This window comes from Falco biarmicus, chromosome 6 (genome assembly GCF_023638135.1).
Source record: "Falco biarmicus isolate bFalBia1 chromosome 6, bFalBia1.pri, whole genome shotgun sequence".
NCBI lineage: Eukaryota > Metazoa > Chordata > Aves > Falconiformes > Falconidae > Falco > Falco biarmicus.
Window position 1 is genome coordinate 89,253,025 of NC_079293.1, and position 69,877 is coordinate 89,322,901.

Sequence of the window (69,877 nt, forward strand, 5' to 3'; positions counted from 1 at the left end):
TCGTGCAGGGCCACGCGGAGCTGTGGGCGCAGGGTGGTGCCACGTCTGCGGAGGGGAGACGTGGGCAGTGAGGTGGAGGTGGCCTCCTTGGGATCCCCACAGGCAGAGCCCTGTCCCCCACCTGCCCTTGGGACGGGCACCGGTGCCTCCAGCACCGAGGTGCCGGGGCCCGGGGTGGGTGCCAGGGTGTCCCTGTCCTGGTCGCCAGGCAAGGGCTGGGGGAAAAGCAGGTGGGCTCTGAGGGTCTTACTGCAACTTGGCCACCACCAGTTCCTCCGGGAGGAGGAGAAGGCGCCTCTCACTCCTCTTGCGGCCCTGGGTCAGCCGCACGTCCGCGCTCAGCGCTGCCTCGTCGTCGCTGAGAGCCTCCCTGCAGAGCAGAGAAGAGCGGGCATGAGAAAGGCCACTGCTGCGGGGTCCGGCCATGCCCGCGTGTCCCCAGGCCGCAGGGGGAGCCCACCTGGAGCCACTGCAGCAGTTGGCCTGGGCCATCCTGCCCGGGACAGCAGCACCCTCGCCGTGCACAGAGGATGTGGCCCAGCCGGCGATAGCGAGGATGGGAAATAGGGCGCTGGTGCCAGGACAGCGCTGTTTGGCCAAACCCTGCCTCGTCCCAGCGCCACTCCGTGCCAGCACAGCTCCCTCCTGCCGCCTCTGGTGGCTGCTGGCTCCAACTGACCAACACTCCGTCCCCAACAACCAACACAGAGAACAACGCTCTGTCCCCAGCAACCAACACAAAGACCAACAATCCGTCCATAACAACCAACACAGAGACCAAAGCTCCACCCCCAATGGAAAGTGGGCGGAGCCTGGGGGGGCTGCTGCCTTCTCGCTCCGGACCTGTTGCAGTCTGAACTCATTTTCCCATGCAGATCCCCTGAGGAATCCTCCGTTAGTGATGCTTGGCTCTGACAGGCGTCCTGCTGCACGGGGCAGCGGTTCGGAGCCAAAGAATTGATTTTGGAAGCATGTTTTGTACATGACTTAGAAAACGGAAGAGAAGAGGAATATTGCAGCAGTGAACCGTGGGGTGGACAAGTATGCCCTGCCCTGTAGTTTTAAGCATTACACTTTGCCGTCCATTGTTTCAAACTGCTTTCCTTCCCATAATTATCTTCGAAAGAGAAAGCTGATCCAAAGAGTTTTCTCCTTTTTGTGGTTTTTTTGGGGGGTTTTTTTTGTTTGTTTTTCAGAGTGGCTCATTGATTTCCATTTTTACTCGTAAAGGTGAATAACCAAAAGAAAAAACCCACGGCCCTATGTTACCTAGAGTTTAAAATAGAGAGAACGCACAGGCGTGCCGTAGCATGCTTCATCTGTGGACATCCAAGTGTCTCACAGAGGTCATAGTGGGCATTTTGAAGAAGAGGAAACAGAGGTGCTGAGAGGGAAAGTGTCTCAGCAGGTCAGTGGGGAAGCGGGGCAAGTGTCTGCCGAGCCTGCCCCGGAGGTGGGGGTGAGGGAGCGGAGGAGAACAAAGCCGTGCTCATCTACCCAGGACAGCCCAGGTCCCCAGTGCAGTGACACTGCTGCGGGAGCCGCAACTCACGGCACAAGCCGTGGAGCCAGCAAAGCCTGGTTTCCTCCGGTGTTGCGGCTAAAGGCTAGTCCCAGGGACGCCTGATGTTGGCCTTTGATGGTGCAATCACGGGGTGCCGCTGTGGCCTTCCCCTCACCGAGGGCATCGGTGGAGTCTGGCTCCTCACCTTTGTTGTCTGTTTTCCCAAAACCTTTGGGTACTGGGGAGCTGTGAAGCCTTTCTGTCAGGTGTGATGACTGTGACCCAGCAGGGCCAAGGCAATATCCTTGTGCGCACCCCCGTGCAGGCACACACAGGCATTGCAACACAGGGGGCACCTTCTCCCATGGAACTGTGCAATCCCTCAACATTCTAATATTATTTTGCCCTTTTTTTCTCTAGAACAGAATTCTGAAAGGGGATAAAGGCTGGTACCGCAACGCGATTCGTGGTGTTGACTGAGCAGTTGCTATTGTTTGACCTTACGGGAAAGCACTTCCCAAGGACACACACAGAATTAGACTTCCAGTTCTGTAGCTGTGGCTTCTTTGAGCCCCGAGAGACTCACCATGAAGGGAGACTCATCCAGGTTATTCATCTGATGAGCAGCTTGAGTGAGAAGGCTGGGGGTTATGCCTGCAGCCACGGCGCCTTGGCTCATGGTGCTGTCCTATCTCGTTCCCCAGAGAGGGAGGTGAAATGAGAATTTTGGTGCAGAATGTTGAGGGAGCAATTTTCCAGCTTTCTTGATTTGCCAGTCTTGAAAAGGCTTTGGGGAGCTGCTCGGCCTCCTTGATGGCAAATTGAAGCCCACGGGTAAGAGGCTGGTTTTCTTAGCTTTAACGGACTTTGGATGCCCCCGGTCTGCCGGCCAAAAATGGAAGACCACTGCTCTGACGGACCCCCCTGGCATTTCAGAAGAGCTTCTGGTGGCTCGGGAGGAAGTGGCTCTGGTGGCTCTCGTCCTCTTTCCCTCTGAGGACTAGGAGACAGCCGCTCCACACGTGTCTAGAGTTCTGTGGCGTGGAGTGGCCATGAGTTAGTTGAAGACCTCAGACTGCTTTTTGTAAGGGGATTTGCCTCTGAGAAGTAGACAGGCTTTGGGAGGTTGTCCCACTCTAGTCATATGGTAGGAAGCAGCAGAGTCAACGGGACCAGGACCCAAGGTCCCGGCTCTGTCTGTAGCAGAGCAGCCATGCTGCGGCTGTGCAACCTGTTTGAGCAGATGTTGGACCAGATGATCTCCATGGGTCCCTTCCGGTGGCAGCCTTCTGTGTGATATTGTGATGTGGTTTCACACCTAAAGCACCTCAAGGCAGCCCTAATGCCCACTGGGCAGGGCGCTGGGAGAAGGGGCCGTCCCAAACTCCTCCCCGCGGATTCATGCCCAAACAAGAGGTCCCCACAGCAGAAACTCCCATGGCAGGCACAGGCGGAAGAGAGAAAAGAACATTTTATTGGAAACAACAGTTGCGGAGGCCCAACAGGCAGAGCGGTTCAGCTGCTGGAAATGAATCTCCACCTGCAAAGAGAGAGTCAGAAAGCTCTGCTAAGTCCCTGAGGGCAGGAAGAGGCAGGACTCTGCTCCCCGTTCTGTGGGGAACAGCATTCAGCAGGAACCCTTTGTGGCCCAGAAGAGAGAGCCGTTGCTGCCATCGGCTAGGGGTTGTCTGTGGCGCCTTGTCCCCATGGGGAATGCCCCTAGAGACCTGCGTGGGAGCAGAGATGCGTAGTGCCCCTGTGCCACGCAGCAGGGCTCCCTGGGGAGCCCCTGGGCTGCCACCACGGAGCTCGTTCCAAACCCTGCCCAGCACCATCCCTCGCCCACCCTTGCCAGCGAGTTGCACTGACGCAGAGCAGTGCTGAGAGCTGAGAAAGATGGGCAGCAGCGCCTGGTACACACCTGGACCTCCTGATCTTCCGCACCTTCGTGCGTCTTTTGGCTGGTCCAGCCCGCAACAGTTTTTCTATCTTCGTCCTCCTCTTTTCCGTGCAGCTTTTAGTGTCCTCTCCCCAGGCCTCTCTTCTCCTTAGCCTTCTGCCTTCCTTGCTCTGGAGAGAGCCTGCAGACCTTTCCATCCCACAGTGGTATTAGTTAGGGGGAAAGCCACCCTCCAGCGGAGTACCCTCTGATTTGACCCAAAGCGAGCCCATTTTACCTTCTGTCCTCTGAAAGGCTGGCCAGCTTGACTGGACACCCCAGGGGGCCTGCTGCACTCTTGATGGTGGTTGGAGGCAAAGCTGGAGGTGCCTACAAGAGAAATGTTGCAGTTGGGAGGTGGCACGGGACAACCTGGAGCGGGAAGCGACTGTTAGCCAGACTGCCCCCTTAGCTGTCCAGAGGAGCTCCCTTGGGCTGGTTTGCATCGGCCACATTGCGCAGAGTCATCTGCACCCCTGCAAAATAGACCGGCTGAGGCTCTGACATCGAGACAATGAAGTAGGGCCCCGGCAAAGCCCCTCTGACCCGCTCTGTCTTTTTGTAGCTATTTTGTGGGCCTTTTGTTTGCTCAAGCAGATGCCTAGTGCATTTGAGAACCACCTTGCCACTTCCCCTTCCTATGTATCAGCCTGGGGGGGCTGGAGGCATAAGCCACACGCAGCCCGGCTCTGCTGCCGGGCAGAGGCACAGCAGCGACGTGGCCTCCTCAGAGACTGCCCTCCTACAGCAGAAGACAGGCTGTCACCATGGCTGCGGGGCTGACATACCTCTCCCGTTGCAGACTCCACCACTGTATCTCCCCCAGCTTTTTCGAGGACACTGAGCAGAGAGGGGCATGTCTGCTGCAAGGCTTCTGCCCAGTGCTCGGTATCCTCTGTGTCTGCACAAACACTTGGCTCTTCCAAATGCAGCAAAAAGAAAAAGCCCTTGCAGCCAGGTGACTTCTTGGAGGTAAAACCCAGCTCCAGCAAAACCCACCGGCAGCCCTCCAGCGCTTCTGTTTCTACCCCCCCGTGCCCGGCCTGCAGGCCTCAGCTCACCTTGCTGAGCAAAGTGTTTGTGCCCCAAGAGGCAGGGGCAGAGGCCATGAGACAAGCGGGTCTGAGAGGACCACACAGGATGCCCAGCCCCGCCAGAAAGGATGCTGCAGGTTCTGGCATCCCAAGCATCCCAGCCTGTGACACCCCTCAGTCCCACTGCCTCTTACCTCCAGATCTCTGCCTGGTGGCCAGCGACTCCTCGGCTGCTGGGCAGGGGGGGCCACTTGTCTCCTCCCCAAAGATTTCGCCACAGTTCTCCACCAGAAACTGCACCAGCACCTTCACCTGCACGCATCAAAGCCCTGTTGTCAAGCCAGCTGCTGGAAATGGACCAAGCAGCCTTTGCCACTCCTGCGCCTTGCCTGTGCGCAGAAGGCGGTGGCTGTGGGGCTGCTCTTGCAGGCAGCCACCCCAGCAGCATCTGCCCAACGGAGGAGGAATCCAGAGATCCCACCTCAGAGGGACCGCCAAGGCTGCAGCTCACTACAGCGCCAGTACCTTCTCAGTGACCTTCAGCATGGCCTCCAGCGAAAGGAGGCCCTCATCAAGTGGGCCCAGCAGGCTGGGCCCAACACAGACAGCCAGGTTGCTGCAGCTCATCTTGCTACTGGCTTCATTGCGGCCGATGTGCTGTAGGAGAGCCAGCAGCCGCTTCAGAAGGAGCAGATTGGCCACAGGCAACTTCTCGGCCACCCTGAGGGAAGAGGAGCACAAGGTAGACAAGGCGCATGCTGCCCACAGCCATCCCTCAGCCTTGCCCAAGGTGGGCGGGAGCCAGTGGTCACGTTGCGTAGCCTTGCAGGTGCTCTCAGCCAGCGGTCAGGGCTCCTGCTTGCTCAACAGGCAGGCTGCTGCCCACACTCACGCTTTCAGCTCTTCCATCTTCTCCTCCCTGCTGGTCTTCTGCATGGCTCCCATCCAGTCCTCGTACATGCTGTTCACAAGGAGCCTGCCAGGAATGTTTCGCAGGAAGTCCTGCAAGACCAAGGGCTCCAGGTGAGTCTTTGAATGCTCCAGGCCGGCCAGGAGCTCCTCCAGCTGCAGCTCAGGAGCACTCACCTTCAGGATGACAGCGAGCAGCAGCGCAGGCTGGCTGGCCAGGTCGACATCTCTGCCACGGTCCAGAGCCTCCCGCAGCTCCCGAACTGCTGTCCCGCTGGCAGACAGGCGAAATATCCCCACTGTTGATGGTCCTTCCTGCCAAAGGGCAGACAGCAGCTCCTGCAGGTGAGGTGGGAGGACAGTTGCTTGGCTGAGGAGCTGCTTTCCAGCAGCGGTGGCCAGAGCACTGCCCCAGGGCTGGCTCCTTGCTGTGGGTGCAGAGCCCAGTCCCCTGTCCCTGGAGCCCCGGGACACCCACCACCTCTAAGGAAAATGCGGAGGGAGGGCTGGGCAAGCCCTGTGCAGGCTGGCTTACCTGCATGGGCTGGGGCAGCGCGCCATCCTCCCCACCGAGGGCTGCCAGGGGCTGCCCAAAGAGCGCCTTGCCACAGCTGGAGCCCGCCTGCCCTGGTGCCTGGGCAACGGCCGCGCTCTGCCGCAGAGCTAAGGGCCAGGGCAGCCCCCTCCTGCTGCTGCTGCTGCTGCTGCTACTGCTCCCTCCTGCTGCAAAGCAAAAGAGAGCCAGAGCCCATCAGTGGAGACTGCCAGGCCAGCGGTCCCGGAGCCTGCCCGGCCTGCCGCCCAGTGCTGAGCAGTGTGGCAGGATGGGCAGGGAGCCAGCAGCTGCAGCCGTGGCTCCGGTTCAGTGGCTGGGAAGCTCCCGAGAGCCGGCGTGCCACCAGGGCAGCAGCAGAGGCTTCGTGTCCCCCCAGAGCCAGATCCGGCAGCCGCTGCCCAGTGGGTGTCCTTGCTCATCCAGGCGATGTCCTCCCTCGGGCTGCCCAACCTGCACGGTGACGCTCCAGGGACAAGTGAACACAGATCAGCTGCTTGCAGCAGGTGGCCTTTTGTTCCAAAACTCACCTGGTGAGCGGCAAAGTCCCTCTCCGTTGCTCGATTCGGCCGCGGGAGGCCCTTGCTTGGCATCAGTCTGCAAGAAGGCGGCAGCGCTTAGCACCAGTGCCACCGGCGAGGCCATGCCAGTGTTCCTAGTGGCTCCCCGACCCCCTCCACTGCCCAAGAGGCACCGTGGGATGCTCTCTCCCTCCCCCCGGCACAAGCTCCCCCGCCTCGCTCCACATCCCTGGCACCCCGGCACAGCCAGAGGCGGGTGAAAGGCAGCCATCCTCACCCTTGCCTGCCGCTCCACCAGCCTCTCCAGGCTCCTGGCGCTGAACGTCCTCCACTGGGCAAGAGAGAAGGAGGGGAAGAAGATGAGCGGCGATGCCTCAGCTGCTCGGCTGGAGGACCACTGCTCGGGGACAGAGCCCGGAGCAGAGAGACACTCACGGCACAGCGGCGGCTTAGCTCCTTCTCCAGGAGTCTGAGTGACGGCACATGGGTGACTCGAGGTCTCTTGTGCCCTTCTGGTGTCCTGTGGAGCGGGAAGGCACAGGGAAAGAGCTGGGTGAGCCCCAGGCCGCCTCTTCTCCCTTGTCTGGAGAGCTGGGGAGCTGTGTTCCCCCGGCCAGCTGGGAGCATCCCCCCGGCTTACCCAAGCAGCGTGTCCACCCACTGCTCCTTCAGGGCCCAGGAGCTGCAGAAAGAGAGGAGACACAGTGTCAGGCCCCGCAGCCCCCAGCCCGTGGGCAGAGGTGGGTGCCTGCACACCCCTACCCCGTGGGGAAGGGCACAGGGGCAGGATGGAGCCCCGCGGGGCGGGGCAGAGGTGCTGCCCAAGCCCTGGCTCCCTCTGTCCTGCCACCCTGCCCACACAGATGCTTTTGCCCTTCCCTTCTGGGGACCAAAAGGTGGCCAGGGGATGCAGGAGGTGGCAATGCCCCCATCCCTCCCTGCCGGCGTGCTGCCTGTCCCCTGGCCAGGCTCTGCACGGGGGGCAGAGGCCACTCACAGGGTGGCGTGGGCACAGCTGGGAACCTCTCCTGCCCGGCCATGGGACGTGGCACCACGACTCACCCAAAGTCGGCAACGCAGGAGCCAGTGGGCCAGGCGAGGATGAGGGAGGTCCTGCCCTCATGGCTGCCTTCCTCTTCTTGGTGTCCCGCTGCCCTTTCTGGGCTGCTGAGCACCCACAGCTCGTGCAGGGCCACGCGGAGCTGTGGGCGCAGGGTGGTGCCACGTCTGCGGAGGGGAGACGTGGGCAGTGAGGTGGAGGTGGCCTCCTTGGGATCCCCACAGGCAGAGCCCTGTCCCCCACCTGCCCTTGGGACGGGCACCGGTGCCTCCAGCACCGAGGTGCCGGGGCCCGGGGTGGGTGCCAGGGTGTCCCTGTCCTGGTCGCCAGGCAAGGGCTGGGGGAAAAGCAGGTGGGCTCTGAGGGTCTTACTGCAACTTGGCCACCACCAGTTCCTCCGGGAGGAGGAGAAGGCGCCTCTCACTCCTCTTGCGGCCCTGGGTCAGCCGCACGTCCGCGCTCAGCGCTGCCTCGTCGTCGCTGAGAGCCTCCCTGCAGAGCAGAGAAGAGCGGGCATGAGAAAGGCCACTGCTGCGGGGTCCGGCCATGCCCGCGTGTCCCCAGGCCGCAGGGGGAGCCCACCTGGAGCCACTGCAGCAGTTGGCCTGGGCCATCCTGCCCGGGACAGCAGCACCCTCGCCGTGCACAGAGGATGTGGCCCAGCCGGCGATAGCGAGGATGGGAAATAGGGCGCTGGTGCCAGGACAGCGCTGTTTGGCCAAACCCTGCCTCGTCCCAGCGCCACTCCGTGCCAGCACAGCTCCCTCCTGCCGCCTCTGGTGGCTGCTGGCTCCAACTGACCAACACTCCGTCCCCAACAACCAACACAGAGAACAACGCTCTGTCCCCAGCAACCAACACAAAGACCAACAATCCGTCCATAACAACCAACACAGAGACCAAAGCTCCACCCCCAATGGAAAGTGGGCGGAGCCTGGGGGGGCTGCTGCCTTCTCGCTCCGGACCTGTTGCAGTCTGAACTCATTTTCCCATGCAGATCCCCTGAGGAATCCTCCGTTAGTGATGCTTGGCTCTGACAGGCGTCCTGCTGCACGGGGCAGCGGTTCGGAGCCAAAGAATTGATTTTGGAAGCATGTTTTGTACATGACTTAGAAAACGGAAGAGAAGAGGAATATTGCAGCAGTGAACCGTGGGGTGGACAAGTATGCCCTGCCCTGTAGTTTTAAGCATTACACTTTGCCGTCCATTGTTTCAAACTGCTTTCCTTCCCATAATTATCTTCGAAAGAGAAAGCTGATCCAAAGAGTTTTCTCCTTTTTGTGGTTTTTTTGGGGGGTTTTTTTTGTTTGTTTTTCAGAGTGGCTCATTGATTTCCATTTTTACTCGTAAAGGTGAATAACCAAAAGAAAAAACCCACGGCCCTATGTTACCTAGAGTTTAAAATAGAGAGAACGCACAGGCGTGCCGTAGCACGCTTCATCTGTGGACATCCAAGTGTCTCACAGAGGTCATAGTGGGCATTTTGAAGAAGAGGAAACAGAGGTGCTGAGAGGGAAAGTGTCTCAGCAGGTCAGTGGGGAAGCGGGGCAAGTGTCTGCCGAGCCTGCCCCGGAGGTGGGGGTGAGGGAGCGGAGGAGAACAAAGCCGTGCTCATCTACCCAGGACAGCCCAGGTCCCCAGTGCAGTGACACTGCTGCGGGAGCCGCAACTCACGGCACAAGCCGTGGAGCCAGCAAAGCCTGGTTTCCTCCGGTGTTGCGGCTAAAGGCTAGTCCCAGGGACGCCTGATGTTGGCCTTTGATGGTGCAATCACGGGGTGCCGCTGTGGCCTTCCCCTCACCGAGGGCATCGGTGGAGTCTGGCTCCTCACCTTTGTTGTCTGTTTTCCCAAAACCTTTGGGCACTGGGGAGCTGTGAAGCCTTTCTGTCAGGTGTGATGACTGTGACCCAGCAGGGCCAAGGCAATATCCTTGTGCGCACCCCCGTGCAGGCACACACAGGCATTGCAACACAGGGGGCACCTTCTCCCATGGAACTGTGCAATCCCTCAACATTCTAATATTATTTTGCCCTTTTTTTCTCTAGAACAGAATTCTGAAAGGGGATAAAGGCTGGTACCGCAACGCGATTCGTGGTGTTGACTGAGCAGTTGCTATTGTTTGACCTTACGGGAAAGCACTTCCCAAGGACACACACAGAATTAGACTTCCAGTTCTGTAGCTGTGGCTTCTTTGAGCCCCGAGAGACTCACCATGAAGGGAGACTCATCCAGGTTATTCATCTGATGAGCAGCTTGAGTGAGAAGGCTGGGGGTTATGCCTGCAGCCACGGCGCCTTGGCTCATGGTGCTGTCCTATCTCGTTCCCCAGAGAGGGAGGTGAAATGAGAATTTTGGTGCAGAATGTTGAGGGAGCAATTTTCCAGCTTTCTTGATTTGCCAGTCTTGAAAAGGCTTTGGGGAGCTGCTCGGCCTCCTTGATGGCAAATTGAAGCCCACGGGTAAGAGGCTGGTTTTCTTAGCTTTAACGGACTTTGGATGCCCCCGGTCTGCCGGCCAAAAATGGAAGACCACTGCTCTGACGGACCCCCCTGGCATTTCAGAAGAGCTTCTGGTGGCTCGGGAGGAAGTGGCTCTGGTGGCTCTCGTCCTCTTTCCCTCTGAGGACTAGGAGACAGCCGCTCCACACGTGTCTAGAGTTCTGTGGCGTGGAGTGGCCATGAGTTAGTTGAAGACCTCAGACTGCTTTTTGTAAGGGGATTTGCCTCTGAGAAGTAGACAGGCTTTGGGAGGTTGTCCCACTCTAGTCATATGGTAGGAAGCAGCAGAGTCAACGGGACCAGGACCCAAGGTCCCGGCTCTGTCTGTAGCAGAGCAGCCATGCTGCGGCTGTGCAACCTGTTTGAGCAGATGTTGGACCAGATGATCTCCATGGGTCCCTTCCGGTGGCAGCCTTCTGTGTGATATTGTGATGTGGTTTCACACCTAAAGCACCTCAAGGCAGCCCTAATGCCCACTGGGCAGGGCGCTGGGAGAAGGGGCCGTCCCAAACTCCTCCCCGCGGATTCATGCCCAAACAAGAGGTCCCCACAGCAGAAACCCCCATGGCAGGCACAGGCGGAAGAGAGAAAAGAACATTTTATTGGAAACAACAGTTGCGGAGGCCCAACAGGCAGAGCGGTTCAGCTGCTGGAAATGAATCTCCACCTGCAAAGAGAGAGTCAGAAAGCTCTGCTAAGTCCCTGAGGGCAGGAAGAGGCAGGACTCTGCCCCCCGTTCTGTGGGGAACAGCATTCAGCAGGAACCCTTTGTGGCCCAGAAGAGAGAGCCGTTGCTGCCATCGGCTAGGGGTTGTCTGTGGCGCCTTGTCCCCATGGGGAATGCCCCTAGAGACCTGCGTGGGAGCAGAGATGCGTAGTGCCCCTGTGCCACGCAGCAGGGCTCCCTGGGGAGCCCCTGGGCTGCCACCACGGAGCTCGTTCCAAACCCTGCCCAGCACCATCCCTCGCCCACCCTTGCCAGCGAGTTGCACTGACGCAGAGCAGTGCTGAGAGCTGAGAAAGATGGGCAGCAGCGCCTGGTACACACCTGGACCTCCTGATCTTCCGCACCTTCGTGTGTCTTTTGGCTGGTCCAGCCCGCAGAAGTTTTTCTATCTTCGTCCTCCTCTTTTCCGTGCAGCTTTTAGTGTCCTCTCCCCAGGCCTCTCTTCTCCTTAGCCTTCTGCCTTCCTTGCTCTGGAGAGAGCCTGCAGACCTTTCCATCCCACAGTGGTATTAGTTAGGGGGAAAGCCACCCTCCAGCGGAGTACCCTCTGATTTGACCCAAAGCGAGCCCATTTTACCTTCTGTCCTCTGAAAGGCTGGCCAGCTTGACTGGACACCCCAGGGGGCCTGCTGCACTCTTGATGGTGGTTGGAGGCAAAGCTGGAGGTGCCTACAAGAGAAATGTTGCAGTTGGGAGGTGGCACGGGACAACCTGGAGCGGGAAGCGACTGTTAGCCAGACTGCCCCCTTAGCTGTCCAGAGGAGCTCCCTTGGGCTGGTTTGCATCGGCCACATTGCGCAGAGTCATCTGCACCCCTGCAAAATAGACCGGCTGAGGCTCTGACATCGAGACAATGAAGTAGGGCCCCGGCAAAGCCCCTCTGACCCGCTCTGTCTTTTTGTAGCTATTTTGTGGGCCTTTTGTTTGCTCAAGCAGATGCCTAGTGCATTTGAGAACCACCTTGCCACTTCCCCTTCCTATGTATCAGCCTGGGGGGGCTGGAGGCATAAGCCACACGCAGCCCGGCTCTGCTGCCGGGCAGAGGCACAGCAGCGACGTGGCCTCCTCAGAGACTGCCCTCCTACAGCAGAAGACAGGCTGTCACCATGGCTGCGGGGCTGACATACCTCTCCCGTTGCAGACTCCACCACTGTATCTCCCCCAGCTTTTTCGAGGACACTGAGCAGAGAGGGGCATGTCTGCTGCAAGGCTTCTGCCCAGTGCTCGGTATCCTCTGTGTCTGCACAAACACTTGGCTCTTCCAAATGCAGCAAAAAGAAAAAGCCCTTGCAGCCAGGTGACTTCTTGGAGGTAAAACCCAGCTCCAGCAAAACCCACCGGCAGCCCTCCAGCGCTTCTGTTTTCACCCCCCCGTGCCCAGCCTGCAGGCCTCAGCTCACCTTGCTGAGCAAAGTGTTTGTGCCCCAAGAGGCAGGGGCAGAGGCCATGAGACAAGCGGGTCTGAGAGGACCACACAGGATGCCCAGCCCCGCCAGAAAGGATGCTGCAGGTTCTGGCATCCCAAGCATCCCAGCCTGTGACACCCCTCAGTCCCACTGCCTCTTACCTCCAGATGTCTGCCTGGTGGCCAGCGACTCCTCGGCTGCTGGGCAGGGGGGGCCACTTGTCTCCTCCCCAAAGATTTCGCCACAGTTCTCCACCAGAAACTGCACCAGCACCTTCACCTGCACGCATCAAAGCCCTGTTGTCAAGCCAGCTGCTGGAAATGGACCAAGCAGCCTTTGCCACTCCTGCGCCTTGCCTGTGCGCAGAAGGCGGTGGCTGTGGGGCTGCTCTTGCAGGCAGCCACCCCAGCAGCATCTGCCCAACGGAGGAGGAATCCAGAGATCCCACCTCAGAGGGACCGCCAAGGCTGCAGCTCACTACAGCGCCAGTACCTTCTCAGTGACCTTCAGCATGGCCTCCAGCGAAAGGAGGCCCTCATCAAGTGGGCCCAGCAGGCTGGGCCCAACACAGACAGCCAGGTTGCTGCAGCTCATCTTGCTACTGGCTTCATTGCGGCCGATGTGCTGTAGGAGAGCCAGCAGCCGCTTCAGAAGGAGCAGATTGGCCACAGGCAACTTCTCGGCCACCCTGAGGGAAGAGGAGCACAAGGTAGACAAGGCGCATGCTGCCCACAGCCATCCCTCAGCCTTGCCCAAGGTGGGCAGGAGCCAGTGGTCACGTTGCGTAGCCTTGCAGGTGCTCTCAGCCAGCGGTCAGGGCTCCTGCTTGCTCAACAGGCAGGCTGCTGCCCACACTCACGCTTTCAGCTCTTCCATCTTCTCCTCCCTGCTGGTCTTCTGCATGGCTCCCATCCAGTCCTCGTACATGCTGTTCACAAGGAGCCTGCCAGGAATGTTTCGCAGGAAGTCCTGCAAGACCAAGGGCTCCAGGTGAGCCTTTGAATGCTCCAGGCCGGCCAGGAGCTCCTCCAGCTGCAGCTCAGGAGCACTCACCTTCAGGATGACAGCGAGCAGCAGCGCAGGCTGGCTGGCCAGGTCGACATCTCTGCCACGGTCCAGAGCCTCCTGCAGCTCCCGAACTGCTGTCCCGCTGGCAGACAGGCGAAATATCCCCACTGTTGATGGTCCTTCCTGCCAAAGGGCAGACAGCAGCTCCTGCAGGTGAGGTGGGAGGACAGTTGCTTGGCTGAGGAGCTGCTTTCCAGCAGCGGTGGCCAGAGCACTGCCCCAGGGCTGGCTCCTTGCTGTGGGTGCAGAGCCCAGTCCCCTGTCCCTGGAGCCCCGGGACACCCACCACCTCTAAGGAAAATGCGGAGGGAGGGCTGGGCAAGCCCTGTGCAGGCTGGCTTACCTGCATGGGCTGGGGCAGCGCGCCATCCTCCCCACCGAGGGCTGCCAGGGGCTGCCCAAAGAGCGCCTTGCCACAGCTGGAGCCCGCCTGCCCTGGTGCCTGGGCAACGGCCGCGCTCTGCCGCAGAGCTAAGGGCCAGGGCAGCCCCCTCCTGCTGCTGCTGCTGCTGCTGCTACTGCTCCCTCCTGCTGCAAAGCAAAAGAGAGCCAGAGCCCATCAGTGGAGACTGCCAGGCCAGCGGTCCCGGAGCCTGCCCGGCCTGCCGCCCAGTGCTGAGCAGTGCGGCAGGATGGGCAGGGAGCCAGCAGCTGCAGCCGTGGCTCCGGTTCAGTGGCTGGGAAGCTCCCGAGAGCCGGCGTGCCACCAGGGCAGCAGCAGAGGCTTCGTGTCCCCCCAGAGCCAGATCCGGCAGCCGCTGCCCAGTGGGTGTCCTTGCTCATCCAGGCGATGTCCTCCCTCGGGCTGCCCAACCTGCACGGTGACGCTCCAGGGACAAGTGAACACAGATCAGCTGCTTGCAGCAGGTGGCCTTTTGTTCCAAAACTCACCTGGTGAGCGGCAAAGTCCCTCTCCGTTGCTCGATTCGGCCGCGGGAGGCCCTTGCTTGGCATCAGTCTGCAAGAAGGCGGCAGCGCTTAGCACCAGTGCCACCGGCGAGGCCATGCCAGTGTTCCTAGTGGCTCCCCGACCCCCTCCACTGCCCAAGAGGCACCGTGGGATGCTCTCTCCCTCCCCCCGGCACAAGCTCCCCCGCCTCGCTCCACATCCCTGGCACCCCGGCACAGCCAGAGGCGGGTGAAAGGCAGCCATCCTCACCCTTGCCTGCCGCTCCACCAGCCTCTCCAGGCTCCTGGCGCTGAACGTCCTCCACTGGGCAAGAGAGAAGGAGGGGAAGAAGATGAGCGGCGATGCCTCAGCTGCTCAGCTGGAGGACCACTGCTCGGGGACAGAGCCCGGAGCAGAGAGACACTCACGGCACAGCGGCGGCTTAGCTCCTTCTCCAGGAGTCTGAGTGACGGCACATGGGTGACTCGAGGTCTCTTGTGCCCTTCTGGTGTCCTGTGGAGCGGGAAGGCACAGGGAAAGAGCTGGGTGAGCCCCAGGCCGCCTCTTCTCCCTTGTCTGGAGAGCTGGGGAGCTGTGTTCCCCCGGCCAGCTGGGAGCATCCCCCCGGCTTACCCAAGCAGCGTGTCCACCCACTGCTCCTTCAGGGCCCAGGAGCTGCAGAAAGAGAGGAGACACAGTGTCAGGCCCCGCAGCCCCCAGCCCGTGGGCAGAGGTGGGTGCCTGCACACCCCTACCCCGTGGGGAAGGGCACAGGGGCAGGATGGAGCCCCGCGGGGCGGGGCAGAGGTGCTGCCCAAGCCCTGGCTCCCTCTGTCCTGCCACCCTGCCCACACAGATGCTTTTGCCCTTCCCTTCTGGGGACCAAAAGGTGGCCAGGGGATGCAGGAGGTGGCAATGCCCCCATCCCTCCCTGCCGGCGTGCTGCCTGTCCCCTGGCCAGGCTCTGCACGGGGGGCAGAGGCCACTCACAGGGTGGCGTGGGCACAGCTGGGAACCTCTCCTGCCCGGCCATGGGACGTGGCACCACGACTCACCCAAAGTCGGCAACGCAGGAGCCAGTGGGCCAGGCGAGGATGAGGGAGGTCCTGCCCTCATGGCTGCCTTCCTCTTCTTGGTGTCCCGCTGCCCTTTCTGGGCTGCTGAGCACCCACAGCTCGTGCAGGGCCACGCGGAGCTGTGGGCGCAGGGTGGTGCCACGTCTGCGGAGGGGAGACGTGGGCAGTGAGGTGGAGGTGGCCTCCTTGGGATCCCCACAGGCAGAGCCCTGTCCCCCACCTGCCCTTGGGACGGGCACCGGTGCCTCCAGCACTGAGGTGCCGGGGCCCGGGGTGGGTGCCAGGGTGTCCCTGTCCTGGTCGCCAGGCAAGGGCTGGGGGAAAAGCAGGTGGGCTCTGAGGGTCTTACTGCAACTTGGCCACCACCAGTTCCTCCGGGAGGAGGAGAAGGCGCCTCTCACTCCTCTTGCGGCCCTGGGTCAGCCGCACGTCCGCGCTCAGCGCTGCCTCGTCGTCGCTGAGAGCCTCCCTGCAGAGCAGAGAAGAGCGGGCATGAGAAAGGCCACTGCTGTGGGGTCCGGCCGTGCCCACGTGTCCCCAGGCCGCAGGGGGAGCCCACCTGGAGCCACTGCAGCAGTTGGCCTGGCCCATCCTGCCCGGGACAGCAGCACCCTCGCCGTGCACAGAGGATGTGGCCCAGCCGGCGATAGCGAGGATGGGAAATAGGGCGCTGGTGCCAGGACAGCGCTGTTTGGCCAAACCCTGCCTCGTCCCAGCGCCACTCCGTGCCAGCACAGCTCCCTCCTGCCGCCTCTGGTGGCTGCTGGCTCCAACTGACCAACACTCCGTCCCCAACAACCAAGACAGAGAACAACGCTCTGTCCCCAGCAACCAACACAAAGACCAACAATCCGTCCATAACAACCAACACAGAGACCAAAGCTCCACCCCCAATGGAAAGTGGGCGGAGCCTGGGGGGGCTGGGGTCTCTCTACAATATGGCCACCCATGCCTTGCCCTGGGGAGCCCCAGCATGACAGGGCAGGGGGCAAGGACCACCTCCCTCCACCTTCCAGCGGTGCCTCTTTCCTTGGGCTTCACCATTGCTTCCCAGTGTCCAACTAGTTTCGGTGCCCCAGGCCTGGTGGTTCAGCCAGGTCTCCATTCCTCGCGCTGCTCATCAGCCCGTGGTGTGTTTGCTTTCCTCCAGGCCTCAGGCCTGGCTCCTGTTGGGAGCGGCCTCGCAAACCCGCCTGCCAGGTCCCGCAGCACTTGAGGGTGCACCCCATTAGGGACATGAGCATCTCCACTGGGCTCAAGTGTCATCTAATCTCACCCTCTTCCAACCGACCTTACCCAATCTCCTTGCACTAAGGGTACCTCTTCTCCAGCCTTTCCAGCTCTCCAGGGCCTGGCATGTCTGAAGGCTGCTCTTGCCAGAACCACCATACCCCAGGAGGATTGGCAGAACCTAGACCAGCCCCAAGTGCTGCCATGGTCTAGTGAAGGCCAGCAGAGGTTTACCGGAGAGACAAATAATTCCCTGAAATTGTGACATATGATGAGTTTTTGTAGCCCTGGGGAACTGGGCATCGGAGCTGTTTTCACTGCTGTGCCCTGTGCTGGTTCTGCCTTACGGTGCTCAGCTGGCACGGTCTTCACTTCTCTGTTGGCAGTTCAGTGTGGCAGCAGCAGCCGGGGGTTCCAACCAGCAGCAACGCGGTGTTGCCACCTGCTTAGCATAGAGGTCCCTCAGCCACTGTGCCTTGCCCAGTGGGGTGTGTGGCTTTCCCTGGATTCCCCATGCCTGTGTCTGTGACGCTCACAGTCAAAGCCTGCAAGGGAAAAACGTGAAACCAAGGGAGGGATAAAGACCCAAGCAGTTAGTATTCACCAGTGAGTATTTGATTTCAGCCCATCCCTCTGCCTCCGTGCTTAGCACTGTACAACCACCCAGCGCAGGAGAGTGGCTCTGCCATGGGGGCGAAGCACCTGCGCAGGCAGGAGAAGGGGTGGGGGACCGCACGTACCTGGCTTAATTCTACAGTCTCGAAAGAGATTTCGCCAGCTGATGTCATGACTTGTCCGAGGCTGGCAGTGATGTCGGCCACAGAGGCAGTAATTAAAGCCCTGGCCTCCCAGCTGGAGGCACAGCCGTGTCCTGTGTCCTCCGAAGCAGCGCTGGACTGACATGGCAGGAGCCTTACGTAGCCAGGCCAGATTTTCATTTTTGGAGTAACAGCTTCAGATCCACCAATGCAGGATTTTTCACTGTAAGCTGGAGAAGCAACACACTTATTTCCCTTTCTGTCTCACACTTAACTAGATGGCAGGTGTGTCAGGGGACCAAGGGCTTCTCTTCCAGCCAACAACACAAGGCTTTGGTTCTCATTCCCTCATCACGCTGTGTTGGCTAGCAGAGGTTTGCACTGGCAGGTGACATATTTTCTTATTGCTCATCTGCAACTGCAGTCACATTTCAGAAGTGTTTTGGCGCACTGCCCCACTGACAGCTGGCACTTGCAGCAGCAGCTTCTCCAACTGAGGTGGTTTGGGTGCAATGCATCAGCCCATCTCTCGCATTGCACAAGGTCTTCCTTTCCCCCTCGCCTCTTTTGGCTGTACTGGGACATGTGACATCTTTTCAAAGAATCTTTAATCTTTTTCAGCATTTGGAATGGGCCTGAATAAATCCTTGTCAGGGGAAAACTTTATGAGAAAGACGTGGTGTTCTGGCTGGTACAATCTCTCGCAGGTGCAGGATGACGATAGCCATGATGCAGCAATGCAATAGCATGGGGTGTGAAAGCCACAACTGGTTTTAGTGGGAAGAATCGGGCTGGTGGTGCCTGCGGACCCCTGATGTGCTCCTTACCTATCCTGTGAGTGTGCTTTTCTGGTAGACACACTCACCCCATAGTTCCCTGGAAAAGAAAGGCTTAGAAATGATGGGAATTTTCTATCACCACCTGAATACCACTTAAAACTGTGGGATAATTAAGGTTGACAGCTTTAATTCATTGGCCCCATTTTCAGGTAAAACTATTCATTCAACCAGGGTAAGGACAATAGATGACTACCGGTGAGTTCATCAGCTGTAAATCTGGGGTGTTAAGTAAAATAAACATGTTGTAAAGCTTCTGCCCTGTTTCGTCCCAGCTATTCTTTAGACTATTCATCTATTTTGGAAAGCTTATTGGTTCAAGATTTAAAAATCATGGACTACATGTGAGGAGCAGGTGTGATGTGGACGTGGAGGAGACTGAGGTCCTGATAGGAAACAGGGGTGGGAAGGTGAGATGCTGGCATCCTTGGCGAGGGATGAAGCAAGCTAAGGGAGAAGTAAGGGGGCAGGGGGTGGGCACATGCATGTGTGGTTTGGGGATCGCTGCCCAAGTTCAAAGCACTTATGCAGATTATTGCTTGTAACTTGTATTTAAGCCCAGACCCAAAGCGGTTAAATACCTGCCCAAACGTCCAGCTGGTGTCCCCTAAATGTGTGCCTGTGGGGCATCAAAGCCTGCTCAGCCAGGGGGGTCCTGGTACGAGGGTCCCTGGGCTTAAGCAGGGCTGAGGCCAGCAGCTGGAGGGTCTGTAGAAACTCAGCTACAAATGTCAAAGCCACAGAAGCTTAGTCTCCAATAAACAGCTTTAATCTTATTTATCTCAAGCCTTTTATCTGCAGGCTTTCTTGGCTGGTTTTGTTTTCTTTACATTTGTTTACATACACTGAACTAAGAGTTTTTCTGGAAATGCTGGTATGGCTTTTAACTGTAGGAATGATTCACTGAGAATAATTAATTCAAAGATCTTGGCATCTCTTTTCCTTGTAATCTGGTGATGGATATTCTGTGATTTTCTTGGAGGTTTTTCTCCCTGTATGTGCATGTTTACACTCACACCCACACAGACTCACACACATTTGCAAATGCAGATACTTCCCTCTTCTTCTGGAGCTTTTAAGTTCTAGAGCAGCGTATCTGACCTGTGTGATTAACCCTTTCTGCTACGCAGCTCCTTTCTTTACATCCAAAAGCATGACAGAGCTTTTGTGATTTGTGAGACCCTTCCTATAGGTTTTTGCCCATACCATGAACCCCCTGAGCTCCCAGAGCAGAGCAGACACACAAAACACACTTCAAGGAAGGTCTGTGCTCTCTGCTGACTGCTGCGGCTGTTCGGGCTCCATCTGGGGGACAGCTGGCTCAAACCAGGCATTTTCCTAAGGAATTAAACAGCACAGAGCTGCTCCCCAGGCCCAGGATTGTTCCCCAGCATTGTTTAATTTATTAAATATTGTTGATACGGAGATTACAGCTTGTTCACATGTTAATATCCATTAGCTGGGAAGCAGTGAGTTGCGTCCCTGAGACTCTGTAAGCCTTGAGGAGTGGGACTTATGTAGCAAATGAAGCAGGGACCTCACAGTGTATGAGACAAGGGGTTTGCCCGCTGGCCCTGTCTGTGAAGTCTCTGATGGCCCTTGGAGTGGCTTATCACTCTAAATGTCAGTAACACTGAAATGATTTCCTTTGTAGAGCTCACAGCTACACTCAAATAGTTTATTTTTTTCCCCTTGTTCTGAAACCCATCGTCTGTGCGCTGCCAGGATCCCTGTAGCCCGGTAATTTGCACTGTTATTTCAGAAGTTAAAAGCTATTATGGTGCTTTTTAATCACCAGCACAGCATGGCAAAAACCCCTCATTGCTTCACAGTGATGGTCATACCATTGCGACACCGATGGCTGCCTGGGGACCTGGGCCAGGCGGCTAGCAGGCTGCTGGTGAGCTGGCATTAGCCAAATAGTGTCATGGCAGAGCCCGCAGCAGAATGTGGAGTCACTCTGTAATTATGCTCCTGTTTTTTCTGTTTTGTCTATGAAACAGAGTCACTGGAACAGGACAACTTTCATAAATTCAGGGAGGGCCAAGATTATTTTAACTATCTCTAACAGCACTTGGCTCTTTGAGGATTTTTATCCAAATGTCTGCAAGCCCTTGCTCTTCACAAAGAACGATAAACGTAATTAGCACGGTTCTAAAGTGGGGAAAGCCGAGGCTTAATTAACTACTCATGGATATGCAGCAAATCAGTGGCAGAGATGGGAAGAGAAACCAGTTTTCCTGACTCCCATTTATGCCCCAGTCAGTGGATTCCAGTGCCATCTCTATGTGTAGCAACTGCAGTGGGATAAACAAGACAAAAAGTCGCAACAGGGCAAAGCCGAGGGTGGCCCAGAGTCCCTGGACAGCCCTGTGGCCGGCCGACATGGCTCTGGGGGACACCGTTGCCTATGGTCTGGCATTTGGTGAAGCCAGACCGGCATCAGGAACCTGCACAATGCATGTGTGGGAGACCAGTCTGCTCCTCGGAGCCTTGCCCTTGTAATAATCCAAAAGTTTGCTTACAGGAAAGGGTTCCTGCTGGGGCAATGCCCACCCATCCGCTCCCTGCCTCCCTGCCACCCCCACTGGGCTAACCTGGGACTCCGAGCTTTCTCCAGTCGGGAAAGTCAGTGGTCTAGGACAGAGTCATGGCAATATGCACCCTGCACCATCCACTGGGGCTTCTGGCTTTCCAACCTGTGTCACCCTTGTGCCAGCCTGCCCGTCACCACCCATGCAGCCTCAGCCGGGACCTGCAGCCACGCAGACCCATGCTGTCACGGAGACCCACGCTGGGTGAACCCCTGCTTCTGAAAGCCGAGCCATGCAAGTGGAGGAAGAGGCTGTATTGAGGGATGCAGAGATGAGATAAGCCAGGCACGGACTCCTCAAAGGCAGTGTTTAGCCGTTGTTCTCCCAAAAGGCTGCTGATCGAGAGGGATAGCCTTGAAATGTTCTGTTCTGAACAGGTGGTGCCAATGTGGAGGGAGGGATCTCTCCTCCATCCCTCTCACTGACCCCGGGATGGGTGTACTCAGACTCTATTACCTTCACAGCTACACACCTGGGTGCAAAGCTATGCTGAGTGGTGTCCTCCTTACACCCCACCAGCTATCACAACAGCTCTGGAGGTCAAGGTGCTCGCAACATCTCCATGGGCTCTCTGGAGGTTGCACCACCCATCTGACTTACCTTCTTTTCCTACAGCTGCGGTAGAAGCTGTCTTAGCAAATGAGGAGAAATCATGGCTACACAAGTGACATCCCTTTCCTGGTTTGGGTCAGAACGTAACCTTGAGCTTGTGCAATAGAACAGACTCCTCTGCCTGCGGCTCCCAGAGCACAGCGCTGCATGCCTGCAGGCGTTTAGCTAACTCCAGGAAGCAAATCAAGTTAAAATGCTGCAAATGAGATTTTTTTTTTTTTTTCCCTAGCATTTACTGATGACTTACTACATTGCATCAGGGAGGCTTTCAAAACAGGAAGGTATTTCTACTCCAGGCTGAAATAACACACTCTAGTACCGCCAGCAGGGAACTTGCTGCTCACACCCTGGGCAATACCCGCTTTTGCTGAGAGCAGCAGTAGGTGCAACCCATGGCAAGGGGTGGCTCTAGAAACATGTAAATAGAAACTGTAGTTTTTGCTTCCAGCCACAAGAAGAGGACCTATTTAGCATTTGCTCAGGTTGTTACAGGACGATGTGGTTTCCGTTTTCATCCCACTAAAGCTTCAGGGTGAGCAAGGATGGGTCTGCAGACAGGCACTGTGCTGGGGGAGGGACGCAGCCCCCGCCCCAAAGGCTCCTGCAGGAGCACCGTGGCATGGGGCAAAGGGACTAGCAGCAACACAACAAGAAGGCAGAAAACAGGCAAGTGCTGCTGTGCAGGGAATCACTAAATGGTGGAAAAGAAGGGAACTGGCTGGCTGTGGCAAGCAAGAAAAAAGGCAATGGGGGGCTGGAGCTGAGACAGGTTAGAAAGGAAGATCTCTGAGGCCGCATCTGTTCTTAATCACACCCAGGGCTTTTCTCTGGTGCTGGGGTCAGCTGGCGGAGGAGACCTTGTGTCCATACCATTCCACCCTCTCAGCCGTCAACAGGTGATGGCTGACTCTGCATGGTCTCCTGGGAGCTCTTCCTGGCTTGTGCTAATTCCCAAGTGATGCCCAGAAACCTGCAGGACAAACGTTCATTTGCACAAGCCAGGAACATGCCGGGGACCGCCCTGACCATTGGATTCCCTTGCCCAGGTCCAGTATTGCTGTGTCTGCACAGCCGAAGTCTTTGCTTGGCTCTCGCCATGGCTTCCCTCACCTGGACCTGATGAAACCCTTCCCTCACAGCTGCCAGCCCCCCAGTGCCTGTCGCGAAGGACCCATGGCTGGGGGGCACACATGCACATGGCTGGGAGGGGGGTCCCTCTGCAACCTTGGCGAGGGAGGGCTGCTGGCACCACAGAAGTGCGGGCTTGGCCAGGCTGAGCATTGAGCATAGGCTGCTTGTTGCGGCAGGCTGATGGAGAGTGATGGTAAGAGCCATAGAAGCTGGTGCCGGCGATGCTGATGGAGAGGTGAAGCAACGCTTTCCTGCAGCATCAGGTGCTCCCTGCTGCCCATGTCACCAGCCAAAGCAGTAAGGCAAGCTTTCACAGGTTCTCCATCTTTGTCCCTCCTCCTGCTCCAGGCCAGACTGCAAAGGCAGAGATGATCAGTTGTGCCTCTGAGGCCAGCGGCTGGTCACGCCACCAAGTACATGTTCTCCAGGACAGAAACGCATGTGGCAGACGTTTCTCCTGCTCCTGGTTTAAATGTACCTTGGAAAACTTGCTGTATTAACGAGGCTGAGTTGAAGTGGTCATGGACACTTTTGGATGCTACATACATACATGCGCATCTTCTCTTTAAGATTCTCCCTTCTCTTATATCCATGGCTTTCAGCTCAGGCAGTGCTTTGATACCCCAGTGCTGATTTTTGACTCGAGCACTTGCAGAGACTGGCTCCTTGTGCTGGTGGGAGCCTGATCCATTGCCCAGCTGCCTTCCTCAGGGGAGAAGTCACAGAAGAGCTTCAGGAGCAACTTGCTGTAAAGCTGCTTATTTAGTGAAAGTGAAAGTGAAAGTTAAAATCAGCCTGAAGCCTGGAGGAAGGCAGCAGCCATCACCTGGAGGTGCTGCGATGGAGATGCAATGGAGGTGCTGCGGTGGGGGTGCTGCGATGCGGGTACTGTGATGGAGATGCATGGGGGTGCTGTGGTGAGGGTGCTGCAGTGGGGGTGCTCCGATGGAGATGCTGCGGTGGGGGTGCTGTGATGAGGGTGCTGCGGTGGGGGTGCTGCAGTGGGGGTGCTGCGATGGGGGCACTGTGATGGGGGTGCTGTGATGGGGGTGCTGCAATTGGGGTGCAATGGAGGAGCGATGGGGGTGCTGTGATGGAGATGCAGTGGGGGTGCTGCGGTGAGGGTGTTACGATGGGGGTGCTGTGATGGGGTGCTGCAATGGGGGTGCTGCGATGGGGGCACTATGATAGAGATGCAATGGGGGTGCTGCAGTAGGGGTGCTGCGATGGAAGCGCTGCAATTCGGGTGCTGCAATGGGGGTGCTGCGATGGGGGTGCAATGGAGGCGCTGCAATTGGGGTGCTGCGATGGAGTGTTGTGATGGGGGTGCTGCGATGGGGGTGCTGCTGCAGCCCCCGTGCCCAGGTGCCCATCGCTGAAAGGCAGCCCTGGGCCAGCACAATCCCCCCAGCACCACTCAGTCCAGCAGCTGAGCTCAGACAGCACCTACTGGCACCTCCCGTGTGCTGCTGCGGGGGGTGTTGGCCCAGGCCGGGAAGCCGTGACAAACCCGACCTTCCCAGACTGCCGTGGATGTCCTGCTCATTTTCCTGGGAGAGGAGAGCTACCCTGGGGCAAGCTGTATTAGGGAAGGGAGGGACTCTTGCAGGGGACCAGGGAAGGGGATGCTGGTGCCAAGGGAGTGCCTTGAGTGGAGATGGGGGCAAGAAACAAGGGTAAAACAAAAGAAAAAAATAAAGAGAAAATAAAGAGAATAGGAAAAAAAGAAAAGAAGAGGAGAAAAGAGAGATAATAGGAAAAAAAAAGAAAAGAAAAAGAGAAAAAAAGAAAAAGAAAACAAAAGGAAAAGGGGGGGAAAGGTGGGTGGGAAGGAGGGGAAGAGGGAGGAAAGGAGGGGGAAAGGAAAAAAAAGTCTACAGGTACTAGCAAGGAACAAACTGGAGGTCATCACTGCCTCAGCTCTGCATGCAGGGCCATTCTGTACCCCTCAAGCCCCAGTTCAGACAGCCTTTCAAGGCGCAGAACATTTAAGTCCATAATTTTTCTTTTTTCACCAAGTTTTACGTGGCACTGAGGAAAAAAACCCACCACATCTCTTTCATTCTTGGCTGCAGCATTTTAAATCAGAAAGGAAGAGGAGGTGCAGTTTCTATCTGTCCGCCTTCAGGCACCCCCAGTGCAAACCCTGGCACCAATGCTTGTAACTCCTGACAGTCGTGACTGTCACAACAGCCAGAGAAACAGACCAAGACCCCTGCAGCTGTGGGGCTCCACAGCACAAACCTGAAAAAGCCCCCAGGGCACCCATAGGTCCTAACGGCCCTGAGCAGCCTCAGCTGGGACCCACACCCACGCCCCTGCCCAGCAGCTCCATTGCAGCTCAGCCTTGGGCTGCCTTGCAGGTGGGTTGGGTTGGTCCTTTTGGGGTGGTCCTTAGGTTGCCTGCAGCCCCGGCCTTGGAGCACCCTTTTGTTGTGCCTGGGGCTGCTGTGAGGAGCTGCTGCTGGCACCCAGCTCTGCTCTGTGTGCCTGCTGGGGTCTCCGTGCCCCCCTTTGGGGGCAGTGCTGCTCCCTGAGAAAGGCAAGTGCTCTTGTTACTCTTCCATTTCTTGTCCCTCGGTAGCTATCTCCTCCAGGGTTTTTCAACAGAAGTTCTTGTTATATGTATGTATATTTTCCCCTGCTTATATTTGTCTCAGAAGCGACCTCATCTAACATTTTCCTCAGGGGAACAGGTCTGCATTTATGACCATAAACTGATTTATCTGCTCATAAGAAGATGGTGCAGCCTACTGAGCCACCCTCTGATCGAGGCTTGTCAGGAACCCCTGCTTGCCGGCCACAGGGCTCCTGAGCCTGCTCGCCTCCTTGCTGTCTGCAGGTTTCTGCTTACAAGCTGGTTTTTGCTTGTGAAGACTCAAGCCCACTGATTTTATTTTTTTAAAAATATGTATATTCCTTTTCTGTTCTCAGGATGGTCTCACGGCTTTTCTGAAGTGCTGCGGAGGAAATCGCTTCACTGAAGCATCTCTGCAAACTGCTGACTGATGATGAAATCTTGCTGGGAAGGAGCAATTTTGAGCAACAAGCCCTAGCCTTCTCCAAGGCGTGCAGCCACCCGGGCGGTGGAGCTGGGACGCCGTAGCACTCGTCCTGCTGCTGTGGTCAGAGCTATTTTCCAAGCACTTTTATTTTAAGACACCACGGACTTTGGGGCCCAAGTCTGACTTTTGTTGAGGGTTGGAAGGGCAGGAGTGTAGCAGGGCTGGCCTGGTGCTGTGCACCCAGAGGTCTGAGTAAACCACTAGGACCTGCAGAGATCCCACTGCATCTCTGGGTAGCCTTATGCTGATGGTCAGGATGATAGAAGTAGGGGAGCTGGTGTGGACTTTGAGGGGGGTTGATTGGTTTTAAATACTGATTTCCTTTCCTGTTGAGTGTAGGGGTTGACGTATAAAACACCTGGCAGGTGGATCTGCCTTTGGAAGCAGAGCATGCTCAGTGTGGTGTGTGTAGGGAATGAGCCCATGGCATAATGGCTTTTAATGTTGATGAGTTTTATGAAGTGATTGTGATGCCTCTTCCTTGAAACACTTCTGCTCACTGTTGTAGGGGGTGTATTGCAAAAGAAGGTTTCACTGCTGTGTCCTATCACCCAGGGCTGCTCTTGCATGAATCCTGCTGAGTGAGGGATGTGTTCCTTGAAAACACTTACCTGCCTGGGGAGCACATCTCTGCCCCGATAGTTTTCTCTGGTTGGGCAAGTGCCCTGTTTATGGTGAGTAAAATCAGAGGAGATTTACAGCCCACACTGATATAATGTGATCCAGCCATGACAGACAGTCCTTTTGTCATCACGAAGGATGGATCTAGTTGTTAGTACTATATTTTATTACAGTAACAGGCAGGTTTGAACTGCACTTGTGAAGGATGGATGTGTTAGGAAGGAAAACACTGGAGCTGTTGTGGCTCACTGTTGTGTTAAGGAAAACTGTCTTGCACGTCACATGTGGGCTATTTTACACAGCAGAAAAAACCCAACCCTTGCTGTCGGGGTTTGCTCTTTTCAGGGTGCATTTCCTAATTTTAGAGGTGGAATTCATGCGTTCTGCTTCTCACATTGTTGGTGAGGTCTCTGAGAAAGCATCTGTGGTCAGAGCAAGTCTTTGCAACTAGTACTAGCCCTGCTTCTCCTCAACTCCCAGTTGCTCACAGACAGTTGTTCAAAGTGGGTCTTACATCTGCTGTTGTTTATACACAGGAGCTTTGCAGGGCCATGTGGTAGAGTGGCAGATTATACAGTTTATAAATAATCTGGCTGCAGTTATAGCCTTTCTGTGTCTTTAAATATATATTTATATATATGCACACTTGGTGAGAATGATACTGTGTAGATCTATGTGACCTGACTGTCACTTCCACAGACTTTAAAACAAAATAAGTGATGTTATGCTTCAACTTGAGTGACAGTCCGAGCCCCTAATGCTGGTGAGAGGTGTGGAGACTGACAGCCAGCCCCCCATATGATGCCTGGCCCCCGCTACATGCCAGCAAGGTGCCTTAGACCGAGAGTCCCGAAGCCCTGTGCTGGTGGCACGTTGGGATGCCTGGAAGCTGCAGCGGTCAGGCACGAGAGCAAGCCTGCAGTGATGGCTCTACCAAGGCTTGCGGATTCTGACTGTTGGCAAGCCTCGACAGAATAACCAGATTAAAACTGTTAACACCATAGCTTTCCCTAAAACTTAATTAGTAGGAAGGAAGAAAAGGAGGACGGGCAGGCCCTGCTTTGAAAGTTGAGTTGCAAAAAGTAACACCACAATAACCCTGAAGAGTGTTTGGACTAAGGCAATGTAGGTGTTTGGTGTTCAGTGGAAAATATGGTGAGAGGCTGATGTTGCAGAGCTGACGGTGCCTCTCCAAGGAGCGCAGGGCTGGGATACTCAGAGGCTTTTTCTGACAATCTCATCATCAATCAGCCCTTGTCAATTTGCTGCCAGTGGGTTTCAAAAAGGGGTGGTTGATTTTACTGCTGACCCTTCTGAACGCCTGTTCTTTAGACACCTCCTGATGTTACCCAAGGGAGGAATTCCAGTCCCTCCAAAAAACAAGCTTTCTTCTAAGGCACCTCAAGCATCCCAGGTCCAAACCAGAGGCTACCCCAAATCACCAGATGTGCTGGGGCAGATCCTCATCTACATCTGCAGGAGCAGGAGGTCTTGGGCACTGCGTGGCAGGGCCTGGGAACTCTTGTAGGTTGCAAAAAGCTGCCACGAGAAGCTGCATCTCACCTTCTTGAGGTGTAAGGCCCTTGTCTTCAGCTGGCTTTCCATGGGCACATTTGGTCTCCAGCTTGAATGAGAAAAGCAGTCTACTGCATGACCTTGGAGAGGCTTCAAAGTGCTCTGTGAGGATCTAGATATGTGCGTGTGCATACATGTCTCAAACAATAAACGCATTTACTGTAGGCAAAAATGGCAATGCTGTTTTCAGTTATGGCTTTCTTATGCTTCCTGCTAGAGCTGCCTTGCTTCACTTCTGACTTAACCAAAATTTCTTCTTTGGCTGCAGTTTTCCCTTGTTGCTGCCACTTTCCATTGTGCTTCACTTGCCTCAGGCTTAGCTTGTTTCTGAGAAGTTATAGCAGAAAGGGTCTTGCTGGTTTTGACTAACCTTAGGAGAAAACTGATGTTTTGTCTTAAATTTCTGACTGCAGTAGTGTTTGCTATGTCTAACACTTCCAGGTTCTGAAAGGCAGTCTGGAAATTCAGCTGGAGGATCGACATGCAGCAAAGGCTGTGGGGTTTTGCCTTTGAAAAGTAGTGAAATAATTCTGAGTTATAGGTTTGAAAATCCTTACATAGGAAAGGATAGAGGCTGGCAGAAACAGCCTGGAGAAATGGTCTTTTCCTTAAGAGGAAGGGGATAGGGCAATTGTGTTGAATAAGGAGAATTAGGACAGGTAAGTGGATGCACAAGCGAGGATGCAGGATGTGGAAAAGTGGGTGAGTGAAGTTTGTATGGTAACATACACAGAAGAACCAGTTAGAGGGACTGCTGTCTAAAATGTGCCACGATATACACAATTTTTCAATAACTGCATTTCCATATGGTCAGCCAAAACCTGTGTAATATGTTGCCAAGGTTGTTCCCTGCTTTGGCCCACAGAAAGTTACCAGCTTTCAGCTCGTGTTGGCTGTGCTAGGATTGCACATGGTTAAGACTTGTCTGATGTGGAGGCTTTTAACAGGAGCACGAATATTAGTGTGGATGGAAATGCATGGCTGAGCACCCCAGACAAACACAAAGGGTTCAAGGAGCGGCTTGCAACGGCCGCAAAGCCAGCTCATGCACTTCCCACAAAAAACTAGAGGACAAAGAACTAACAGAAGCCTTGGATAAGGTGACAAGTTGATGACCAATAGTACTCTACAATAACCAGCTAAAGATAACCAAAGGCTCAATTTTGCCTGAAACTCTCGAGGGGTGAGGCAGGACAGTACAAGGTCATGGTATCCACTGCTAAAGGGTGTGGAAGGTGCCACCAAAACCAGAGGAGTCCAGGTTGCACAGTGAGGCTGTGATGGTGTTATCCCATGGGCTTCCTGCTGCACACAGATGATCCTGGCCAGATGGATGCATACAGCTCTGCATGGAAGTGTTGATGGGAGAGTAGGAGTGGGTAGAACCAACTTATTGGATTATTTTTATTAAAAATCACCTTCCCTGTCTGTAAGGTCTTGCAGTGAGCTTTCTTCCACTAATTTCCCACAGTGATGGAACTAAATGTTCCATCTCTGCTAATGATTCATGTAGGAGGTGATATATATCCATGTGCTGGCATTTTATATATACTTTAGTTGCCTTTAAAAAAAAAACCCTAGATAATTAGATTGCAAAATTGCTATGTTAAAGGAGTATTCATGCTGAAGTCAGGCACTCCACTGCTGCAAATTGAAGTTGTCTGTTAAAGCTTTGTGCTGCCCTCCTGTAGGAAAGCTACTGCAATCGAAATATTTGCCATGTTTCTCATTTTCTAAGTGCTCAGCTCAAGATCCATGTTGCCCATTTGACAGCTGCATCGAATGCTGGCAATTATAGGTGACACTGCTGCATTTAAGCATATGAAGCGCCACAAAAAGTGCTATAAAGAAAATCAGGCCACCCAGGTTTCGAAGCAGGCTTTCTGCGTGAGAGGTTCTTGCTGACCTGGATGCTGCAGCTATAAAACGAAGGCAGCTCTCTGCTCTTGCCCAAGTCTGGAAAACTTGTGCTCTGACTGCAATCCAGGTGCCTTTTCTCCCTTCCTACCTGTCTCTGTCCCTGACTGTGCTGGGTGGCCACATGGGCTCTGCAAAATGGCTATCTCTAGCCACTGAGGGCTTGCAGAGGTCCGCTTCTAGTGCAAGGGGCTGCTTTCCTGGGTGCCTTTTGCTCTTGTGGAGATGGGGGGGGGTGGGGGGTGGTGTGTTGATGCTTTGCGGGTGACAGAGTGCAGAGAAAAGCTAGGCAGGAGGGTGATATTTTGACATCCATAATGATACAAAAGTGGTGCTGCCCAAGCAGAGTACTGAATGGATGTTACGGGTTGTGTGTTACTGCTACAGTGACTGAAGAAAATAAAGTTTACAGAAGGAAGATATTGGCCATATAATTGTGTCCTCATTCACCCCTGCTGAGCTCCGCTGTTGCCCTCCTCTCTGAAGGGGGGGCTGTGCAGGTGAGTGTCTGGGGTCTCGTACCCGGCAGCTCCCGCAAGCGCTGCCGTGCTGCTGCTGCAGTGCTGTGGACACTGCTGGCTCCCGGCCAGCCTGTGCAGAAGGGAAACGTGCCAAGGCATAATCAGTAAGTGAGAACATCTGGGGAGAATACTTTCTGCTTGTCTCATGAAAGTGAGCTTAGAAGCGCATTGTTGGTTTTGGTGTGTCCCCCGCTTCTTTCTCTCACAAGAGTGGGGCCCGGGTTAGTTCTGGGTTACTTAAATGCTTACAACAATGTCCTTAACATAGAACTTGGCAAAAAGGTTTGCAGAACAGTCAATGATTTTTTTTAGCATGACAGCTGCCTTAATGTGGTTGAAAGTAAGTGGGTAGTGGATCCCTATGAACCTTCTTGCTCCCTTAAACCTAGGGAAATTTCCTTGCTGCCAAAGGGTGAATCTGTTCTGTTCTCCAGCAACAAAAAGCAGACAATTCTCCTTAAAATACACAGAGGGGACTGCAGACACAGATCCTCTTCACCGTGTGCCCATCCTAGTGCCTCCGGTCGAGCCCCATCCCCTCCAGCCAGCAGCGCGGGAGGGCTAATCCCTGGTACTGAAGGCACCCGGATTAACCTGCTGCAGGATTAGGATGCTTGAGCTGTTGTTAGGAGATTAATACATTTGGTTGTCAACATTTGCTGAACTTGGCCTGAAAATTATTTCCAGTGAGGTCGCTGCCCCTTGGGCACAGCTTGCCTGGCACGTTAGGAAAGGCTATGGTTAAAGCAAGAGGCTGCAAGGGTTAAATGGGAGCTCTGAGCATGCAAGGATGCGTTTTGGGTTTAAACCAGACATTGCTGATGGGGGCAAAAAGGCTTTGGTGGTCTCATCTGTTGCTGCTGAGCTCTTGCCTGGCCAGGGAGGTGGTCGGGTCGGTGGGGGTGCCTGTCTTGCGGTTTGGTGCAGGTGAGGGCATGCAGCATGCTACCTTAGCCCGGGTGTCAAGCCCTTCTGCTTTTCACAGGCTCTTTTATTTTGGGTCACTTGGCTGGAAGCAAATGTAGCCACTATCCTGGCACTAGTTTTGTTCACCTATTTGTGCTGATGTCCAGATAAGAGAGAAACAGCTCTGTCCTAGGTGACATTAGAGCTTTCCTTGGTGAGGAAAAGTGGCTTTTTGGTACTTTGCTTTCTGGAGTTTCCCGCTGATGACAGCATGTGCCATGAAGCTGGTGAGCTGCCCACAAATGAACTTGTCTCAGTTCCTGCATGGTGCAAAATGAGTTTATTTTAAGGGCAGGGCCTCCGCAGCAGTAGGTACCTGTGGGGAGAAAGCAATTGGCTTCCACTTTCTGTGCTGGAACTCAAGCTGTCTGTCCTTGGAGTGTCTTATTTCAGCTGCTAGCAGGAGAATTCATCTTTTAAAACAAACAAAAAAAAAATGAAACAACAAAACTTCCTTTTGTCAGCACAGTGTTAATTCCAGCACAAAGTCTGCTCATGCTAGCTCAGCACCTTGTAAATGCTTACACAGCTTTCTAGTGCACGGGGTAGTGATAGTGGAGCTGTGGTCCCATTGCAGCTGGTCCCACTATTGTGTGTGGACTGGTGCCTGGGGTGCACTGATGCCAGTGGAACACACCATAGTGCTGCAGGGAGTGTGCGTGGGGAGGGATGGGCATGGCAGATCCTTGAAAAGCAATTCTTTTTCCCTTTTTCTTCTCTGGGAAATCACAAATGAGGGCTCTAAAGACAGACCTGTCTTTAAAGGTTTTTGGTGATACAGGGAATATGTGTATATTCCTCTTATCAGTGGGAAACTGCCATGATGGTAAAATAACTGTTGGAGTGAAACAGTTCCCAGCTATTGTGACCCAGGTGGATAAAACTTGCATCTGCTTCAAAGCAGCTTGTCTTGAAAAGTGAAACACCGGCTGCGGGGTGGAAATGGTTCCAATTATTTCATTCAGCCCTGTGCCTGAGCATCTTGATTTCAAGACACCCTTCCAGGATGTGGGTCAGGGCGTGCTCCCCTCTGCGCATACCAGTGCTGGCAGCGGCTGGTGGCTGGAATGTCTGTATGGCATTTGTCACACACCTGACAATATCATTTTTCTTCCTCAATGGGCCAGCGAGGATATTCAATGGAGATTCCCACGTGGAAGACAGAAGTCTGAAAGGCCCTTTGGCGAAGGGACACTAGACAGGTAGGGCATTTCCCTAAACGCTCGCTCCGTTTGACATGGGTATCCCCGAGCGGGGGCTGTGCCAAGCAGTCCCATCCTGGCAGAGCTGTGCAGCCCAGCAAAGCAAGGGCTGTTGGGTTTTAACACATTTATAAGCACTAAGTACATTCCTCTGTATCCTACCAACATTCTTTAGGGAATTTCTGTAAAGCTGCATGATAAAATAATTTTGAATATTTTATCCAAGGCCTGTGTCACAATTTATTCTGAAAAAAAGAACTTTTGAAACCCAGAATGTGGGCTTAGAGCTTCTGCCTGGCTTACTGCAGTGCAAGGACAAGGCTACTGCTGTGGTGGCATCGCTCCCAGCCGTCTCGCTGCAACAAGGCAGATGCATTAAGAAATAACCAGCAAGAACACAGGACAGAAAAAGGTGCATGGGTTCTCCCACGTGCAGAAATTACCCTGGGTTTGGGTCAGCGCGGACCTAGCTGGCCAGCTGTGCCTAACAGGTGTATGTAACATGGCTGTCTAAGTGATGAATTTCAGACTACCCATTTGATGGATGAAAATGTCCGATACTCTGCTTGAGGTTGTTTGGGCTATCTGAATAAAAACATCTGTATGCGTATACACACTACGTAAGTGGCCCATGAATAAGATGTGATCCAGTGTGAAAAAAGTGCATTGTGGATGTTAATATACTAGGAGTAGAGGGCCATACTATGGATGTATCTGTCAGGCTTGTATTTCAGCCCGTGCTTGGTGTAACAGTGCTTATAAACGTGTAACCTGAAGGTGGCTTCTAGGAGATGGGGGGGGGGGGGGGGGGGGGGCGGGTGTCACAGCGTGCATATCTGGGGGGTGCACAAAACAAAAACAGGAGGAAAAGATGCTCACTCCACCAAACCATGAGGTCAGGCCTTAGTTTTCTTCAGGGAACTGGTTATGTACAAGCAGGTTTTGTTTGTGATCAGTGTGGGGCACAACACGTTGTCTGGCTGATGTGAAATTATCACGCGTAAGCCGCTGGTTTCCCCACCAGATACCATCGAAGGGCGGACCTCAGACCCACGCTGATAAGGTAGGCAGTGACAGCGCTGGCGGGGTGCCCTGTCCTACCTCCCAGCTGGCAAACCCAAGTTCATGTCGGCTTTGTACCCCTATCCCAGGTTCCTCGGAAGCCCCAGCAGGGTCCGTCCCCAGCCCAGTGATGGTGCTTCCAGTGGGTGAGGCCAGAGGCTTGTTTAGTCACTGCCTTTATGTTGATGAGAGCCCAGCAAGGCTGCCCGCCTGTAGGCACTGCAGTTGCACAAGATAAATGATATTTTGATGCTGAAGCATATTTTTAGTTGGCTGTAACAGTTTAAATTTGAGGGGGAAATACATAAAGTGAAAAGAGGGGATGTGGTGAGACTGGAGAGGTGCAGGTGGAGACTGATGAGCCAGTGTGGCTGCTCTGACTCCGTGGGACTGGCTTGCAGGGAGGGACGGGATCCTTTCCTATATCTGAACAAAAATTTACTTGTGCAATATGCTTGAACCCAATCTCGTTGGGGGGAAACAAAAATAATCCTAGAGAAGTCTATTTGGCACTTCAGGTTTGGGGTCATTTTATCACCTATACTTCCCTGATGGTTCTGATGTTGGGAAGGTTTTCCCAGGGGTTTCTAGAGTCCATCAGAGTTAGGAATTACTTAAAGGCTATTTCTGAGGGCAGATTTGTGGATTTTCAATGGAGTATGCACAGCCTGCAAGGAACAGATGTGAGGTATCAATACACAGGATTACTATACATGCGCTTGCCATGCAAGAGAAGCTACTTGTGTCTTGCAACATCTAACGCTATAAAAAAATATAAAAGAGGGCTGCAGCTTCCAGCTCCCTCTGGGGCTGTGGGAAGGTCTGTTATTGCTCACAGGACCCAGAGCTCACCGTGTCTTGCATCTCCAGCTTCCCCAGGCCCCGGCTGTCCCCTCTCCCACCCTGGCTCCCATTGTGCGATGCCTTTGGCACGAGAGGGCTGGGTTTCCCTCCTCCTGGTGGAGCTGGGAAGCACAAAGCAGGCGAGAGCACGCACCCACGCGCTATTGTCTGCCAGCAAGCTGGGAGCGTGCATTGCTCTGCTCCAGCTGTTATAAAAGTCCCTCGTTAAGTAATCGCGTTTCTCTTGCATAAGTGCTTGTTTTTGGGAGGCTTCAGCCAACTGGAGGCTGCGGCTCAGATGGAAAGCATGCCAAACTACTGTGATTATCTTTTTTTTTGAATAAATATTGCATGGTTATTTATCTGCTGTGAGTTGTATAAAATCTCTTTAGATAAGGCTGAGCGGCAGAGCCTCCCCGGCGCTGGTGGTAGCTGAACTACAGCTGCAAGGCACTGCCAAAAAGCCCTCCTGGATCTTTGTGAGTAATATTTCTGATTCCTCTAAAGGGTGGTTGTGGCTGAAACTGCAGGCAAGGAAATATTGCGGATGATAAATTAGAGGGAGGCAGGAGGTGAGAGACAGTCTTGAAATCACTGACCGGTTTGAAAAGGCAGCTTTCCTCCTGGGCTTCCGTAAGCAGGCGTGGGCTTCTCCCAAGTGTGTAATCAAGTCTCTCCCAAATATGCTAATAAAACAGAAATGTGTTGAATTCAATTACAGGGCTGTCAGGAGGACGTAGATTTGGCCTGACAGTGAGATCCACTAGTCCCATGTCCTGGTTTGGAGTGGCCAAAAGGCAGTGTTCAAGGAACAGATATAAGAATAGGACAAGTGATGTTTCCTCTCCTGCATTTTCCTGGCTTTCCAAAATCTGCAAGGCAGTTATTTCCGGAGTCAGAAATTATATCTTTAATAGTACAAGTAGATTTTTCTTTTCAGAATTTCAGTCATTTGTTGAAGATACTTTGTTTTGGGATGTGACTGACATAAGCCTAATAGGGATTTGATAGCTGGAGTTAAATGAGCTCTTTCACGTAGGATTTTAATTTTAGAAAAAGGGTGATTTTTCTGTGTAGATGTAACGGGAAAGGGAAAAGCTTGTATGGATTTACAGAGAATGGCACCTCCCCTCCCATTTCCTTGTGAAGTGTCTACTTGCAGCTTGGTCCATGAACAAAGCCTGGAACTATAAACTGTGCACTGAAGTGGGAGCTGGAATTTTAGCCCAATGCCGAGTGCCTTGGAGCAGCTCGGTTGTTATTCCTGCCAACTCTGGAAGGCATTGAAGTGCCATTGCATAGAGAAGACAGCTCAAGTGCTGAGCTGCGAGGGGAAATAAAGCTGTTGGCTATAGTGTGCATGCACATATGCTTACTCTTATAGGTGGCACAAAATTCTTCCTTGACAGAGCAAATGCTGGACTAATGGAGAAAGCTTGAGAGAGCTCAAGTCACTACTTACAATCCTTGAAAAAAACATAGTATGTAGCTTTTACAATCTATAAAGTTCTTGAGACCTGCTAAAGCATTAAATCTCATTTGCAGCCAGCAGACGAGGAGGTAATACCACCATGAAAAGATATTATTCTGTAGGAGTTACAGGATTAGAGATGTAAATGAAAAGCTGTATTGAACTAAAAGGCACTCAGCTGCAAAGCCAAGACTTTGGGAAGGAAATGTGAAAACATTAAAGTGGGCAAAATTGATAGGCCTGCTGGCTTCAGTAAAACTGCAGTGGTGATGGCAGATAAGTTTTACACGTCCTCACTTATTATTTAGACCTTGAAACCTTTGGAATACATCCATAGGCAAACCTGAGCAACGCCTCTTGTACTGTGCTGGTAAGGGAAGGGTGGTGGCAGAGCAGGGCTAGCTGGGCACCCCATGGTTTCCCGCAGCATTCCCGCAACCTGGCAAGGCTACTCTGCTTCTGTGGGTCAGGGCCATCCAGAACCTGGGCAGCCCCCCCAGATGTTTGCTTTCCATCTGAAACTTGGATGGGGGTTCTTTAGCCATTACTGGTAGGGGCTGGTAGAGGTCGTTAACAGGATCTGAGGCACTAAGACAAGTTTTTCCCCCAGATCATTGGATAACTTCATGGATCTGGAGAGTTTTCAGCTGTAAAAACCTGTGAGAGACTATCAAAGATACTACTAAAGATACTAAAGAAATCCTTGAGCTGCTGAAGAGTGTTCTGGGGAAGTATCAGTTGCTTGCCCTGGTTCTGGGCTGCTGGCACTGACTGTTGTCAGGAAGATGCTGGTTCAAAGAAAGATGCTCCTAGCTCAGGCAAGGCCTCTTCAGTCATTACGGAAACACCACAAATAAAAGTCGGCAGTCAAACCTGGGGTATTTACAATGTTATTTCGAAAACAGTCCCTGCGATATGGAACGAACCCAGGCACACATTAGGACAGGCAAACAATACCTCTGGTTTGTTGCAGGGTAAGATGGATGCTATACACAAGCCGAAGATTCTGGTGATGTTTCTGTCTCTGGCTACTTTCACAGTCATGGTGATACTGAATGCTGGAAATGCCACTGGGGCATTCAAAGGTAAGGCAGGCAAATCGTCTTTGTTAGAGGTGGGTTCCATGCATTAATCATTTAACGATATGAAGTGCCTTAGATGGGTAGATCTGTTACCTCGTTGCTTCTCTAAATACACCCTGATCTGTGGAAGGTGGAGGTAGCTGGTGCATCTTCCACGTGTTACAGCCAGGTGCCTGAGCCCTGCCCAATCCCTTGAAATCCAAAGAAATGGTCCTGTTCCCGGTGAACCTGGATCCAGCGGAGGGCGAAAGGCAGACTTTGCGTACGCTGCCTTGGTGGAAGCTGTTCAGGCAGCTGCAGTGGGTTTCAGGAGGGCAGGGGTGCTGGGTTGGATACTACCCAGCTGAATCTGTCAGGAATGGGTATTGTGCTCCTCCCTGGCTCTGTAGGAGAGGGAAGGCCCTTAGGGTTCCCCACAGGGACAGTGATCCCGTAATGGGTGTTCAAAGGCAAGCTAACTGCAGCACGTGGCTTGATTTAACCTAGGGCATCCTGTCGTCTCCCTCAGATCCACTGAAGGGTGGACGACTGCAGGGTGAGGGAAAACAGTCTTTCCCCATCCTTGGTATGTAGTAACACTTTTGCCTGCAATAACATTCATCCACTGCAGGTCTGTTCAGGACAACCCCTGGAAACATCTCAGCCAAGTACAACACTGACTTCACCCCAGCTGGTTGGACTTTCCTCATCTGGAATGTCATCTATGCCTGGCAGCTTGCCTGGCTTCTCTACGCCTTGTCAGGGATCTGTCGAAGGTATTTTCCCTGCTTACAGTATAAATGAGGCTCTTCCCTGCTGTAGCTCAGCCTTACCCACTTTTCTGGGTTTTCTAGTCCGAGTAAGTCCCCTGTCCTTCCTCTTGACATGGCACACCAAAGCTCTGCTGCTGGAGCATATCTGAGGCTCAGCATCCAAAGCTGGGAAGCAGTTTGGAGGTGCAGGAACTGCTCTAACGTGTGGACAGGTTACCAAGCACACAAACTGTTCCTTGAGGTCTGGTTTCCGCTGATTCATGTCATCTGGCAGAGCTACCCAGTAGCTGTGCTCACCTGCTTCTAGATGTTGAGAATGCACAGAGGCGAAATCGATTAATTATAGAGCGAATGCTTTGAGTTTATGTTCTGTCAGAGAACTGACATTGGGAAGTCTCGGGTCACTGAACCGGGCTTGAAGCTTTTCCTGAGGCTATGGGATTGATAACTGCGCACGCAGTACCGTGCAGTATCTGCAGTATCCTGTGCTGCCTTCTGTGGGATAGACTGACATGGCAGCTCTGCTGCCGAGGGGGACTAGGGACCTGCTTAGCTTGAGTCTCGTGCATTTGATGATTTCATGTGACTTATAAGAAGTTGCTCAGTTGATACTGGCCAACACTGAAGGCTGAGGGAAGAACGATGTATATGTTTGTCCAGAAGTAACAAAGTCCATATACATGTATGTGCACACACACAATACATACATACACATGCTATGATCCCATAAGCCTTTTCCCCTGGGAGCTGGACCAAAACCCATGACCATGACACTGCTACTCCTACCAGCGGCACAAGCTTTGCAGCATCTGTGGAGCAGCCCTTGGTACCCATTAAATCCATGGTGGTGCAGAGACCAGCAAGAAGTTCCATACTGTGGGACAGCACCCTGATGGGGAAAGCTGCAGCGTCTCTGCATCAGAAGGGTGCAGAGCAGAAACAGTCTGGTTTAAGCTGAAATATTGAACTCTGATGTAGAGTCCCTGTCAGCATGAGGAAAATGAGTCCAGGGAAGCTTAGTCAATGCAGGCATTGTTTTTTCTTTCTCTGTATCCATTTTTTCCTGGCAGGAATGAACTTGGATGTGTCTACATAAAGCCAGACTTGCTGCCAATACCTTTTTATGTGGTGTGGATTCTGAATAATGGCCTCAATGTTGGATGGCTTTTCCTGTGGGACCGAGAGTAAGTGGACTTTTGTTACAAATGCTTCCCAACCCTCCTGCTGGGGCTGCCCCAATGCTCCATTTTGCCCATTCCCCTATGTGTGAACACTTAATCATACCTGTAAAACCCTACGGCAGGCCTTGGCAACAGGTAGCCTTCAAAAATTTGGGGTATTTACACCATGTTGTCATCTTGCCTGTGAGGTGGGTCAGTTATTGAAGCCCAAGATCTCCTCGAAGCTGCTGTTCTTCCATGATTTTTCCTCCGCAGGTAAGACAGGAGCCATGCCTCTTCATAAATACAGTTAAGCTCCTTGCCTTGGATTGTTTGCTTAATCATGGTCACATGAAGGGCTTTTAATAGCACCACTGTCAAGGGGTGAAGAAATCAGTTGCAGTCGGGAAAACAGCTTTGTGATTAACAGAGTAAAAGAGTAGTATGTCAAAATGAGGGCTACGCATAGCGATTACCTTAATTAAAGGCCGATTGACTTAAAGACAGTAAAGGCTAAACGCTAAAGCTGTGAATGAAGGCATTGTGACACCACTGAAAAGTGTTTTATCTTGTGTACATGCATGTTCTTTGTCCTAGATACCTCTTCCCAGCCCTGGTGTTCCTGGCAGCCCTCACTCTGACCACGTGTGCCTCCCTCTTCATTTCACACCGAGCCCTGAGCATCCATTCCTCCTGGTTCACAAAGGGTCACAGAGCTGAGCTCTGGCTCATCCGCGTCCTAGTAGGTGGCATTTGGCAAGCTGTGCTGTTGGTATATGCTAAAAAAAAACAACCCTCTGTGCAGTGCTGAAGGTATCAAGAATGAAAGATTCAATGGCAGGAGATCAGTAAGGGAAAACTTCTGCCCTAACCTGTGCCTGCTGCAGGGGCACACAGCACAGGCTTCGTTGCATCTCTTTCCTACTGGATATCATGGGAATGATCCAGAGCAAGGTATATCCCTGCATTTCACTAGCTGCTACAGAATGAGGCTTTTGGCAAAGGATGTAAACTTCAGCCCAGACTTGTGTTTGGGTTGGAAAGAATATTTCTTATCGAGGGAGAAGCTGTTGCTAAGGGTGGCTTCTGTTGTAGCTGGTGATGTCCCTGGTATAGGACTACAAAAAGTTATAGATTTCTTTATATGGGGAAGTGTACACTGGTCAAGGTTTCAAATGCAGCTCCTTTCTGAGTTTTCCCAAAGCTTGGAAGAAAATGGCTTTATTGCTACCCCTTAGAGGAGTGGGTGTTTGTTTTTGGCAACCTGCACAGGGGAAATAAGAGAAACATAGTCATGCTCCATCATTCCCTGGTTCCCTCCTTGTGCCCCTTTCCTAGCTCAAACCTGCTCCCCCAGTCCCTGCTTCCCCATCCAGGGAGTTGGGAGGGTTTTCAGCAGAGGGGGAGCCTGTGAAGCTGGGGGGCTCTGCACAGAAAAGTTCCTACCAGCCCTGCTGGAAATGAGCCTGCATCTCTTGGCACAAACTGGGAGTGGGCTCCATTCTCTGCATCTTGTATTGTGTTTCCTGAGGCACCAGTACACAGGGGAATGGGAATAGCTGGGTTACCTGTGCTCATCCAGGAGTGACTCCAGCCCTTGCTACTGCCTGTGGCAGGTTCTGTGTAGCAAAGAGGTTTTCTGGGAGGTAGTTGGAATGCAAAAAAGCTGTTCCCTTTGCCTGTCACAGCAGCCTGCAGCGACTGGGCTGGGCGGCCAGGCAGACTGGGCGTTTTGGGTGCAAGGGGCAAAGCCCTGCTGGGGTGGCTGGGCTTTGTACAGGGAATTCTGCAGCCACCACTGGGATGGATCTCTGGGGTACTTTGGGGACTCCAAGGCTTCAGCTCCTCCCCATGCTAAGGGACTCTGCCTGCAGCTAGGTCCAGAAGGCTGGCTCTGCTGCCCAAGGACCTGTGGGTCACAAGGCAAGCAGGAATTGCCTTCACCGCCGTTGTCATCTTGTGCTGTGTGGCAGGTCCAGAACGGGCTGGCACTCTACGGAACGTGGACCGCCATTGCCACCCTGCTGAACCTGGCTGTTGTGTTGACCTACAAGTGGAACGTGTCCCACGAGACAGCAGCCACTGCTTCGCTGAGCATCCTTGCTCTTGGCCTAGTACTATGGTAAGCAGCCCCATGGGTTCCCACCAAGCCTGGAAGACCCCTTCCACCTCTTTCAAATGGGTTTGGCTACGGCCCCAGTTCATTCCTAGGCTGTCCCCGCACCAACGCTGAGTACAGAGGCCTCTGGTAAAATCCATGGCAGACAAACAGGGAGCCTGGGCAGAGGTTTCTCCTCCCCGACGCTCAGCAGTGCCATAAGCACCTGCAACGTGCCAGGGACAGATGCTGGGACCTGCATAAGCCCAGCCTGCCCTAGGTTTGCAGGTGAGGGCTTCCTACAGAACACACACGAAACATGGCTTTATTCTTTCCCTGAACTTACCCTAGAGAACTTCTTTTATTAATCTTCTGAATCTTAGTAAATGAACAAATTTGGATTTGGGTACAAACTGGCCTGCAAAAAAACCAACCCATTCTTTGTCCAATTCCTTACTTAAACTTTCCAGGGTGGGGGGGAGAATACACAGAGAAAATGCTTACTTTGGTCACTTGTTTTCTTCACAGGTTTTATCTAGAAAACTTCTTTCTTGACAAGTACGTCCACTATAACCTGACAATCTACCCAGTGGTCATAATAGCTCTGACTGGCAGCACGTGCAAGAACTTCTCATTGTCATCCCCAACGACGAATGGCATTTTTATAGGTGAATCTCTTGGACTGGTTCCAACTCCTGTAAAAGGCCACATCTTCCCTGTGTATGAGGGGCAGAAAGACAGAATTACTTCTTGTAGTGTTATTTATAAAAAGCAGAACTAGGGATTCATTAGAAGGTATTCACTTTGCAGAGCAGAGTAGGGCAGAAATCACTGTCCACGAGTGCTGGGACTGGGTTCAAACCCTGCATTGCCCCAGGTTCGCTTCCCGGTGCAATGGGTTTGCCCTGTGATTCTCCATCATCTACCTGGATCCTCTGCTGGTAACTCCATCTGAGGCAGTGCTGGGATAGAGGCTGTGGATTTCCATTTGCCCTACATTATTTGGGATCTGTATCGGAGACAGTAGTGCATACGTTTCTGACCCAAGCAGGGGTTGCATCTAAATTTCACAAAGCAAAACGCTGCGCGTGCTGCTTTCCTATGCAGAGCTCGGGCTAGCCTTAACAAGTTTTGCTGGGATTATTTGGTTGCTGCAGGCCACTGTAGCAGAGTGCAGTCACCCATGGTAAAAGGGCTTAATCCATCCGAATACTGAACAGTCGCAGTCTGGTGCAAGCTGTACCATCATGAGTAGCTGGCATGAAAGGGACCGAGCTGTGTGAATCCTGCTGCAGCACTTTGAGATGCCTACCCTCGCCTCAGGGCCGGCGGGAGGGAGCAAGTTCCCACCCTTCAGCCTTCCTGCTGCCACATACCAGTGGCTAAAGTTAATTTTTAGACTGGCACCACCATTGCGACCACTCCAGTATGCATTCCCTTTTGCTGTAAGGGCAGCTGGAGCCTGGCAGTGCCTAAAAGCACCCAGCCAGGACCCGGCAGAGCTTGTCTGTCAGGGGTCTGAGGGCACTGGAGACCCATCGCCTGATGGTTGCGGCCACCAGGAATGCTGAGGGTATGTGTGATCCCTGGTAGGCAGCTGTGTTCCTCCAGGAGGTATGTTTTTGCCAGCAAAACTTCATTCTAAGTGCTCCGGCTTGTTTGACTGGTAGGGCAAGAATGTGGTTTTCTCAAACTCATGCATGATTCTTCATAAAAAATTTAATAACACACTCCAAGAAAAAGCACCACCACCACCACCACCCCTTTTAGACATCCCTTGACCTGGAAGCATCAGGTGAGTTTGGATACCAGTGAAAGTCTGGACTTTGAAATACAACCCTGATGTTGTGCTGACACATTCTGTGTTTCTTTTCTAGTTGTCCTGCTGGCAATGACTTGCTTGATCTTTGCTGTTCGGCTGGGACTAGTCACGTGCAGACACTGTCGGAGACCACTGGAAGCATCAGAAACCCCAGACCCATCAGGCACAGTGGCCTGAGACCTCTGGTGTGTTGTGACAGATACTTCAAAGGGGGGGGGGGGGGGGGGCGGGGGGAATAATTAGGTGTCTGCTGGTCCTTCCTTCCAGTATTGATTCCCTTGTGCTTTTCTCTATTTCTTTCCATTGTAAATGCGGATGGCTTGCGTCTACAAGCCATGTTCCTTTAGATTAGCTCCTCGCGGCCCCACCTTGACTCTGCACCCTCCTGCATTAGGTTTGATTCTGGACCAGCGCAGGGATGGGCTCTCAACAGCCACTGGGCAGGCTTGTGCGAACAGATGTTCATATTCTATCCTGGAGAGTTTATTTATCTTGGAGTGCAGCTGTCAGTGAGCTGTCCCCAGGGGTGAAGGTGAGCAGTTGGTCTGGCGCTGCCTTGGCCACCGAGTGCTAGGTACCGGCAAGCCCCGGCGGTGTGAGCCCATCTGCAGGCAGGGGCTGCTCCCATTCCTGCTTCTCTTTGTGATGGGAGCAGGTACCACAGCTCTGGGGCTCTACCTTCGTGGTGTCAGCTCTGATGCTTGATGTCCAAGGGGGAGAAGAGGAGACACTGAATAATTCTGACAATTGCAAGCCCTCGAACCTCTTCCAGCTTGTTGTAGCTTCAGAAACCAAAGACATGTTTGCTTTTCAGCATGCAGTAAGGTATCTGAGTCTCTGCCCTGGTTTTCCCTGACATTCTGAGTGAAGTTGGTCACTGTCAGCACCCCTGTGGACCCACAGTAACACAGCTTTGTGCTGTTCCTGCCCCACCTGCGATCAGACAGGATCTGGGCCAGATGGGAGCACTGGGCTGCCTTTCCCTGGCTGTGCAGGGCCAGCAGCTTGCCCTGGCTGCGTGCCTCCAGCTGGGCAGGCTTTGTAGCCACTCTGGCAGGAGGCTGGGTGTACAGGTGAGGTGATACCTGATCTGGGGTAAAGCCTGCTGCTTCAAAGGAAACTTGTTGAATTTTAAAAAAAATAATAATTTGAACCGGTAGAGCGAGTTCATCCTGGATCAGCACTTTCTCATGTGGCTTCACCACTTCTGAGCTGGTGTTAGGAAGCTTAAAAGCAGATTGACTGAGTTGTTGGGCCACTGCCTCTGTTCCTGTGCCTACCCAAGAGGTGATGGTGCCTCACTGGTGTCTGGACAGTGTCTCTACATGGCAGGCGCATTCAGATGCTGAATATTTTTCAATACTATTACAAAGGTAAATTTTTCTAAAATAACACATGCTATTGTTTACACTTAAAGAGCAAAAATCAGTCTAATGTAATTTTTGTCACTCTGGTGTGTTTTCTTTTCAGATAAATCAGCTAATTCCACCACTTCTCTACTAACTCTGTAGATCTAGTGCAACTGTCCTAGCTTCTCTTTCACTTGTCCCCTGGGCTCCATGGTGACTCTGGTCCCTTGCTTGAGCCAGCTGCCCCCCTGCCCTGGGATGCTCCTGGGTACAGCTTCTCTCACCCATCACACCTTCATCAACCTTGGAGGTGAAGACTTGGACGATGCACATTCCTATGTACGACTTAAACTCCTCTGCCCAGCACCCCGTTCATTAAACTTCCATTTTATAAGCTCTGCGTCCCAAGGGCCCAGCTAGTAAACTCCCAGCAGCTTCCCTGTAAGCTGCTGCCTTTAATACAGTGGTATTAAATCCCCTGGCGTGTGGATTAAGGGGTCCAGGTGGGGTGGGCAGTTGGTGTGAGGCTGGGCAGCCTCTGATGTGCAGGAAGCTCTGGAAGGTTTGTCATCCTCCCAAGGAAGAGCTTCTGGACCAGGGCATCTGCACGGCCCTTCCACAGGACGTTACGCAAAGCCTTCAGGGCTTTTGCTGTGTCTGTGCTGGCCAAATGATGAGGAACTATATGCCACATGACACAATTAATGTATTAATTAGCTTCGAAAAGTCAACAGGGCTTCTGTAGAGGGAAGTCATGTCTCCTACTCTGAGTTCTCCAAAGTACTCAGAAAACACATAGGTAAAAGTGAACTTCTTTTATGTGGCCGCTGGCCTCTAAAAAGCTGAAGAACTATGGCATAAAAGACATCGTAGGTGATTGAAGCTGGGAAATAGAAGGGATGTTTTTCTCCAGGAAGGGAGGTTGCTGGTGGCACGTGTCATTAAGCCTAGGCTGGCTAATGTAGTCATTAAAACCCAAGAGGCAATTCAATGATGGACGATTATTTAGGACACTAAAGGAGAAGGCTGACTGGGGAATTGCAAAAAGCTGTTAGGAAACCAAAGGTGGGCAGTGCAAATGATGAATAAATAACATTGTGGGCATGTACCAAAGGATGCCTAAGGGGAAAACCAGGCTGCATGTCACCTCTTGAGTGGTGTGCTCTGAGCTGGTCCCTGCCACTTGGATGCAAGAGCTTGGAGCTATGGTAGCCAGTCCCACCCCAGTATTTCCACATGCGGCAGCAGCAAAGGCAAATTGTATCTCAGGGGTGGTTAGGAAAAGATTAAAATCGAGAATACCCTCGCCCCTCTCTAAAGCTGCTGTGCACCCACATCTTGAGGGCTGTGTGCAGTTCTGGTCCTTGTGCGTCCAGGAGGTTATTAAGAGTTTGGGAAAGGTTTGGAGAAGAGCATTGGCATCAGGAAGCAAGATGTCTCCTTGCCCACCTGTGCACCCCAGAGCTGAGCAGCTCAGGCAAGGAGGTGTGTGAGCCCCTGTCCCCGGCCACCTCGCACGTGGTGCAGGGGAGCCAGCAGCCAGAAGAGGCTTAAAGGCTTTTTGCTGAGCAGTGATGAGGTACTGCAGCAGCGCACAGTTAATCTTTTGCAGACCTCCCTGACAACTGCCCCCAAATGATTATGTTGAGCTAACCCCAGCACCTCTTTGGCCACCCATAAATAAGCTCCTGGTCCCCAAAGGCCACCCCCCAAGCACTGTCTCCCCGGAGCTGGGGCAGGCATAGGTTCCCATAGCTGTCCCAGCACACAGAACTCCGGCCAGCTTTAGGGAAAGTGGCTTTCCTCACATCTGCAGCTGGAACAGGAGCCTAAAAATACTCCCCCTGCCCCCTTTTCTTTTAGCTGGGGTGGAGAGAAACAGATGAAAAATAAATGTGAACCTTCCTCTTCCAGCCTTGGTGCTAAAGATAGCCTTGAAGATATTTATAAAGATTTTTTTTATTTCATTTTGTCTTTTTTCCTGAAATGTTTGGTTTTCATTTGTTTTCAAAACACACTGATACGTAGTTTTGCCCACAAGAGATTTTTTTTTTTTAGTTTCAGCAAAGCTGCATTTCATGAAGCTGGAAGCCTGCCAGCTTCTTAGCAAAAAATAATCAGTCCAGCATTTGTTTCCGTGAGTGATTATAGGATTTGGGTGAATTTTACCAGATTAAAATTTCTTGGAAAGCTGGTGGCCTTAAAAACCCAAAGCTTGAAAAATTATTGTCATTTCTGAAAAGGCAATCCAGGGCCCTGGCAAAATCTCATAGCCCAGCCCAGGATGCCACCCGGGTCACCTGGGCTTCCTCGCCTCCCTGGGGGGCTGGAAGATGGATGGGGCTGGCAAAGCCAGGCATGATGTGGTTCCCAGGACATGACAACATACTTTGCTTTCTAATACCAAAACTAGGTTTATACTTGTCACCCTCTGAAGGGATTTGCTCTGTGGCTAAATGGGGGCATAGGGACAAGCAAGGTGATGGATGGACCACCCCAGTGCTGAGTGCAGGGGTGCTTGGGGATGCCTCCTTCTCCTGGCTGGGGACAGCCCCTGCTCTGTGCCTGGCTGCCTGCATCTGAGGATGACCCATCAGTTCAGCAATATTTACTCCAGAGGGCTGCATCAGCTGGGCTGGGTGCTGCTGATGCTACAAGAGAGTTGTTTTCAGTAAAAAAAGGTTCCTGGGAAAATCTGATTCAGAAGAATGTTGCATGAAAGAAGTTGTGGGTCAGGACAAATATGCATTTGAACAGAGAGAGCAAATGTGTTAATTCAAAAGGAATTTTTTTAGAAAAAATAGGGTTGTGAGGCCCTGGAGCAGGCTCTCATTAAAGCCCATGTGGCTTCCAGAGAAAAACATGCCTCACTTCTTGGGTTAGGGCTCAGCCAGCTCCTCCTCAGCCACCGTGAGAGCAGCTGATTTGGGTGCTGGGACCAGGGCAGGCTTTTCTTCAAGGAGGCATTCAGTGCTCTGGGCAGGGTCCCCGGCGACCAGCCTGCCCACAGTCCCAGGGCACCACGCTCTCCTCACCATCCTCCTGGCTCCACAGCACAGCCTTTCCTGCCGGGCTCCCGAAAACCAGAGCACCCAGGCAGAGGAGACATTGTGTTGTGACCTAATTTGTTCTCGGCTTGACTAATTGAGTACTAAAACCCTCAGTACTAATTACTTTATATTAAAGCATCTATGAAATGGAATAATAAATAAATAAAACTGAGCCCGCTGGAGAGAAGAGATGTAGCATCATGTTGCAAAGCAGGATTGCTTTCCATCTGCAGTTCAAAGCAATTCTGCAAACCCATTGCCCGGCTGCAGCCAGGGGCAATGGGCAGGGCGAGATACAGTCAGCAATGCTGGGATACAGGCACAAGTGGCACTGGCCACACTGGCCACCATGACCACCAGCAGGAGAATGTGGATGAAACTCTTGCTGGTACCTTGTCACTCCTCAAGGCATCTCATCAGAGGAGCATTGGCCTTGGAGAGGAAACACAACGGGGGCTGGCTTGAAATGCGGCGGACCCGAACACTCGTCGTCTTTTTTGGTTTTGAGGGGTTTGAGGGTTGGGGCAAATCCAGCCCTCGCTGGCTGCGCCTCCCGTTCCTTATCTGTAAAGCAAAGCTGAACAGGACAAGCCTCTCTGTACAGGACTGTGAAGATCTCCAGATAAAAGCATCAAATACATATGACGATGATTAAAGGCATCAGCACCCTTTGCTATGCACACAGTCTAAACACGCTCGGGCCATCCTGGGCTCTTTGAAAACTGTTAGATGTTTTCAAGCTAAATATTTATTTTATTTGCGTAGAGCCAGGACGGCCCCCTGTCGGGACATTAGCTCAGCTCCCTCTGTCAAAGGCATCTCAGCAAAAAGTTACGGGCTCAGGCGGGACTTATGCATGGGCTGAAAACATGGGAAAAAAATGTTGGAGCAGCCCAAGAGCCTGACCCTGCTCCCGGCAGAGCTGGAACGCCAGCCAAGCATGCATCAGCCGTGTGATAGCATGATGGGCATTCCCCATTGGAAACTTTGACTCAAACCCCATGAATAGCCACACAAGGATGCTGTGTTTGCTCCCTCCTCTCTGGGGAGGAAGGGTCTTGAAGACTTTTGCCCAGACAGCTGGTAAAATGTGATGTTCAACCAACCAAGAGGGGATGTTGCCTGCTCAGGGTGGGACTCATTAGGGTTAGGGAATGCTGGAAGCAACAGTGACATTAGCTGGTGACAGTTTGTCTGCAAGTTGTTCTAATAAAAACTTGAGATTAAAAAAAAAATGGGCATTACTGGGAAGTACTTAGCTTAAGTGACCCATGGCATGAATTACTTCCAAGAGAGAAAAAAAAAAAGTGTGTGTGTGTTTGTGCCTGTGGTTGCTGTTGCTTCCCCTGGAGACAATGTGTACTTTGCCACGTGTTCTGCAGGAGCAGAATAACGGAATCATTTGCCATGAGATGCCCCCAGGGCTGAAAGGAGAGCAGAGGGGTCGAGCAGAGATGTCCAAGAGCTGTGCCAGGCTGGTACAGGAGCTCAAGCCTGGGCTTCTCGCCCCAATGCTTTACCTTAAGCCCATTAAAAATAGCATGGAGAAAACACGTGTGCTGTCACTGCTTTGGGCCACGGTCCTGGCCAAAAATGCAACCTCCTGGAAGACCCACTGTGTGTCCCCTTGTTCAGGGGGCACTTTGCCCCCTGCAGATGTGTTTCTGCTCCATCCTACTGCCCTTGGCATGAAAGAGTTCCCACCAGGTGTGGCGATGGACTTGGTATGAAAAGTCCCATTGGACAAAAGCTCATCCCAGATGCCTTTGAAGAAGACAAGAAATCGTAAGAAGACACCACCCACTGCATGCCTGATAGCAACAGCAGGTACAAAGTCATGGTCCATTCCCAGCATACCCTAATATTTTTTATCCTTTGAACTGGGTGCGCTGGAAGAGAGCAGTGGGCTGGGTTTTGCGCCTGTCTCCTGGCAGGGGCAGGAGATGGTCACCACCACAGGCACCATGTAGCCGTCGGCTGGGTCTGTGAGAGGCAGAGCAGTGGGCCTGGGGGTCCTGCTGCTCTGTAGGCTCTCTAGAGCAGAAGAGCATGATTGTCCTCGTTCACAGGAGGGTTGCATGGCTTTGCCCTGGTAGCTCAGAATAATGCAGGCGTAGCCCTGCGGTCTTCAAAGTGTGATGAGCGCTAAGGGCTCGGTCCCTGCTTTCGCATGAGATGTGAGCACCCCTTGGGTGCGAGCACCACATTGCCTTCATTTAAATGGCAAAACAAGAAAAGCAGAAACGCACAGAGAGCACACGCCAAGCACAGTGCAGGGGAGCTGTGAGGGTTGTTGAAACACAGCAACTGCTGCCAGCAGAGGCCCTGGCCACAGCACCCAGCCACACCATCCCCATCCCCAGGGCAGCCCCCTCCCACTTCCACACCAGCCGGCAAAATGCTACTTGTGGACAGGGGAGGAATTTTTACTTAATTTAATTTATTGCCACCTAACACAAACTTCTGGTCACCGGTTTGGTAATGAGGAAAAAAAAACCCTAAGCGATTATGTACTCAGGTAAACAGTGTTGCATGAGCTGTGCAGACATTGATGCATGGACTAACTGGGTGCCTGTGCGTGACTTCAGTGGGTGCTTATGCATGAGCAAAGAGGGAGCTCAGGTGTGCGCAGATTGAGCTCTAATGCATGAACTTCTCGAGCACCTACGCATGAATTAATGGTTTGCTCATGTTTGAGTTGTTTGGGTGCTCATGCATGAAGTAGTTGGGTGCTCATGCATAAATTAATTGGGTGCTTATTTGTGAACTGATGTGGCCCTCATGCATAAATTAATCATGTGTTCATGTGTTACTAGTTGGGTTCTCATGTATGAATTGAGTGCTTATGCATGAGCTACTCGGGCTCTTGTGCACAAATTAATTGGGCCCTCATGCATGGATTAGTTGGATGTTCATGCACAGATTAAATCGGTGCTTGTGCATGACCTACTCAAGCCCTTGTGCAAGGACTGATTGCCACTGACCTGCCATGGCCAGACTGGCTTAGGGCTGCATGTGTCCTCCATCACGCACTGAGCAGGCAGAGGTGTTGCACGGGGCGTTATTGCCTGATCGCTCCTTGATACCCAGGTTGGGCCCTACACACCAGTGATGCTGTGGACATTTCAACCTCTATGCAAGAAGCCACTGTCTGGATGCTTCTGACCTCTCCTTGGGAGGACACCACCCAATCTGCTTGGGGATACTGTATTTATGACGGGAAATGACAGGCATGTCATCCTTGTATATAACACTAGCCAGAAGAATGCACCCTACTCAGAATAGTCGGATGAAAAGCTGCTGGTGTGGTTTACGAGGATGGGTGGAAAATCAGGAAAAAACACTGTTGTGGTTCCTCAGACAAGAACATCTTGTTCAGCCAAATGCAAAGGCAGTCCTTGAGGGCACTGCTGCAGAGACAAGGAAATGGGGCGACGGCAATAATGTTGCTGCTTGGCTGGGAAAGTGGAAAGGAAGCATTTGATAATTATCACAGCATTACCACAAAGCCTATGCAGGCAGCACAGCAATGAGGTCAGGACTTCTGCAGCATCTGATGCTTCTCCCTTTTCTTCCAGCACCAGCACCACATGGAACGGGAGAAGGAAGATGATGGCTGAGAACTCTCAGCAATGTGATGCTCCTGCCCGTATCCCTGCTGCAGAAGGAGATTTGGCCTCACAGCTGCCACCAGACTGAGGTGTCTCCAGTGCTGGAGCAGCTCCAAGCCTGCAGTGGCATTGAGGACACTGATGCCAGGCAGCAGCTGCCTCCTGACCCCACACCAAAATCAAATCCTGCAGAGCCAGCCATGGCTGCTTATGGATTTCTCTGCTCTCTGCAGCAAGTTTTTGAGCGTGATACCAGTTGCACGTTATCAGCTTGTATAGAGAGGAGCCAAAGCAAAGCAAACAGCCATCCCCAAAATGCCCGTGATACAGGGATGCAACATCTGAGCTGCCCTGGCTATCTGGCTCAGATGCTCGTGCCCATGTCTCTGCATGGGATGCCAGCCAAGCTCATCACCCTGTTTTTTGCCTGCAAATCTGTCCCTGGGGCATAATCCAGGCAGAGATGTTGCTGCATTACAAACATGCAGGTCTTAGAGCAGCCAGGAATTGCAGCCTGGGCCCTGGGGTGCACGCCCCAGGTATTGCCCCACGGAGCCTGCCTTAAAATCCTGCCAGCTTTTAATGTGCTGGCTGCATATCGAGGGCGGCTTGCATGTAGACATCCACTCATGTGTGCAGAGAGCTGGCTGCAGTCAGTCGAGATGATTTGAATTGGCATGACAGTGCAGTGAGATGGGTTTTTTTCCAATATTAATGAACACTTATATGTTCCATGTCTGTTAAATGGGGGGAAGCGAGCACCCTGAAGTGTCCCGAGGCTAGCTCACATCAGCTCTCACGCTACATGAAACTCAAGTGCTGGTGAGATTAATTTTAGTCCCACCTAACATCTCCAGTGTGAAGTTAAAGAGTGCTTTCCTCCCACCTGCCTCAGGGAATGCAGATGTGTTGGTGGGACGCACAGGCAGCCTGCTGCAACACCTTCATGGGCTGCGCCAAGCCAACGGGGCTAGCTGATGCTTGAGGGCAGGGAAACAACCCCCAGCAAGCCTTGGACCTGGGGCTGGCACAGAGGGGGTCCAGGAAAGACCTAGAGCATCTCTGGGATGAGACTGGTGGGGTTTCCCATGATATTGCCTTTGGGGAGTTCAGGAGTTCATTGCAGTGTTAAAAACCCTATGGGCTGGTCCAAAGGGACCAGGGGTGGAGACTGTGGTAAAAATACCTTCAAATTGTAGTAGCCCATGACTTGAGTTGCATGCTATAGGAATGACTATAGCAGGAACCACCTGAAGCAATGAGGACAGGCTTCACAAGAAGCAGTGCAAGTGCAGCAGTGACCTGACCTGAGCTGCTTTGGTGACCAGTAACTCCGTGCAGCCCATGACCTCCCCTGCCCTGAGTGACCTCCCGAACAGATGGAGCCCAAAGCCATGGGCTAAACGAGCTCCATGGACATTTTGTGGATATTTGTGGACATTTATGGACATTTTACAGGTATTTCACAAGGGTGGTCTATGGACCAAGGGAATGGTATCTGTGTATCAAAGGATGGGAAGGATGATGGTGGGTAATGAGGATGTATTGGATAGTGTGGAACACGAGCATGACACAAAGGGTATGGCACAAGAGGTAGAGAAAGTGCTGGCTTTGGCTGGAGTAGAGTTAATTTTTGCCTTAGCAGCCAGTATGGGACTATGTTTTGGATTTGTGCTGGAAAGATTGTTGATAATTCAATGTTTTTGCTGAGCAGGGCTTACACAGAACCAAGGGCTTTTCTGCTCCTCATCCCACCCCAGCAGCAAGCAGGCTGGGAGGCATGAGGAGCTAGGAGGGGACGTGGCCGGGACAGCTGACCCCCACTGACCCGAGGGATGTTCCATACCATATGGCATCATGCTCAGCGTATGGAGCTGGGGGAAGAAGAAGGAAGGGGGGAACATTTGGAGTGATGGCATTTGTCTTCCCAAATAACCATTACATGTCCATGGGAAGTGGCAAATTAATTCCTTGTTTTGCTTTGTTTGCACATGTGGCTTTTGCTTTACCCGTTACACTGTCTTTATCTCAACCCATGAGTTTTCTCACTTTTACTCTCCCCCATCACACCGGGGGGCAGTGAGTGAGCGCCTGCAAGGGGCTGAGTTGCCAGCTGGGATTAAACCATGGAGATGTGTAGGTCAGAGAAGCCTGCGGGGAAAGGAGCTTCTCACTCTCGCCCTCTTCCACTGATGCTGTCCAGATGCAGAAGCGGCTGAGCCTCTTGAAAGAAGCAAGGCTTGGTATAAAGGCTCAGATAGCTTCCTCACTGGTCCCAGCAGCCTCCTGAAGGCTGTTTCTTCATTACTCATCTCCTCACACCCCTCTGTAATCCTCTTGATCTTCAAACACCTCTCAAAAGGCAAGTAACACTTGGTGTCGGGCGAGACTGGAATGGTTGCCAGCATGCTGCCTTCCACGGCGTTGGGATGGAGACGGTCAGGGCAATGACTCCAACACAGCTGGTGAAACAAGTATTTATTTTTTTTTATTTTCCCTTTTCCATCCTCTGATAGAAAGGCAGCTCCCTTCCACTACTGTGATAGGATCTCCCATCTTTCAACACCGACCGCTCACAAATCAAAGTGATGCTGGGGCTTCAGCTTCTTGCTGCCACTGCTGGTTGCTGTGAGCAACATCTCCAGACATTATCTGTGTTCCTTAGATCAGCTCTGCACCAGAACCCAGGATCTGCTCTGGGTTGAACGTGGTGCCTGCGCAAGGCTAGGTGAGCTCACAGCCCATAACTCTGACTGTGGTTCCCAAGCCTTGTTTGCTTCTCCTCTGTGTGCACAGAAAATTATTTTTAGGAGGCCTGGACAGTGCCAAGGCTGGAAGGGAGTGCACAGGGAGACCTGGACAACCCAGGGACCTGTTGCTTTAGAAGAAAGACCTACCTGCAACCTTGCAAAAAAACCAACCCAACCAACGTTCCCTCGTGGCAGCAATGCCTGCTTAAGATATGGCTTGAGTTGGGCCCAATTATTTTGTTACACTGAAATGGTGCTAACGAAGGTTGGGAGGGTGGCAGTGCCCGAAACCCCGTGTCTGAGCAGAGGACTGGCCTTTGACTGTCACAAAGCTGATCTGCTTGCTCCAGCTTTCCCAGCCAGGGTGTGCAGAGCAATAAAGAGCCTCCTGAAAGCTCTTGACAGCTTGTCAAAGGAGATGCCTTACGTGGTGTGTGCTGAGAGTATCCACGGCACGGAGTACAGGCAGCCTCTCCGGGGGGCTAGCCTTGAAAACTGGTGTTCAGAAAAACTCGTTGTTGAACAGTGTTTTCTATATTGCCCATGGGGCCTTGAGCAGGCATCAAAAAAGGCAATAAATGCAAAAATGTTGACTTGTGGGTTGGAGGTTTCAAGGTTCCCGCTTAGCAAAGGAAACACAGGGGACAGTAACCAGGTGAGAAAAGTCGTCACTTAAACACTGAAAATCCTTTCTCCACCCGAAGCAGCCCCATCTCTGTTGCTGGGTAGCTCTCTTGCACAGTCAGAAAGCCTCTCCACCTCCACACTCTACATAAACACGCCACATTCCCTATCAGAGGGTGATAAACACGCTCTAAGTGTGTTTATCAGCTGGCTGACAAGCTCCACTTAAGAGCTTAGTTTGCTAAGCTCAAAAGAGGCGTCCCCTGTCCTGGCTGGCTCTCCAGGCTGATGCCAGGAGGGTGCTGGAGAGCATCTGACGCTCCACAGGGGCAAAGCCCATCATTCAGCCCCCTTTTAGCCTCAGCACCAGGATCTCCAGCTGAGGCAGCAGAGATCGCGCTTCATTTGATATGACAACTTGCCTGAGCCTGTGGCTTTGGCTGCAGGAGGGTTTTGAAGGGGGAAGGACGGGACACGAGCACTGGGGTCCTCTGCTGTGAGCAAAGGTGCTGAAGCTCCCAGGACACTTTGGGAAGCAGTTGCCCATAACCCCTGTGCCCACACTGCTGGAGAGGGGTGACATGTTCTCCTACAGCTAAATCCTGGTCAGGGCAGGCTTGGACATCCTCTGCTGGGGTGTGATGCCTCTGTGGAGGACAAACCAGTGCAACCAAGACTTTCCAGGCAGAGGGCAAACGGTCTTGCCCTTCGCTCCGGCTGCAAAAACTCTTCCTCGAAGCACTTCCCATTGCATTTCAACACCACCGGAAAGACGGCTGCTTCTGCAGACCCTGCTGCCACCCCGCAGCTGCTTTACCCCTGCAGGAAACCTGGCCTGAAGGACCCTTCCCACCCACCGCACCCCCAGCTCCCCCCAAGCCTACGGCGGCAAACGCTGCGCGGGAGCCGCCGTGGCTGCCGAGGGGCTTCCAAGGGAGGGTGTCGAGCGCCATCTAGTGAGGGCTGGTGAGGCAGCCCGGGGCTGCGGGCTGCGGGGGGCGGGCTCTGTCCTGCTGTCTTCTCCCAGTGCCTGCGTGGGGGAAACTGGTCCTAGCAGCAGAGAGGGGGGAAATCAGGAGCGCGACTTCTTGTGGGTCTTCCTTTTCCAGCTTCCTCCTGTCGTCCCCCCCACGAGCGAAGAGCTGGGACGTGCGTGCCGGCTGGCAACTGGAAGTGTTACCCGGCCTTCAAACAGTCCCCCCTGGCTCTGCTGTAGCTGAGCAGAAAGTCCTTTGTGAAAGAAGCTGGGGAGAATTCCAGGTGTCCCACTGCTTCGTGTGCTTGGACCTCGCATTGTAGGGGAGGATTTTCATTCCACAAGACCTTAAAAGCACCCAAACCCCCTTTCCCAATGCTCTTATGGCCTCTCTCTATCTGCAGCTTTGGCCCGAGCAGCTGGAGAGCTGAGATCCCCTCGCAAAGGCTGTGGGATGCTGCAGACCTGCCTACCTGCCACCTGCAGCTGCTCTAATTAAAACCTCAAGGGTGAGTTAACATTTTTTTTTTTTTTTTTTTTTTTTTTTTTTGGAATGGAAGTGTTTGAAGTGCCTCCTTGCTTTGGGCAGTCTGTGCTGTAATGAAGCTATTAGCAATGAAACTTAAGCTTTACGATCGCCCTTTATGACAAAATATCTCAGAGGGCTGTGGAGCAGGTTTATTAGAAAGTGAAAACACCTTTTGACACAGGAGCAGCCATAGGTGGCCAAGGACACGTCAGTAACAGTAAATTACTGCCACCCCCCCCAGCCAGGAGCAGCCCGGCTGGTGATGGGCTGCACCAGTTGGTGCCTGGGTCACCCTCCAAGGCTGCTCCTTCACAGCAGCACAGCACCGCTCTGATGCCGAGTTTATCCTGGTGCCTGAAACTGGGAGCTTCATGGTGGGCAGTGTCTCATGGTGGTCACCCCTGCTCTGAGTTCCCTTGCCCATCTAAGCTTTCCTCCCCTGGAGGCACAGGCCAGTTGTCTTTAAGCATCTTCTGGCTGTAGTCCTGCTCCTCTGAGCTCGGGACACGGTGCTTGGCCCTAAATCATTCCAGCCCCTCAGCAGGATTGCCAGGCATGGGTTCAGCCCTGCCAGCACCAATGAAGCAAAGTCACTTCCCACACCCCTATCCCCAAATCCTGGCTTAAACAATCGACACAACCAACCTTCTTGCAAACCCGAGCGATGTGTGGCTGCCAGATATGTCACCTCACAGGCTCTGCTGAGAGACCTCTGTCTGACCAGGAGCACCCATGGCATCAGCGCTGCCAGTGCCACAGCCTTCCCGGAGGGCCGGCCGGCAGCTCCTGCCACACATAGCACCAGTGCCCCCCGGCAGGTGGCCGCTCTGCTGGCAAACGCCAAGGGGCACACTGAGTGTCTGCCCCTGCCACCCCCCTTGGCAGAGCTGAAGATGCTTGTGCTGTCTCAGGGCAATTTGGGGATGCTCTGAACGCCACCTCGTGCAAAGCAGAACCTCAGGGGCAGGAAGGCCTGTGCCCTGGGGTTCCACCGCATCCCACCCCCAAGGCCATGGCCATTTGCTGCCTGTGCAAAACCCTCTAGAGGGAGCCCCGATCCCAGCCATCCCTGGCCAAGGGCCACGCGGCCACGAAGATGCTATGCGGATGCCCGGTTGTAGGGGGGGGGGGGGGGGGGGGGGGGGGCTTGTTTTGGTTTGGGTTTTTTTTTTGTTTGTTTGTTGGGGGGTGAGTAGGGTTGGTTGGTTGGTTATATTAAGGCTCGACCCCACCGTAATGCCCTGACTGGTCACAGCTATGGGCTCGCTTGCCCACTCTGAACATTTCTGCATGTTCCTGCCTCCTCACTCACCTCCAGTATCTCTGTCCGTTGCAAAGGAATTATACAATAATGAAGCTGGGTTAGGTTAATTAGCATTGATAATACACAGCTGTGGGCTGGCTTCAGGGCCGGTGGGTTGGCTGGTGTGGATAAGGTGCAGCTGTGGCTGGTTCCTGCTAAGTAGTTAAATAGCTCTAAGGACTGTATGAAGAGGAGCACTGGATGAAGAGAGACCTGGAAGAAGCAGAGGGAGGAGAGAGAACACCCTGGCTGTAGGAGAGGCCCCCAAGAGAAGCAGAGCAGGGGGCCTGGGTCAGGAGAGGCTGGCTGGAAGAAAAGCCCAAAGAAGGAAGACTCTGGACATAGCAGAGGCAAGAAGCAGGGTGGACTGGCCTGAAGAGGCTGAAGAAACAGCACAAACTGTTGAAACCTTGTGGGGGATTGGTGGCCGTGCCGGGGCAAGGTGCGATAAGTACTTACTGAAGTTAACCTGGGATGTGCTGGTAAAAGCCTTGTTGCAGCCAGCAAGTTTTGATAGTGCTCTGACAGTCCCTTACACCTCACTGAAGGTGGGGTGAAACCTGTGGGGTTGATGCCACCATTGCATGTGAAAGCCTCCTCCCATGATGGCCTCCAAGGGCGCTGCACTTGCAGAGGGCTGGCACTGTGCTGCCCTGGCCCCAAAAGCCAGCTGTGGTGTTTGCAGCAGCTTCAGCCACCCCCTGGGTGCTGCTGGCTGTGCATATCCCCTGCACCGTCCCCCGCCAAGACCAAGGGAATCCAGGTGTCTCTGCTCATCAGGCTGTTTCTCCAGCCTGTGTGTCAATGAGCCTCTTGAAACCTACCCCTGAGCACGGGGGGCAAAGGGAACTTCTCCTGGCTTGATGGTAATGGGATGTGCTGACACTTTCTGGTTCCTGCAGCCCCAAACACAGATGTGACCAGACCTCTGCAGAGACCCGCCAGCTCCATACCATGCATAGCATCCCCTCTGGCCAGTCGTGCAGTTCAGTGGCACTGAAATAGCCTGAGAAATGCCCTTTTTCTTTGCTTACTGGTTGCTTAGCTGATTCCCCGTGCCCAAAATCTGCTCTGCTGCACATTCTTCCCCTCCTGAGCCTGGCAGCACGCTGCATGGGCTCCTCTGCTCTGCCTAAAGGTGGGGGTTTTTTTCCCCTCAAGCTTTGTTCTACCTTTAATGAATTCCAATCTGTTAGGTGGTGTTATTGCTTTGGGGAGACCACAGGCACAAAGTAAATCCCATTAGGGCCCAATTGCATTTTCTAATAGTTTATGCTTTTTCCCCTTTCCCTTCCCTGCCTCCAAAGCACCCAGGTTCCTCTCTGGAAGGAGGCATGTCCCTGTGCATGCCTTGACCTGAAGAAAGGCTCAGCTAAATGTCCTCCCTGTAAGCATAACCCCTCGTTGGGCCTCCACCCCCACGGGATTCCCTTATGGGACCCCACGAGGAAGAGCAAAGAGGGTGCAAAGTCCACCCCATGCTTCCTTGGATATCATCCTTGCTAGCTGCTTACTCTGGCTTTAAAAGCTGAGTGCTGTTGCATATTTTACAGAAGGAGGACAAACAAGGAGCACTCTGCTAAATAGCAAGACTGGGTGCTCAGCTTGCTTGGATTTCTTGCCACCAGCCAGCGTCTAGGTAGTGCACAACACGTGCACTGTGGAGCAAACATGCTCATCATGGCCGTGTGCTTGCTGCAACTGAGGATGCTGATGAAGCTGTTAAATCTTTAAAGCCATCTTTAATTTTGCGGATTGAAGCTGATTGTTGGGGTGACCACCCTCGCCTGTGGTTAGATTTCCCATAACTACTTGTATCGGAAGCCATGTCCTAAAATGTGTTTGTCCCTTTGTACTAGGGCTGCTCCCCAGAGAGATGGAGGACCTCCACTGCGCAGGAACGATGCTCCTTGTGCTGCACTCAAGTGCTAACAACAGAAGTTGCACATGGCCACAACCCGCACAGGGTGGAGGTAGCAGGAGATGTTGCTGCATCAATTGACATGGAAAACTCTCCAGCAAGCAGATGTGATGCCCATCTCATGCCGAAGTGGGACTCGGAGCATTCTGGGGCATTATTGGTATTTATAGCTCTTTGCACAGCAGGGCCCTGGTCCATGGCTAGCTATGAGGGAGCCCCGCCACACTCCTGTGCAAGGAGCACGGCTTTGTTCCCTTCCAGAAAGGTGCCCTGCGGATCTCGGTGCAGTGGCTGCGTTCCCAGCCCATGCTGACAGCCAGCCCAAGGGCAAGCACCAATGAGCTTCCCACAGCGAGCTGCTGGGAAATGGTGGGACCAGCCTTTTCTCCCTGCCTACCAGGCGGAGCGAGGTGCATGAGAAACGATGCTCTGAAACACTGTGTTTCCAGCCACTGCCCACCATCCAGCTGCCCGCTCACCCTGGCGATATGTCATCGTGGACTGCTTGAGTGGCTGTGCAGGAGCATGTGTGAGCCAGGTCCCATACAGGTGTTGGGCTAAGAGCAGCGGTGAGGAGTTCCAAGCAGAAGCCTGTAAGTGTTCCCTGCTGGTCATGCTTGAAACAGGGCTTACGAAGGCTGTCCCAGCTGCTGCTTGCATCAGTTTCACCTTTTCCCAGGTGGGTGCAAACAAGAGGTCCAGAGGGAGATGCTGGATCTAGTGGTACCCTGAGGGAAATAGCCAGGGCAGGACCTGTGCATGCATGTGTATAATTAAAGCGTGGGCACTTCTTCCATTAACACTAGTGCACGTGATGTGGTCTGATGGCGCACTGAACGGCAAAAGTCGCTCGAGCTCTGAAGGCTGTGTGTGCCCATCCTGCTGCAAGCCATCCCCAGGCAATGTCACATCTCTTCTGCCACCCCTCTGTCCTCCTCCTGCTGCTCTGGGCTTCAGGGTCATCCATGCCCAGCAGACACCACAGCATCCCCAGGCTGTGCACCCAAGCACCCACTGGATGAACTGGGAAGAGCAATGGGTGCTGCTCAGTGCCACTGGAGCGGCTCTCCATTCCAGCCGGGCTCTGCCCACCGTAGCTTTCCGCAAGGCTTGCAATGACTTTCTTCCCCATCCTCATGCCTTCCTCCTCCTCCTCAGCTACTTACAACATCAAAGCCCTGAAGTCTCCACTGTTCTTTCTCAGGAGATCTGATTTAGCCATTGGTGAAGGATTTACACCATGACAGGAGCCTACTGCTGCCTGTAGAATTAAGTCCCACAGATATTAACCATATTGGGATCAAGGCCCTGCTGGATTGCCTCCTCCAGCCCAGCTGGATCTTCCCTCCTTTCCTGCCTAGTCCTTTATTCATTTACAAGTCCTGTGAAGTCCCAACACGACATCTGATTTCCATCCAGTTGGACAGTAAACTGACATTTTTCTCACGGTCTCTGTGCTCTTGTGCTTTGGGTCTCTGCCAAGCCCTCCACATCTTTAGCTTGCTTGATGGTTTGGTTGGGTTTTTTTCCCTTTCAGACCGAGTTTTCCTGGTCCTGCCTCCCTCCTTCCCTTGAAAGGAAGCAAAATAAAAAGGTTGACAAGTAGAGCCGGGCTCCTTCCAGGACTCGCCCGGGGATGAACCCGCTCCCCTCCCTTTGTGCCAAGTGGCACTGAGATGCTTCCCTGCAGTCCCGGTGACAGCGGCTGCTCAACTCTCTGCTCTGAAAGTGGGGAATACAGCAGCCAGTGCCAATAAAAGGGGCTGCTCTCCCGTCCCTCCCGTTCTGCCAAGGGCTCTGCTGCCCCCCATCACTAATCCATGCCAGGCAGGCGTGCGAATATGCTGCACGTTGTTTCTGCTTCTCAAAATTGTGGGTAACCGCTCTCACTTCTGGGGGGGAAATGGGTGTCCTCTCCCCACGGAACAGCAGGCAGTCTCGTCTTGCTGCTTGTCCGCTTCCAGACAGCATGGGAAAGCAGAGTGAATGCAACACATACCCTTGAACTCCCTTCCTTTCCCACAGCCTTGTGCCTTTTTGCTTTCTGCTCTGTTGGCTGGCAGGGTGGGAAGGCGAGAGGAGCACATCCTGATTTCCCCCTCCCCAGACCTCTTTCTCTCCAGTCCATCTTCCCTTTGATACCTGCCCAGACATCTATGGATATGGGGATGTGAGCAGAGATGCTGCCCCAGGCACTAAAGTGGTGGCCCCAGTAACCCAAACACCAGGGTGTTAGAAACTAATGCTCGTAGCAGGGCCTTGCAGCTGGCTGTAGGCAGCAGGAACCAAGTCATTTTCCCCAAAATAGCCCACAGGATCTCAGAAAAACAAGCAACCACAAGAGCAGCCTCTACTCTCCCTGGCTGCTGGTATCCAAGAGCATCAGGGCTATGTTGTGGTTGGGGCTACCCTAATGGTCTGCACCAAATTGCAGTGCCGTGACGGCTTGCTTCTGCTGGGAGACAACCTTGAAACAGAGTAAATGTGAAGTCGTGGTGAAAATATCTTTCTGGATCAGCTGCTGCATTTGAGTAGGTCCCATGGCTGCTTGTAGCGAGCATCCCTTTTGTGCTCAATTGAAGGCATCCGAGCAAAAAGGAACCATCACAACGGTTTGCTGGCTTCTTCCTTTGTGATCTGCCATGCCACTGCATCACTGTGTCTTGCCACTTCAGGTATCGCGCAGTTATTGAGTATTGTCGGCTGCCACTTGGGCGCCAGGTCCAGCAGCCAGCGCACGCAGAGCTGTGTGTGCTTCCCTGCCGTCTTCCTCAGCGCTTCTCCAGCCCCATGCGGATGAGTCACTCCTAAGCCCGCAGCTGATGCAGAAGTCATCAGAAGTGACTAAGCGCTTTAGGAAACCCTCCGGTTCCTCAGGCGGCAGCCTGGGCCGTGGTTTTATATCCCACCTCCCACCGGCCATCCTGGCGATGGGCTGGCGGGGCTGTGTGTCCCCTCCTTGCACACGGGCAGGCCTGTGTCTGTGCAAACTTGCTCTTGGCCCCAGTGAACTTTGTTCTCTCCTCATTTCCTCCGTAGGAAGCAAAGTCCCTTGGGTCAAAAGGGCTCCCCCTCTTACGCAGAGGAAATCTTACAACAGCATAGATACACAGCCTTGCCACACAGACCTGGCTGTTTTTTCGAGGAAAAATGATTGCTTTTGGAATTGTGCCATGATTTGAAGCAGCAATAGGAGGCTGTACGTAAGCAAACGCTAAGCTTGCCCTCTAGTTTTTAATAAGGGCACAGTGGATCTCACCAGTCAGTAATAACTTAAAGGCTGCTCACCTCTTTAGGTTGGATGTTTTCTGTTCCTGCTCATGGAGATGACTATTTGAAGCCATGTAATTGCCAAAATGTCTGTCATGTTATAAGACAGCAAAAGATTCACTTGATTTGTCTTTTAAACTGGACTGTTTTGTTTTTGTAGCCCAGAGGTCAACAGGAATCTGCTAAGATAGAAACAAATGCATTTTGATGGAATTAAAACCCATCATCTTCTCATTTCTTCATTGACAAAGACTCTTCCATGTGCTGGATAAATGACCTCACCTCTTCTTACCCCAAACTGTCCCCCCATGGTTGGGACAGGTTTGTGGGGGGCCACCACAGCACCCTTGTGCCTACCTCTGCCTTGCCCAACCTTGCTACCCCATTGAACAGGCTGCTCTAAACATTTTCCTTGATTTTTTGGCAAAATTGCAAAGGCAGCAGGTTTCATCCCATTCCTAGGTCTCATCCACCAGCACCTCCTGGCAGCAGACAGGACTCCTGTGCAAGCCTTTTGGGAGACGGTGGCGGCTTTGCACATGATGGTCAAAGAAGAGTTTAGGACTCCTGAGGCCGACTCATTTCTTTTCCCTCCCTCTTGTGGATCTTGTGGATCAGTTTTACTTCTCTTTGTTGTGGTGCATGAAATTGCTGTCTTTTCCAAACCAGAGGGCTGAGCTTTCTGCAGACATCTCTTGAGCACTTGCACTGAAATCAGCGGGACCTTGGTGCCTACCCGGGTGGTTGGTGCCTGTGCCGTTGGGCCATCCCAGCAGTGTTATTTGGTGTCTTCTGATTTTAAGGCATCATCAGGAAAGCCTTTTGGCTGTGTCCTGCAGAGACCGAAGGGAAAGGCAGCGTGGGTTACACCAGAGGAGTTGCTTCCCACCTGGGCAGGTCAGTGCAAGGCACCAGTGCAGCTTTGAGGTGCCAGAGCATCATAGCTTAACGATGTCTCTGCTTAATTACTGGGATGCTTATAGAGAAAGGAGCCTGTCCCTTCGCCTGCTTTGCCTGTTATCCTCCTTTTGAGAACATTTATGGAGTCTAGACAGGGCTGGGACCCACACATACAGCTTCTCCTCATTTTTAGCTGTCTGAATGAAAGCTGAGTGCTCCATGACTCACCCTGCTCCCTTGCATAGGAGCAAACTTTCATTTATTGCTTCCCTTTGTTATACTTTCTTTATGTAAAGAAGGTGTCACACAGGAACGCACCAAACCCCTGTTCTGGGGGGTCTGGCGGATGGTGTGGCCCCCAAGCTTTGCCCTGCTGTAGCTGATGAGGACACCAGCCAACCCTCCCTTTTCCCATCTGTTTCTCCCCCCATTGCATCTGCATCACACCTCTGCTCTGCGAGGGCACCTGGAGGCCATGCCGCAGCTCCAGCATGGCTGGAGTTTGTATCTGAAATGGAAATTAATAATAATAATAATAGTAATAGTAAATAATGAGAAAGGAGAAGCAAGGAGGCAAGAGAAGGACCTGGAGCGAAATGCTGGAGAAACATGGCACACGAGGGTGAGGCTGCATTTCAGACCCTCTCTATCCTCCATCATTTTTATAAACAATCTTGGAAAGAAAATGGAGTAGAAGTGTAAATCGGAGCTTGAGATGCTTTTCAGTAGCAAGCTGCTCAGTATACCTAAAAGCCTGGTCTTCAGCAGCTTGCTCAGGTGGATTCTCTGATGCCTGATATGGGCTGTGCTAACCTACAGCCTTTCCCCCAGCAGAGCTATCAGTAGGGTTATTTTTGAATTTAATAACCACACACCGCTCCCAGTGAAAACCTGTGGAGCTTTAATAGCAATTGTTAATATATCATTAATATAATTGTTAATAATAACAAACGCTACTCTCGGCGTAGGCTTGCTGAAGTCAAGCAAGAAGTCCACCAACTTGATGGGGACAGCCAGCCTGTGCAGGGGGTACACACCAGGGAGGATATGACTCTTCAAAGAAGCCTTTGCAACCAAAAATGAAGGTGAAGGCTGATGTTCCCCTGGACTTGAAGCCCTGCAAAATAGCGAGTGGTGCAGTCCCTCCCAAGACAGGTCAAATAAAAGAGTCAAGACCTTTGGGGTTTGGACATAGAGATGGTTTCAGCCACGTGCCAATCACTGATGCTCTTTACAACTTCAAACCAGTGCTTTAACAATAGGTCCCGTGGTGATGGAGCGCACTGTCAGGACATGTCATTCACCATGTGATGTGGCAGATGGAGATTCATGTGGTATCACGTAACAATTTTAATGGGTTCTGCCTAAAATGGGACTTGGTGCTAAAAATCAAACTGTACAAGGTTACATCAAGGGCTGGGCTCCCTCCGGCAGAGCCTTGTGAGCCAATGAAATTCAGCTCAGCAACAGCAATGAGGCATTGCAGCAGTAAAAGCTCAAAGCACATCCCAAAAATGCAGCTTAGGATTTTGCATGAAAGATTTCAGGGCTGTCCTGGGCAGAACGAGCCCATGGCACCATGAGGGTCTGACCTGAGAACACATACAGCTCCCATCCCTCGAGTGATGTTGCAAAGAAGGGGTTAAGAAAAGACTTATTTTGATTGCAGGCAAACCACTAGCAACTGAAAATAAACAAGCAAGACATCAGTGCATATTTAGCTTTAAATAAAATGCAGGATTTTGAAAAAAATAGTTGTTTGTTTCAAGCACAGCTTCAAGGAAGGTAGAAAACCCTTTGATCTCCTGAGCCTCTCTGCAGTGCAGCTTCCAGTTTCAGGTGTGCATCCTGTTGGGTGTAGATCTTAATATAGTTATTTTCTTATATGCTCAATGCAAAAAAAAAGAAGAAAAAAAAAGCTTGCCTGCCTCATCTGTAATAACAGCCGAGATTTGATTTGATACATTTAATTATGGTGGATGGCACAACTGATCCCTCAGTCACTAATGTATGAGGAACACATGAATAAATGAGCTATTACACTGGAAAAAGCCCATCCCTGGGAAGGTACCAAAACCAGGATGAAAGCCTTTCCTGAGGCACTGGTGTAGCACTCGTGACACTGGGCAGCCTCCCGGCGGGCTCTGGTGCCAGACATGCGGGTGGTGGAGAGCTCAGGAGGTGATGGAGGCAGTGGTCCAGCAGCGCCCGGGAAGATTTCCTCTGAGGGATGTCGCTTCATGCCTACCTACCTGTTCTGCAATTCCTAGTGCCCTGGCAAGCTGGAGCCTCCCGTGACTGTGAGCTCTGATGCCTCCAAGATCTGACTTCTAGAGGCAGGATGGATTTTTTTCCAAAAATACTTTTGGTTCAATACTAAGCAATACAATGTTTTCGAGCTCTGTTTTCTTTTATTCTTTCTAAGCATCTGATTTCAAAGCGCTTCCCCCCTCCCTTTAAACACACATAGATTGCTTTTAAAGATTTAGCGATGTTACCCTGTCAGCTAATTAAAACCCCAAAATTTGCATTCAGTGCGTTAATGCAATGGGCTTGTCTGGTCCTTAATGTGCACGGAGATAACTCTGTGTTGCAGTGCTTTGATCGTGCCTGGGCACGTGGCGGCAGCTCCCGCTGCCATGGCACCAGTGCAGGCAAGGAGAAGAGGGCACCCAGGGAGACAGAGGACCTCCAGCACCCAAAAGAGACCTTTGGTTAAAGGGTGCAGCAGGTGAGAGCCCTCCTGCACCACCCTGGGTGCACAGCGGGGATCAGGCCTGAGGCTCTGCTTTGGTGGTGGAGGGGGTGACCGCAGTCGGGGTACCCCCAACCCAATGCTGCCCCATCCCCGCTCCCCTTCCCTTCCTACCGACACATCTGTGCATTGTTCCTGTCTGTCGTTTCTACTCTCTCACACACATCCTACCTCCTCGTGTGAATTTTGGGGGTGACACCCTTGAGAAAAGGGTTCAGGATGTGTAGCAATGAAATCCGTAGCTATACGATGCCAGCTATGGAAAGCACTCATTTTTTCACCCAGCAGGGTTGGAAAGTTAAATAGATACGTGGTAGCTGAAGGGATAATTTCTTTGACCATGAAGAAGGTGAGCTGTGGTGCCCAAGGCGACGTGGGGCCCGTGGGCCCGTGGGCACAGCTCATACCCTGGTGTAGGAGCAGGTGATGTGGCTGTGATGGGGAGGAGGAAGAGGGAGGACAGCAGAGGCAAGATTGTGCGCTCACGGTGAGATGACAGGTCCCCACAAGGCAGATTTAGGGACGTGGGTGGCTGAGGCTGCAGGTGGAGTGAACACAGTCCTGTGGCTGGGTCAGTGGTGTAAACACCGTCATTCAGACAACCGTCAGCAGGATTAGACCATCACTCTTGGGATTTTTGGGCAGGGGGCTTTGCTGGGGAGAAGAAGAACATGTAGAGGAAGGAGGAGAGTGAGCAAACTGGTGTGTGAATAAAAATGGATGGAGACAAATTCCATGTGACCTGAAGAAGTTGCCAGAAATGTTTTCCAAGGGAGGCTTTTTGCGGGGAGAGAAGAGGCAAGGAATCCATTGCTGCACGGGGGAGCGCTCCAGAGGAGCTGGTGGCCTTGGGGGAAGCAGGACATTAGCTTGCCCATCTAAAAATGTAAATTGCAATTAGTCCTTGCCCTCACTGGCTGTGCTGAGACTCCTGGTGTCCAGACAGCTGCCTGGGTCAAAACAGCAAGTGAGGTCCACGGCCATCTCTGTTTCCTGCTGCTCCTCATGCCTGCGACAGAGCTGGGAAACTGCCCCAGTTTCCAGTCCCCAGAGGTTAATTCATCAGCCCTTGAGTTAATTCCCCATAATCTGTTCATCAACCCTCGAGACTTTTTCCCTGCCCGACCCCTCCTCGATGGCAGCGAGCAGAGTGCAGCTCCCCATCACCTCCTCCAGCCTCGCCTGCCCCAAACCTAATCTGGTTTGCACTGATGCAAGAAAAAAGCTGCACAAAGTTGTTTAGAAACAGGCCCCTCCAGTTATTTCCAGCTACTCCAAAGCCATTTGAAACCATACACCAAGACCGCCCTGTGCTGCTTTTCCTCTCTACTCTGACTTTTTTGTCCTTGCCTCCACCCCGGTGGCCTGTTTCTCCAGCCCACCAGTGGAAGGAACCGTAGCTGCTCTGCACCCCAGCCATGCACCCGGAGCTGCTGGGAGGGGGCAGCACCCATGGCAGCCCCCAGTTGCCCACCCACCACCACCTCAGCCGGGCTGCAGCGCAAAGAGCCAAGCCCTGTAGGAGCAGTGGCAGCGGGGGTGGCAGCAGCAGCCGCTGTGTTTGAGAAAAATTAGCAGATTATCTTCTGAGAAGGAGAATTTGCTCCCCCTTGCTTGAATGCTTCAGTCAGCTATAATAATTATTATATATTACTGATAATTATTAATATTATATTATTATAAGTCTAAGAATAATGCCACTTTGCCAGTACATCACTACCTGTCACCTCACAATGTCTTGGCATTGCGGGCACCTCCCTCGTGGACCACCTCTGTTGCAGCCGATGGGTGCTGGGAGCTGGGTTTGGGGTGCCCGGCAGTGCCACTGGTGGGACTTGCTGGACACAGCCTTCCTTGGGGACAGGCCGTTGCCTCCAGGGTCCCCACAGGCTGATACACCCATGTACGCAGGTGGGGGTTCAAGATGATCCAGCGGCCACGACATGAGCGAGGCACCCAGAATGAAGCTTCACCGCTGGGTTTCTCTTTGGCTTTGAACAGCAGCAGCGAGGGTTTTGCCTCCTGTCCTGCTGTTGCATCTGAAAACTCAGCAAAAAAGCCCTAGCTGCTCACCAGCAGCTTGTGGCTCAGTGCTTAGCAAATTCGGGCACCGGTACAGCAGCGCTCGGGGCTTGCCTGTCTCTCGAGGAGTCCCAGCACCTCTGAGCAGGGAAACGCTGCGTAATATGATGTGCTGAGGGGTCCCCTTCCCTCACTGCAAAGTAGGAAAACACTTACAAAAAACATATGTCTGATGTCTTTCCTGTAGGCATAAATTCTCCAGATGCTCTGTTTGCTCCCTCTTTCTCATGTTCTTTTATTCTGGAGGTTAAGAAATATTATCTTTTTATCTTCTTTGCCATCTACTCCCCCTCCTTCTTGGCCCTGTGCCTAATATCAGTAGCCTGCTCTCATAAATAATGCAGCATCTGTCTGGGCAGTTGTTTGTGGTCTGATCTTACACGATGGATCGTGTTAGTGGAACGGTTGAGCTGAACCTGCTTCGCTCTGTCCTGTGTAGAAGAGCTACACCAGCGTCCTCCATGAGAGATGCTCTGCTCGGGTATTGAGCCCCTGTCAGAGGTATAAGCTGGCTGAAGCAACATTTTCCCACCCTAAGCGTGAGCATCCCTGCTCAGCACCTGGAGAAAGCATACAGGGCTTAAAGGAATCAGACCTGGGAGATTTAAGTATATGCCTAAGGTTTAATGAGTGCTTAAGTGCATTCCTGACCCAGGGCCTGAGGGAATGATGTTATTGTGTTACCCGGCCTTTATGGGATTGCCATGGTCCAGTGGGAGCAGCCAGGCAGGCGCGGAGGTTTCCTGGGGCACCAGGCACGGGCTCTCGTGAACTCCCTTCAGCATTAATTGGGTTGGGTTTGCCTCTCAGGACAAGGAAAGCCCAAGGAAACCTGCGTCGCGGATGCTTTCATGGCTGGATCTGGATGGCACACATTGACATCTTGCCTTTTTTCCCAGCGTTCTCTCTTTGGTCTGGGGGAAAGGGGACTCTCGCCTGCATCAGAGCAACAAAAAGCATCTTTTGGGGGCTGTATACGAGGAGGTGCACAGGTGATCCTCTGGTAAAGGTGTATTTCCATATAGGTGGGGCTCCTTAAGTAGGCAGCTTTACGAAGAGCCTGGACACCACAGAGTGCTAAGAGCCCTGGGGCCAGGTGTAGGATTGAATCCCAAATTTCAGAAACCCTTTTTGCCAGTAAATCTTTCTGCTCACATGGGAAAGCAGCAAAGTGCTGTACAACGCACGCAGGAGCACATGCCCAGGCGGGGGAAAGGAAGCCACGGGGGCCGGGGGGGCTGGGGGAGCAGGGCAAGCCCCCACCGAGCAGCGGCTCCCGGCATAGGGCTCCCCAAAAACTCCTAATGCCTCCCCCCAGCGTTTCTGCCGCACAGCCGTGATAGAGGCCAGCTGAAATAGAAGTTTCAGGAAAAAAAATACAGTCAGGGTGAAACTCAGTATTAAGGAAATGGAATTGCATGGACAGCCACGGCCAGCACATAGTGCAAATGTGCAATGGGTGAAAAATCCCCAACTGATCAAAGTGTATCATTTTGACTTCTTTTCTGTGCTACATGGCTTATATGGATATTTTCTATAAGAAATGATTTAAAAAAAAATGTTATTAATATTAAACCAGTTTTAAACAAAATATTTTTTCAATATTTTAAAATATCTTTGCTTTTGAAGTTATCTTTGCTTTTAAAAATTATTTTTGAGGAATTTTAAAAGGATTTTTAAAAATCCTAGTTAAAAATTATGGAAAAGTTGGTTTTCAGGGGTTAAATGACTTTGAAGCAGAGTGAAATAATTTCTTCAAGTTATACACAAGTGCCTGAGCCGAAAGAAAAAAATGGGGGGGGGGGGGGGTGGTGTCCATCAGAAAAAGTTAAACCAAGTCTGAGATGGGGGTTGTGGGTTCTTTTCCTGCAGCACCAGAGGAAGAGGAGGAAGGAGAGTCTCTGAGCATCCCAAGAGCTTTTCTGCAGCCAGGGAGTTTTCCCCCAGCCACACGTGGCTGCTTTCCAGCACAATAAACTCCAGTGGCTGCTGTCTCAGCTCCACTCCGATCACCTTTTAAGTGTTTTATCTGCTGCCCTGGCATGCACATTTTATTGCCAGAGCTCCCATAAAAACGCTGGGCGAGCGGGTCCCTGCTGAGTGGTTGCTGTCTTTGGCAAGGAGGGGCACATGCTTACGTGCCCGCCGAGCTCAGTGAGGAATGGCAGTCCTCTGCAGATACTCCTTTGAAATGGTTTCAGAGTCTTCAGCAAAGGCAGGAGCAATGGGAGAGTTGCCTTTGAAGAGGTGGCCA

At 52.8% G+C, this 69,877-nt stretch overlaps 1 protein-coding gene across 9 annotated transcripts; it reads left to right on the forward strand.

Annotated features, from left to right (window-relative positions):
- The first annotated feature begins 23,141 nt into the window (after positions 1-23,141).
- On the forward strand, positions 23,142-48,227 carry LOC130151726 (uncharacterized). Of its 9 annotated transcripts, none has more exons than XM_056344358.1 (10): positions 23,142-23,231; positions 25,281-25,413; positions 32,139-32,213; positions 36,563-36,674; positions 37,282-37,426; positions 38,494-38,607; positions 39,181-39,325; positions 40,557-40,705; positions 41,210-41,349; positions 42,559-43,995. In XM_056344358.1, exons 4-10 carry the CDS (start codon positions 36,569-36,571, stop codon positions 42,678-42,680), a joined length of 921 nt encoding a protein of 306 aa, XP_056200333.1. In that variant the 5' UTR covers positions 23,142-23,231; positions 25,281-25,413; positions 32,139-32,213; positions 36,563-36,568; the 3' UTR covers positions 42,681-43,995. The 9 variants fall into 9 exon arrangements, with proteins under 9 accessions (XP_056200333.1, XP_056200335.1, XP_056200336.1 ...); XM_056344360.1 differs by having other exon boundaries at positions 23,152-23,203; XM_056344363.1 differs by having other exon boundaries at positions 23,163-23,263.
- Positions 48,228-69,877: the final 21,650 nt, after the last annotated feature.

Bases quoted from the DNA above. Each gene is read 5' to 3' on its own strand.
- LOC130151726 (XM_056344358.1), top strand. From the start codon at position 36,569: ATGGATGCTATACACAAGCCGAAGATTCTGGTGATGTTTCTGTCTCTG. The intron at 36,675-37,281 runs GTAAGGCAGGCA...CATCCACTGCAG, and splicing joins TGCCACTGGGGCATTCAAAG to GTCTGTTCAGGACAACCCCT. The intron at 39,326-40,556 runs GTAGGTGGCATT...GCTGTGTGGCAG, and splicing joins TCTGGCTCATCCGCGTCCTA to GTCCAGAACGGGCTGGCACT.